The sequence below is a fragment of the Meles meles genome, chromosome 4, assembly GCF_922984935.1.
Source record: "Meles meles chromosome 4, mMelMel3.1 paternal haplotype, whole genome shotgun sequence".
Lineage (NCBI taxonomy): Eukaryota > Metazoa > Chordata > Mammalia > Carnivora > Mustelidae > Meles > Meles meles.
Window position 1 is genome coordinate 154,052,533 of NC_060069.1, and position 70,655 is coordinate 154,123,187.

The 70,655-nt window shown below is 47.2% G+C and overlaps 3 protein-coding genes across 6 annotated transcripts; 2 read left to right on the plus strand and 1 right to left on the minus strand.

Annotated features, from left to right (window-relative positions):
• Positions 1-33,871: 33,871 nt before the first annotated feature.
• KCNE2 (potassium voltage-gated channel subfamily E regulatory subunit 2) lies at positions 33,872-34,482 on the plus strand. Its single transcript, XM_046003466.1, has one exon. It carries the CDS (start codon positions 33,873-33,875, stop codon positions 34,242-34,244), a length of 372 nt encoding a protein of 123 aa, XP_045859422.1. The 5' UTR covers position 33,872; the 3' UTR covers positions 34,245-34,482.
• Positions 34,483-36,801: 2,319 nt separating this feature from the next.
• Positions 36,802-50,202, plus strand: SMIM11 (small integral membrane protein 11). 4 transcript variants are annotated; one of them, XM_046003636.1, is made up of 5 exons: positions 38,166-38,225; positions 41,199-41,273; positions 42,129-42,224; positions 47,630-47,804; positions 49,812-50,202. In XM_046003636.1, the coding sequence occupies exons 3-4, from the start codon at positions 42,213-42,215 to the stop codon at positions 47,789-47,791; spliced, it is 174 nt and encodes a 57-aa protein (XP_045859592.1). In that variant the 5' UTR covers positions 38,166-38,225; positions 41,199-41,273; positions 42,129-42,212; the 3' UTR covers positions 47,792-47,804; positions 49,812-50,202. The 4 variants fall into 4 exon arrangements, with proteins under 4 accessions (XP_045859590.1, XP_045859591.1, XP_045859592.1 ...); XM_046003635.1 differs by lacking the exon at positions 41,199-41,273 and having other exon boundaries at positions 38,095-38,225; positions 49,812-50,201; XM_046003637.1 differs by lacking the exons at positions 38,166-38,225; positions 41,199-41,273 and adding an exon at positions 39,267-39,285.
• Positions 50,203-59,303: 9,101 nt separating this feature from the next.
• On the minus strand, positions 59,304-60,059 carry C4H21orf140 (chromosome 4 C21orf140 homolog). The gene has a single exon (XM_046001717.1). The coding sequence runs from the start codon at positions 60,057-60,059 to the stop codon at positions 59,304-59,306; it is 756 nt and encodes a 251-aa protein (XP_045857673.1).
• Positions 60,060-70,655: the final 10,596 nt, after the last annotated feature.

Below are 70,655 nucleotides of genomic sequence, written 5' to 3' on the forward strand. Positions count from 1 at the left end.
AATGGGTGTGGAAAGGGGTTGGGGAGGGGTGAGGCAGCCTGGGAGCAGGTGGGAAATGAGTGGGGTGGGCTGATACAGGGTGGCAGAAGCTTTCAGTCACAGAGAAGGACAGTTTGGTAAGTGGTAGGATGGGGCCATCAGGTTTCAGACATTCAGGAACAAATGCGTGGGTCTGAAGAGTGGTGGTAGGTAACGAGCCTGTAATTAGGAATCTTGGCCACAAAGATATGGCAGCCACATACAGTGGGACGTGACCCAGCTGGGAGAACAGAGGATATCTTGCCATCTGAGTTATGGCTGGACCTTGAGGGCATTCGGCGAAGTGAAATTCGGCAGAGAAAGACATAAACTGCAGGATCTCACTTACATACGGAATCGAAAAACAGCAGAACTCATAAAAACAGTAGAATGGTGGTTACCAGGGACTGGAGTGGGGGTAGGTGTGGGAGGGGGAGGGAACTGGGAAATGTTATATCAGGGTATGACCTTGCAAGTGGCAGATAAAAAAAAACTCCTGGAAATCTAATGCACAGCATAGAGATTATAGTTAGCAATACTGTGTAGTCAAGTTCAAAGTTGCCGAGAGACGAGATATTTAACTGTTCTCTCCACAAAGAGAAATGGTAATTATATGGCACGAGAGAAGCCCTAGCTAATGCTCTGGTGGGAATCCTATTGCAATATACAAATGTATCAATCAAGCAGGCTGTACACCTCAAGATTTGCACGAGGGGACACATCAATTCTATCTCAATACAAATCGAAAAAATTGAGTTTTAAAAAAGAACGTCGGCTGTGAGAAATGGTCTGCTGGGGAAGACCGGGGGCTCAGGAGAAGATGGTTTTGTGATGTCAGTAAGGAGTTGGCATGTGGGGAGGGAGAGGCAGAGCAAGGGGTGACGGGAAGGTTCTCCGAGGTGAGGACAGACACTAGGCAGTAGTTTAGGTGGAGAAGTGGCTCTGGTAGAGGGGTGCATGCTGCTTTCCTGGGGCCCCAGTGGAAAGGAAGAGACATCAGATCTGGAGGGAGGTCGTTCTCAAAGACACAGAACTAAGCCTGCCATAAATGAAGACAACTTTCTTTTTATGGTCACCACCTTCTCTATACTCCTGAGGGTGAAGTTATCAGCCAGGAGTGAGAGCAACTTGTAACCGCTGAAAAACATTAATTAAACAAAATACTGTACATTTATCTCTGCAGGCACTGTTGACCAATTTTTCGTTGTTGTTGTTGTGCCCATCGCACTTAGAGGGGAAGCTGAAATAGCTCCCGTGGTGAGCTAACTTTGCAGCGCTGTAGTGTTTATAGAAAGATTAGTGTCAAAGACTCCGTGGCCATCAGACACTGAGGGCTAAGAGGGGCTTTTCATTTAGAGATATTAAGGGAGAGAAGTGGTGTGCGGCCAGGATCCATGCCAGTGTTGGGTGGGAGGACTCTGAGGGAGATGCTAGTGTATCAGACTGAAGGTTTGAATTCAAAGGTGGTCAGAGTCCAGTGTTTCCAAAGACAAGCAAGCTAAATGTAGATCAATGGCCGAGACTGTTGGTCAAGGATGTAATCCATCATTACCTGTGGTCACAGTGTCCCCAGAAGCCCCCTCCTACATCACAGAAGGCTCAGTGTGCCAGCCTTGCCTCCCCAGCCTCTCACAAGGCATAGGTAGGAGAGAAGACAGAATCACCAGTACTTTAAAAAAAAAAAAAAGATATTTCTTTGGGAAAAAAAGACAGATTATATCAGGGCAAAATCACACCTGACTAATTTCTTAGAGTTTAGCATGAAGGTGAATAGATCTGTGGGTATAAATTGTATGGACCTTCAACAAACCTTTGTCTTGTCAATGGTTACTGTGAAATACTGACTTTCTGTGAAATCGGTGAGAAGGTAACGTCATGAAGAGGGGATTGGTGTAGGGGAGACAGTTACCGTGATTGGGCCCCCTGGAAATGTACAACCAGGAGGAGATCTCCAGTTTGCCAACATAGCTAAATTCTTTTGTAGTAAATAATCAAATTAATAGAGAGAGCTTCTAGGAAAGACATAGAACTTTGATTGGTCTCTCAAAGTAATAACAATATTAACATTCACAATTATGTAGCAAATGTCCCCAGGTGCCTTGTCTTATACAAACCTAACTCTTACAAGAGTCCTACAAGAAAAGGACAAAAGTTGGAGAAGGCTCCAGGGTCTTTGTCCTTTTTTTTTTTTTTTTTAAGATTTTATTTATTTATTTGACAGAGAGATCTCAAGCAGGCAGAGAGGCAGGCAGACAAAGAGGAGGAAGCAGACTCCCCGCTGAGCAGAGAGCCCGATGCGGGGCTCTATCCCAGGACCCTGAGATCATGACCTGAGCCGAAGGCAAAGGTTTTAACCCACTGAGCTACCCAGGCACCCTGGCTTTGTCCTTTTGACAGTGTTTTAAATCACTAAGGCTCCATACAAACTACCACAGACCGGATGGCTTAGACATCAGAATGTATTTCACCCAGTTCTGAAAGCTTCATGTCCAAGCTCAAGGTGCCGGAGGGCTTGGTTTCTTCTGAGACCTCTTTCCTTGGCTTGTGGGTGGCCATCCTCTCACTGCGTCCCCACGCGGACCTTCCTTTGTGGACGTGCAGCCTGGTGTCTCTGTCCAAATTTACTCATCTTACGAGGACACCCATCAGCTAGGGTCACAGCAGCATTTTGACTTCGTTGTCTCTTTCAAAGCCCATTGCCAAATACCTTCTGAGATACTGGGGGTTAGGGCTTCTATGCATGGATTTGGGGGCGGGGGAAGGACACAATGTGGCCCGAAGCAGATAGCAAGCAGGGTGAAGTACCGGAAACGAAGGGATTGGCCTGGTTGTAGAGTCTATTGGACTCTCCCACCCTGGAAGCAGGGAAGCTCTATCTTCATCCGGGTCAGATCCTGGAGGGCCGGGCGTGTGAGGAGGTCAGAGGGTGAGGAATATCTCCCCAAAAGAACCTGTGAGGGGAGAGCGTACCTCTCCCTCCCTCCTTCCTGCACGCCCTCCCTTCCCTCTCCAGTGAAATCTTGAGGCTTCTCTACAGGTTAAAAACACCGAGTTGCTGAATTCATTTTCTTCACCCTAGGGTCTAAATAAAGAGTTGTAATAAGAGATCCGGCCACCCCCCACCCGACTCCAGGGCCAAATCCGATCGATGGCAAGCTGCTCCAAATACAACATCATTCCGTAGCACATAGTTGAGGTGGAGTGTGTGGAATGGGGCTAAAGTTACTTGAATTCTTTGCGAGGCTGACATGTATGCAACCCTAGGCACAAAAAGCCCTCTCTCCCTGCATTCAATTTGTAGCAAAGTAAACAATTTGTAGCAAGTAAACAGGGCATCCATTGTGTCCCTGCTCTGCAGACCGGGCTTCAAAGAGGTCTTTTGTTTTAAAGGATATTTAAAAATTCTTCATGAGCTGTAAAAAGTTATTTAAAAACCCCTTGCCCCGACACCCAAATACCTCTCATTAAAAAAAAAAAAGATAAAAATAAAAAAAAGCCCACAACATTTATGAATAATGAGGAATGGTCATCTGGGGCCCGGACTTCTAGTCTAATCATGTCGGCAGGGTTTCTGCCGTGCTTTGCGGTGCCCTCCTGGGTGATGTGTGGAGAGGGAGAAGGAGGGAGATGCGTTCTGGCTATGAGGGAGGAGAGGGAAGCATGATGAAGGTGCAGGGTCTCGGGGACAGTAGAAATTTCATCCTGGCAGAGCTGAGCCATTTGTCTAAGCCTCAGTGTGAGTGGAAACCCTGCGGAGGAGTAAAATCCAGGTACACCTGGGTAAGGGGCCCTCCTGAGGACTCGGGAGCAGCCCCAGCTCAAGTGCTATCACACCATCAGTAGGACCCCCAAATGCTCCCATGGGCCCCGTGAGCGTCCCCCCTTGTGCTCTGTCCCCCAGGCAAAGCGGACCCCATGGGCCATCTTTCTGGAATGTTCCACAGGGTTGCTGTAGCCCCTCCTATTGGCTCTCCCCTTCTCCATAAACATGCCTCACTACTTCTCAGGGGCTCACAAAAGCTCCTGCTGCCTGGCGGTCCCTGAACTGGTCAAGATCGAAGGAACGTTCAAGTGCCTGACGTCCTGTCCCTCCTTGTGCAGGGGACCATGTTAGTCTTCTCTGCATCGCTCCGATTTTAGTGTATGTGCTGGTGGAAGCGACCACAGCCACACCCCTCCTTTTAGACAGAAGAAGACTGAGACCAAGAGAGAGAGGCCAGTGTCTAAGGCCCCACAAGAAGTGAGTGTCACTCCTCCCTCCTCCAAAGCCTCTTTGGCTTTGTCCCTGTGAGCCCTGCCTCCTGTTGCCGTCAGCTAATTCCCCAGTTTGCACAGTGAGAATTGTGACCCTTTATCTGAAGGCATTTACTCCCATTACAATGTAAATACATTAATACTTATCCTGTGATCAGAGCAAGAGTAGTTGTATCAGATTCTTTGTTAGAAGCAGATTTTGGCAGGTGAGAAGGGGAGACCCTAAGCTACTCTTGGTGGTGGTGGTGGTGGAGGGGGAGGTGTGCCCCCCCCGCACCCCAAGGAAGATGGGCAAGAAGCAGGGGGAGGGCAGAGAGGCGCCCAAGACAAGTTTGCACACTACACAATATTGCCTCCATCTGGCCCCACTTGGATGGTCGGAATGATTTTGATATTATCCAGAAGACTTGGGATGCTGACCAAAGACTTCTCCAGATGCTCAGAAGTTGTACTTCCAAGCATAATTCTTGGCTCTCCGAGAACCACAAGTAATTGATGACACCCCCCTGCCTTTTCCACATCCTATCCTTTCCAGCTCCCGGACAGATAGATTTTCTTGTTTGTAGGCTCATTCATTCCAGGCTTTGTGGTCATGTCAGTTTTGACAAACGCAAACGCAGTGTGGTCGCATTCATCGGTGGTCACCTGGTCCTCATTAGGGCCATTGGAGGAGGCCAGGGCCTGCTTTTGTAATTAGCGATTCCTCCTCCACGTGGGCCGGAACGCTCTCAGCAGCCTTTTGTTGTTTGCATGAAGGCCTTGGAAGACTCTGCCAGGCTCGGCTCAACATTTTCCACATGACTGATGGCATTCAAAGCTCTGCACTCCCAATAGGCAAATTTCTGGACTGGCTTTGTTTCTCGTTGGTTCAGGTGGAATAATAAAGCTCTTTCTGCCAGGAATGTCAGTGTGTGGTTGGGAAGTTGGCATTTTTCTCTAAGGAGGCAGGGAGGCCAACTGGTAAGGGCCTGGGTGCCTGGGGGCTGGGAGGCCAACAGTCAGAGAGGTTATTTCAGTATTTCTCGTTCTTAGGGAGACAGAGATGGTGTGTCCTAGGGATTGGGTGGGCCACCAGAGGAAGTCTTCCTGGGGGGCTTGTGCTGTGGTGAGCCAAGCTATGGCGAGGCTCTCTGCCTCGTGCGCTCCCCTTAGGCCATATGGGGGCTGGGCCTGAGGCGGGGTGGAGGGTGTTCTGGGATCCGTCTTCCATTTCTGCAGCTGTGAGAATGGCTTGATCCCTGCCAAAGCCTTTTGTTCCATTTTTCTCTTGCTTCGTTGGGACATTTCCAGAACCAAATATATTCAACTGGTCCTCAGCTTCAGGAGGTAATTGAATATCCAAATGCTGGTCCTTCCATTGTCCAATGACCAGAACCAGCTGAAACACCCAATTTTGCAAAAACATTATGCTCCTGTCTTTCCTCCTAATTATCTCTTCCAATTGTAATGTCTTCATATCCTTTTCTTGTTGAGGTGTGTGAGGCCCGCACGAATTCTGAGAATTCTCATGTGAAATTCCGTTCTTCGGGCACCCAAATCACGTTCTCTTAAGCTGTTTTGCCCCACTGTACTTTGACATGGATTCCAAGGTCTGCATCTTACTGAAGACAGACCATTGTAATTATTATTTTGAAACGGACACATTTCTGAGCTCTTGGATCCGAGCCTGAAGATAAACATGGGTACTCAGGGGCCTTGAAACCCACACTCGCAGCTTGCTGATCCTTGCAGGCCTGTGAGATCAGTGCCAGACTAAACAAAGCTGGCACTCCCTCCCTGGGCCAACACTTTGGGGCTTTTGTCAACTGGGCAGGAGTGCAAATCCTTGAAGATACTCTCCATGGAAAGCCTGTTTCTTTATGTCCTTTGGCTCGGATCTTGGCCAGGGTTGGCAACGTGGCCTTGAGCTGCCCTGGGATGCCTTGACATTTCCTCATTTGGGCCTCTGGGGTCTTTGTTCCAGCTAAGCTGCCTATCTCAGGGAGAAGAAAGGAGGGGTGACCATGGTCTTCTTTCTTGGCCTTTGGGATGAGAAGAAGCTTTGGGATGAAGAGGAGTCCCAAACCCCAGGCCTTGACCGGTTTCTGACCAGAAGGTGTAGGGGGAATCAGAGAGGCAGCCTTTGGAATGGTGAGGAGGGGAGGCGTGATGGCAAACAAACAGAAGTGTGAGTTTATTACCTACGTGTGCTGAAGATGCATCTGGTGTTACTTGGAGTCACTAAACACCTGGGAAGTCATACCCCTTTACCTAGCGAGGCACCCCCGGATATGCAAATACATTGGCTCTGGCATTTCCAGATGCAGTGACTGGGAACCCTACTTTGTCCTATATGGCGATGTTCCTGTCTCACTGGGTATCATTTACATCCCTCTTGAGCTGCCCCTAGCAGATCCTGGCTCTGCAAGTCAGTCTCCTGGGTGGTGGCCCTCCATGGTTCTTCCTATAGAGGCCACCTCTACTCCCTGCTGTTTCTCCTGCTAGCTTCCCTTAAGCTTTCTATATCTCCATCTTGCTCCCCTGACCAGAGAAGAAGGGAGGAGCTCTCCTATTCAGAGGTCCCCCTCTTTTAATTCTCTTTGGTTCTTAACTTCAACCAGTCCCTTGTCCCCCTTGGGTGACACTGCTTCAGGAGGCCTGCCTTGGGGACTGTTTTCCATTGCCTCTGGGAAACAAACCCAGGGGGTGAGTCAACTTTCAAAAATAGAATGTGTTCCTGAAATAAGGGAATCCCAACATACATTGCTACTGGAATGATGTGGAAAGTAGGTGCAGAGTGAAGGAAAAGGAGCTGGGACGGGTGGGGAAAGACCAAGTCACCCGTCCAGTCTCAGAAGAACCACAACTGCGTCACAGCTAATGCCATCCCGAGATTGTCATGGAAACCACAGGACTATAGTGTTCACCCCCTTCCTTTGTCAGGGGGAGGTCCTAGGCAGGCTGATGGAAGAAATGGGCATGACCTTTTATATGTCACCACTTACCCAATAATCAGCCAAGAGCAAAGGACAAGATGCCTCTCCCAATGAGCAAATTTAGCTCACTCTCAAAATAGGCTCCTTGAGTGCAGGAACTATGCTTCTCCATCTTTGTATATCAATGTCAGGCACAGTTTCAGTCTCAAAATAAAGGCACAAGAAGTGTTTGTTGGTCTGAAGGAGCTCAGGCTGGCTAGGACCCAGATGTGAGAGGCAGAATCAGAAAAATAGGACAATTGGGTATTGGGTCCAAAGCCATGCATGTCTTGAGACATTGGGTCAAGAGGGTCCATAGAAAAATGAGAATCACTAGAAACCCATTAAAATATTTTTCTTTGGCAGTGCCTGGGTGGCTCAGTGGGTTAAAGCCTCTGCCTTCGGCTTGGGTCGTGATCCCAGGGTCCTGGGATCAAGCCCCGCATCGGGCTCTCTGCTCAGCTGCAAGTTTGCTTCCTCCTCTATGCCTGCTTCTCTGACTACTTGTGAACTCAGTCTGTCAAATAAATAAATAAATAAAATCTTTAAAAAAAATAAAATATTTTTCTTTGTCAATTTTAACACAGCAAGTATTCATTTTTACTAGTGATACAATGCAAAGATGTAGGAAGAAAAATTTGTATCTCCCTTCATGTTTCTTCATCCTCTCTCATCTCGGTAAGCAAATTTTTTTTGGTCCTTGGAATTCCAAGATTTCACCAAATTATATTTAGGTGTGTTTCTTTAAAAAAATAACCCTGTCTAAGACTGGGCCTTTCAACCCACAGTGTTAAATCTCATATCAGACCATGGAAATTTTCTTCTGTTTTTGTTTAAATATTACTTCTTCTCCATCTGTTCTTCACTTTCTCTCTCCTTCTGGAACTTCTATTATTTGAACGTCATATCTTCTGTTTTGTCCTCCAAATCTCTTACTGTTTCCTTCTGTTTTCCAAATTTTTGTTTTCATATTATGAGCTTTTCTTCTACTTGATCCCCTAGATCTTTAATTCACTGATAAGCAGGGATCGTCTTTCCTTCCGTTTATTTCCCAAGTTTTTAAGATAAAAAATAATTTTCTTTTAGTTCCTAGAAGTCCTGTTCTTAGACAGTGTCCTCTTGAGCATTCTCACTACTTGTTTTTCCAAGCCCTTTTTGTCAGTCCTGCTCCAACAGGGGCCTTTTGGGCTGGAGGCTTGATCTTTCTCCCTCTTATCACAGACCCTTAAGTGTTCCTGATTTTGTAGTCCGCTGGCAGGCAGATCAGGATAAATGCATTTATCAAGCAGGGGCAGAAGAAGCCAGTAATGGGAGGTTCAGCAATTTCTGCTTTCAGGAGTCGGCAGTAAACCAACTGGTCAACCACTGATCTGTAGACCTGAGAAGGGCATCCTCTCTTTGAGCTCCTGGGATTAAGATCTAGATCTTAAAGAAGATGGAGGGTTGGGATTATGAGCACAGGTACAAGAATTAGCTTCCAAGAGGAGGGGAATATTCTTTCTTCTAACCTGCAAGACTGGCAGGGGAGGGAAATAAATATAGACCTTGTACCTTTGTCATTTTGTGGGCAGTAAGTTAGGGGAGTCTGTGGTCAATGATGGAGATGGGCTTCGGTGGCCATTTCAATGTCTCCTCTAATTCAAAAATAATTAGCCACTAAGTTGTTCCTTCAATCTCCCAAGGCTTTCATCTGTCACGTTCAGCTCAAGAAGTTGGTGGCTTGAGCACCTCCTTTTTTTTCTAACACTGTCAAGTGCTCTGATGAGTGAAAGAAACTCAGAGGGCAGAGTTCCCACCCCAAGACACCTCCCCGTCTTTTAAGAATCTTTTTGATTGCCACATCCTGAATTCTCCCTCCTGTCAGCCAACAGGATGCTGTCACTCCACCTGTTCCCTCTTCGGGTCCCCGGGAGGATTCTGTGCTTCCCTGGAGGGGCAGCTCATCCACACAAACACAGTGTTGCTGGGTAGTTTGGCAGGAAGGCATGAGGCTATAGCTGTCCTTGGTTTACCTGTCTGTGATGAAGGTGAGACTCAGGAAGAGACAAAGTTCTGGAGGGGATAAGGTGGGATTGCTGAGAAGAAGACCCTTGGGGAATTCACAGCCAGACCTCAAAGGGGAAACTAATCACCAGAAGCAGGTGGCCTCTGATGGAGCCAAGGAGACTGACCACATGGCCACAGCCTTTGGCCACCATTTCCAGGGTGTGAACTCAGCCAGCAGACAAGGGATATGGCCTAGGAGTCTAGAGAAGGAAAGTCACCACACCAAGAATGATGAGATGTCCCCTTTGCCTTGAGGTTACGACACCACCAACACCCTATACTGTCAGAGACCATAACTACCTTGGGGCCGGGGAAGAGAAATCTCAGAGATTTAGAATTTGGGTTTATTTTGTTTTCTTTTTCTTCTAGAAAGACTGAGTGTCATTAGTCATCAGAGAAATGCAAATCAAACTCACAAAGAGATACTACTTCAAACCCACTAGGATGGCCAGATTTAAATTTTTTTTTAATTTAAATTAATTAACATACAGTGTATTATTAGTTTCAGGGCAGAGTTCAGTGATTTATCAGTCTTATATAATACCCAGTGATCATTCCATCACGTGCCCTCCCTAATGTCCATTACCCAGCTACTCCGTCCCCCCACCCCTCTCCTCCAGCAACCCTCAATTTGTTTTCTATGATTAAGAGTCTCTTATGGTTTGTCTCCCTTTCTGATTTCATCTTGTTTCATTTTTTTCTCTCTTCCTCTATGATCCTCTGTTTTGTTTCTTAAATTCCACATATGTATGAGATCATGTGATATTTGTCTTTCTCTGATTGACTTATTTCACTTAGCATAATACCCTCTAGTTCGATCCACATCATTCCAAATGGCAAGATTTCATTTTTAATGGCTGCATAATATTCTGTTGTGTGTGTGTGTGTATGTATGTATGTATATATATATACCACATCTTCTTTATCCATTCATCTGTCGATGGATATCTGGGCTCTTTCCATAGTGTGGCTATTGTGGACATTGCTGCTATAAACATTGGGGTGCAGCTGCCCCTTTGAATCACTACATTTGTATCCTTGGGATAAATACCCAGTAATGCAGTTGCTGGCTCATAGGGTAGCTCTATGTTCAACTTTCTGAGGAACCTCCATACTGTTTTCCAGGGTGGCTGCACCAGCTTGCATTCCCACTAACAGTGTAAGAGGGTTAGGATGGCCAGATTTAAAAAAAAAAAAAAAAAAGGAAAACATTAAGTGTTGTTGAGGCTGTGGAAAAATTTGAACCCCTGTATGTTGTTGATGGGAATGTAAAATGGCAGAGTCACTGTGGGAAAGTGTTTGTGATGTCTCAATAACTTAAACATAGAGTGTCTATCTGACCCAATAGTTCCACTCCTAGGTATATACCCCCCAAAACTGAGAACAGGAGTTCAAACACATAGTTGCTCACAAGTATTCATAGCACATTTTTGACAATAGTCAAAAGTTGAAAGAACCCAACTGTGCATCGACAGATGAATACATCAAAGAAATATGGTCTTCCCATACTATGCAGTATTATTTAGCCATAAAAAGGAACGAAGTACTGATATATGTTCGAACATGGATCAACCTTGAAAACATGACACTAAGTGGAAGAAACCAGACCCAAAAAGACCACATATTGCATGATTCTATTTATTTGAAATGTCCAGACTAGGCAAATCCTAGACACAGAAAGCAGATTCGTGGTTGTCAGGGGCTTGTAGGGAGGGAGAAAAGCAGAGGGACTGCTTAGTGGTTATAGGGTTTCCATTTGGGGTTCTAGAAATTTCTGGTATGAGATCATGGTGATGGTTGTACATTGTAAAGATATTTAATGCCACGAAATTATATGATTCAAAATAGTAAACTTTATATTATGTGTATCTTTGTATTGACCCCATATTCAATATCAACCCCATACTAAACATTGACCCCATATGAAATGGAATATCGACCCTATTTTAAAACTTGTACCCACGGGTGCTTACTGCATGCTTGTACTTGGTGTAGACTCTCTCGATTTGGTCCTCATAGCAATCCTAGGAGGCAATGTCATTATTCTTGTTTGTAGGAGAGGACACAGACCTACAGAAATAACAGAACTGCCCAAATCCCAGGGAGTGTGACTCAGGAACCCAAGCAGCGAGGTAAGAAAGAGCGAAGGGCTGCTAAGTCCTCCCTCCTCCTTAGGACATCAGCTAAGAGCTCAGGACACAGAAACAACTTGTGGTAACAGGAAGATCCTCCCCACATCATCAGACTGAGCATCAGGAGGTCCTGTTCAGGCTTTGGTCTCTGATGAAAGGTAAAACAGTGATGGGAAAGGACATCTGGAAGGAGACACCTTCCTAAAGCCTGTTGGAAGGAAGCCCAAGGTCACAAGGATAATCGTCCTTGAAGGACTGATGGCGATACTTGGATTGTGAACAGAGGTCCTCCCCCATGGAACATGTGGCCCCACCCAAGGGATATGGCTTCTTTAGTGTTCCCAGCCCTGGAGGCCAGAGTCCTCCCTCTCTAGCACTACACATTGGTTCCTACAAAAAAGGGCCCAAGCAGGCCAGCTGAGAAGGAGTGGTGGGGTGACACGAGGCAGGGGCCACCATGCATGGCCAGCTGTCTCCTGAAAGGACTTCAGGATGGCGGCCAGCTCTGTCCCTGCTATCACCGACTGGTGGCCAGCACTCCAGTTGAAGGACAAGCTTCAAGTGAAGGTATGATGAACAGAAAGGATGTACCCTTGGCATTGGCCATCCCAGCCCTGGGCCACCATGCCAGGGTCCCCAGTGAAATTCCCCCTTCTGAAGATGATCATCAGAGCTGGCTCTTTGGAGGATAGCAATAAGGAGTCTCTGGCCAGTAACTGGCATCAAAGCCACAGTCTGTGGTAGGACGTTCCTTGACTCCTGTCCTTGCAAAAAACTCGCTGATGAGATTCTGACTTTGGCCTCTTCTGAGTCGCTAAAATAGAAGTGGTAAATACTCTCATACCAACGCCTCTTCATTGTCATGGCTTCCTGGGGCGCAGGGTTGAGAAGGATTCCGAGCCCCTGTCTCAGACTCAGGAGGAAAGATAACTGCTCTTGATTGATGAGTGAGGTCTGCAGCGGGCACCTAGCCGCGGAGGTGGCCGGCTCCTGTGGAATGGTGGCTCAGCTGCGAGTTGCGATAAACCTCCTTATCATCCTAGGTGTTCACGGAAAGAAGTCCAAGGGCATTCGTGTTGCTAGAAAATTTCTGGAGGTGATGATCACGGGGGCGGTGAGGAGGGGAAACAATTCCCAGAAAGACTCCTTTCTTCTCTGTCATTTTGTGCTCCTGAGAAGGGCAGCAGCAGGTCAAGGGCTATTTCCTCCTCTCTCCCCAAGGGGCAAACTGGATTGCTGGCCAGAGGGGCCTCTTTCTCCAAGGCTGTTCTGGAACTCTCGTTAGCCCAGGGCAGCTGCAGCCACACACTTCGTCTCTCGTCATGGAAAGCTGAAGCTTCTCGGAGCCCAAGCTAAACACTGGCTGCTGCAGAACATCCCGTTTTCATGAGCCCCCGGTGAATTGAAACCCAGAAGCCAGCAGCACACCTGCCAATTATTACAGTTAATTCTGTGCAGGCCTGACTCAGGAACCGAGACAGAGAGTTCTGTTTGCTGCCGGGGGCTGCGCAGGGCGGGCGGGAGCGGCAGAGGCCCCGGGCTGTGAATACCCCCGTGTGTGCCCGCGCCGGGCCTGGCAGCCGCCGTGCCCTCCCTTGCCCCGGGAGCCTGGCATCCAAGTGTGACTTCAGTGGGGCCTCCTTCCCCTTCACTCTGTATCTGTGATCAGAGATGTGGATGGTCCAGAACTTTTCTTTTTCCTTCTGCCTTCCTCAGCCACCCCCTAAGGACTCCGAGAAGAACTCTTTATTCCTTTTTTCCAAAGAAAAAGAGTACAGGACACTCAGCTTAAAACAGTGGGGTCTTTCTGTTGCCTTTTCTCCTCGGACGTGTTGCCTGGAAGATCCTATTGATTGGGGCAGAGGACTGTCGCCCCTTTGTTCCCTGGAAGCTCCTTTTGTGGTGGGCCACTACCAAGTTCTAGCTTGCTCTTGCCTGGCTCAAGGTGACCTTGAATCTGACTGCTCGGGTTCTCTCTCCTGAGTTTTTCCAGGCCTCCTTTGGTTGATTAATTAATTCATCCATTCATTAGTTCATTTGCTTCTATGAAGCCAGGTAACTGGGCTGGGCATGGGAAGATAGGGAAGAGACAGGTTTCCTGTCCTCCAGACTCAAGATGGAAAATAGACAGCAAGCAAATGATTACACAATGATCGAGTAGCATCATAACAATGCTAGGAGGGGAGGTACAGGGAGCCACGCTGGGAGTCCCATCTCTGCCCCCAGGAAGGCGGTGAGTACACATAAGACATTATTGTAGCCCCTGGTATGGGGGTCAAATATATAAGGAGGGAACTTAGTCTAGACCGAGCGGGGGTGCTGTCAAGGACGCTGTCCTCAACTCCCTTGGCATTTGCGGTGATTAGGATGAATTGGACAGTGGATCTGGGTCAGTGGGACAGCAATTCTCGGGAGAAGAAAGAGTGTGCAAAGGGCCCCAAGCTACATGGCTCTTTTCAAAGCTGAGAAGACCAAGGAGGCTGGAGAAGGAAGAGCCATGAGGAGCCCAGCATGGGCGGCCACACCCAGCCAGGAAGCTGTGTGAATGGGGCCTCCTTCTCCGGGACTCAGGGAGTCCATGCAGTGATCAGCACCCCTGTGGCCCTTCTGCTCCTGCTCTCTCGTCCCCTGGCCTCTGGATGGCGTCTTCCCACCACTCAATAAGACAAGCCATTGGCCAGCTTGATTGTCCATACTGGCCACTATGTTGGGGCCAAGGCTGGTATAAGGATGTTAAGACGCAGACCCTGACCCCCAGAAGCTCTCCGAGGAGTGCAGTGGATGGATCCAGGGACGGGGGGTCTCAGTGCCCAGAGGAGGGCGGCGTGACCACTTCCAGCCGGGGAGGGGTTGGGAAATGTCCAGAGGGGAAGCTTGGGCTGCTTCTAGAAGAACAGGCCTCCCAGTCACAAAGCAGGGGGTGCAGAGATGTGAAGGCCATGGCGAGCGGAGGGAATGTTTCACTGAGCTGTACATCTACTGCCCCTAGAACACTTGAGCCTCTTTACTGACCCAGGCAGTGCAACCGCATGTTGGAACAAATCCTCTCCTGGTGGGGCAGGAGCGGGGGCTCATTCCAAACCCCGTGCAGGGAGAAGAGGCAGCCGGGAGGGGACGGTGCGGGGCTGGTCTCTCTTGGATGAAAACTCCATCCTCTGTGACCGACAGCAACAAAAGACGCCAGGTTGTGACTCCTCTGCTCTCCTATGCACCTGCCCCGGGAGACTGCTCTGCCAGAAAACCAATCTAATCAACCTCATACCTGCCAGGGTCCCAGGGCTCCCGTACTCTGTGCTCCCCTCTGACCCGGGCCGCAGCGAACGTGCCTCACAGTGGCCCAGCTCCCCGAGCCACCTTAATCACATGGTATAAGCATCTATTTTAGTTACATAAACAGAGTTGTCTACATTTGGATCCCGGGGCTGGCTGCTGGAATTTGTAAACAGCGTGGTGTACGAGGCCTGAAGCTAGTTGCCAGGACGCGCTCCTTTCCCACTGCCTGTTGTCCAGTTTTCCCTTTTATAGAGAGTCTGGCTGGGAAAGAGAGACAGAACTTATTTGGGAATAGAGGACAACCTCTCCGGCAAATTCCTTTCTCCCACTCCTGCAACCACTACCTCCTCTTCTGAAATTTTGAGGTCTGGTGCAAAATGAAGACGGCTCTTGAGTTATGGGTTCCTCCTAAATGCTAGCTTCTCATAAACCTAAATCTAAACCCCACGGAAAACAAACTCAGGGAGATTTTATTCCCAGAAGGGTAACCAGGAATTTGGAATTGGAGGCAGGTTCTGAACACTGCTGGACACTGCTGTCCCTCTCATAGCCGAGACCCTGCGTGACATCGTGATCTCCCTCTTTGGCTCCAAGCAAGGGCTTGTAAGTTTCCAAAGTAATGACATTCTGGGAACCACAGAGAAGCAGTAACCTCAAGGGGGAGAGGGGCATTCTTTTTTTTTCTTCTTTTCACTTAATAACCATCAGTGAGGTATCTGTTCGGATTAGATGCTGCGTCTGGCACTGCAAGTCTTAGAAGGGATATGACACGGGTCGCTGGCATCGAAGTCCGGCAGAGGTGGTACGTCAAGACCCATTGTGAGAGCTCTGGGATGGCAGAGTGTTGAGGTTGACTGGGCACCCATTTGCTGAGCAAATGAATGAATAACAACTAACGCGGCGGAGAAGGAAGTCTGTCACCAGGACTGAAGTCAAATCTTAACCTAAAATTCAGCGCAGGTTCACTTCTGCTCAAACCGACAGCCGGGATCGCAAACTGTCCCACTTTGCCTGGGATCGAGGGGATTCTCATGGGTGCAGACTGGAAAAGAATTCCCAGACAAATCCATACAAGTGGGGCAGCTGGTTGAAACCGCAAATAAAGAGAATTAGGGAGAACAATTCCTGAATAGGAAGTGTCTGAATGAGGGACATAAGGGGGCGCCCAGGCCAGAGGCGGGTGTGAAAGAAGCACTTGCCTTTCCCCGTTTGTGTTTTCGTTCCGGAGAACAAAGAACCAGAACCTAATTCATCCACACAGGAAGAAAAGGGCAATTAGGAGATTATAAGGAGCTGGGCATCGCGGGCAAAACAAGAGGGCTTCAGTTCTTAAAATATCCCCAAACAAGCTCAGTAGTAAACAAAAGTGCAGATAGGTCTGAACTCCGTCTCCGCAGAGAACTGCAGGGAAATTCATAGCTTTCAAGCATGCAAAATGCAGGAAGGGTCTGGAACAGTGATCTGTTTCTCAAGAATATCCATATATGGAAAAGTTGCACTTAGGAGAACCAGCAATTTTAAACAGTTGATGTTTAGTGGGGAGGTTCTATGTGCCACCTAGACGTTGCATTTCCTGGCTTTTTGCTGTAAAGTGTAACCCTTTCAGAAAGATGTGCAGATGTTACTATGTACTGATTTGATTTTTAAGAAAGCAAGGATGTCTGCTATTTAAAAAAAAAAGTTTAATGTGCTAGAAACGCTATAGTTGGGCTGGAAGCACGCACAGGCGATGGAACCAGCAGCGGCTTCAGGGAAAAGTCAGGCTGGTCCCCGCGGAGGGAAAAGCTTAGCGTTGGCGCCACCTGGTGTCCGCTCTGCGAGTTTCAGGCATGGAACCCAGGGAGAGGTGCACTGTGCCTTTAAGCTCAGACAATGACGGGGAAGGCCACTTTGGGCACCCCCAAGAGTATTTCGTGTACGCTGTGTATAATAACGACCTATACCTTGGTCTCGTATTCTGAAACTTTTGAGTTTGGTCATGAATTCTCCAGCCATTTTTCCTCATCTGTCGAATGGGGTTCATTGCCCCAGACTTGCAGACTTGGGGTGAAGGAAGACATAAAGTGCCTTGCACATTGCCTTACACACAGAAGGTGCTCCGTAAATGGAAGTCGCTGAGCTAGAGGCAATGGGTCTTGACATGACTGCTGGGCAGGAGGCCCGGTGAGCCTGGGAAAGTGGGCTGTGGGCTGTAACTTCAGATTTGAACTTTGGTGCTCTTAGTAATTTCCTGAAAGAAGACAATGCATTGAGAGCTGTGTGAGCTTTGGAAAGTGCAGCTGGAGCCTGGTTTCTTCAATGGCAGCAAAGCACGAGGTCAAGTTTTCGGGGCAGGACATCCCCCTGGGGCTTGAACAAGGCTATCAGAGCCTGCCTAACCTTTCACAAGTTTCCAGAGATGTCGTAAAGTGGAGGCAGTTTTGCCTGAGCCTGGGACTCAGGGAGGGCTATAAAAGTAACAGAATTGGACCAAGGGACAAGGGATGGTCAGATCCCTCCCCCACATCTGGATCCTCCCTGAGCAGAATCAATGGACTAGACTGCACAAGGATATAGTTCTAATCTCCTATAGTTCTAATCTTCTAGAATCCCAAGAGTTCATAACTCTGGGTACAAAACATAGAGCTTTGCTGGTGAGAATAAGGAACACCAGAATTTTCACTCATTGCTGGTTAGAATGTAAAATGGTGTAGGATCTCTGGAAACTAATTCGGCAGTTTCTTATCAAGCCAAACATGCCTCTGTGATCTGGTCCAGCAACCGCTCTCTTGAATATTAACCCCAGAGAAATGAAAACTTACATTCACGCCCAAATCTGTACATAAATGTTCACAGCGGCTCTATTCACAACAGCAAAAACCTGAAAACAACTCAAATACCTTTCGGCAGATGAGTGGTTGAACATCTGTTGACTGGAGTAAAAGTCAGTGGCCAGCGTGGATGTACCCAACTCACTCGGATCTCAAGGAAATCATGCTGAGTGGGGGAAAAGCCCATCTCAAAGGGTTTTATATTGTGCAATCCTACTTACAGAACATTCTAGAAGTGGCAGATTTATAGAGAGGGCAACCAGGAAATAGGGATACAAGAAAGGGGTGCAAGTGGCAAAGGGGAGCATGGAAAAGTTAGTTTCTTAATGGTGATGAGGGAAGTTTTTACCCTGATGGTGGTGTTGGTTCCACAGATGGGGTAACAGTTGAAGACGCATCAAACTACACACGTACGCACATGCGCACACACAGATGAGTGCAGGTTAAAAGTAGTGAAATCTGGATTTGGTCTGTGGGCTAGTTGACAGCACTGTATCAATATCAGTTTTCCAAGTTGTTTTTTTTTTTTTTAAGATTTATTTATTTGTGACATGGAGGGTAGAGGCAGAGGAAGAGAGAGTCTCAAGCAGACTCTGCTTGATCTCACGATGCTGAGATCACGACCTGAGCAGAACCCAAAAGTAGGAGGCTTAACTGACTGAGCCACTCAGGAGTCCCCGGTTTCCTGGTTTTGATATTATATTCTAGTTATGTATGATGTCACCACTGGGGAAGGCTGGCTGAGGGCAGGTGGGACTCAGCATTTTTGCAGCTTCCTCTGAATCTATCATGATTTCAAGATAAAAATAATAAACAAGAAATACATAGCATGGTTGTATTCATCACACTCTAAAATAAAAATTAAAAAAGAAGTCAACCCAAAGTCTTCTCAAGGGGCGTTGGCAGTGAGGGCAGGCAGAGAGGAGGGCTCTCCCACCCAGAGCAGCACGAGCCCATTTTTATCAGCTTTGTACAACTGAACACCTCTGGACTCCGTAGCTTTATGAGTCACGCACGCTTGACAGCACTGTGGGGACACAGTGTGGTTGTTCTGAACACGGCAGCCTCTGGTGTAGACTCTGTTTCTCTAGCCCTAGAGGAGGGGAACCTATCAAGCTTGAAGGACCACACAGTGGAAAGTGGTCATCAGGAATTCTCCAGAACCAGACAGCAGGTGCCCCTGAGCCATCCCTTTTCTGGATACTCAGTAAAGTTGTGCTTTCCTCTTAACGTGGCTAACCAGAAGGGAATTCCTTCATTTTAAATTTTATTTTCCTGTGGTAAGAACATTTAGCATTCACTCTACCTTCTCAATGATCTTCACGAGCACGACACCGCATTGCTGACTCCAGGGACCATGTTAGACAGAGATTTCTGGAACTTTCTCATCTTGCCTGACTGAAACTTTGTGCCTGTTGGGCAGTCACTTCCCATCTCCACATCCCGCTCGTTCCCGGCAACCACCATTCTACTACTCTCTGAGTCTCTGAACTATTTTAGACATTTCAGAGAAGTGCAAACAGACAGTGTTTGTTTTTCTGTGACCGGCTGATTTCACTCAGCATCATGTCCTCCGGGTGTCTCCGTGTTGTCACAGAGGAGTTTCCCCTTTAAAGGTTGACTAATATTCCATCGTACACCACACGTTCTTCACCCATTTATCTGTCGATAATCCACATCTTGGCTGCTGGGCACAGTGTCACAATGAACATGGGATACACATATCCCTTTGAGATCCTGATTTTAATTCTTTGGGATAAATTCCCAGACCTAGGGTTGCTGGATCATACAGTAGTTCTAGTTTTAATTTTTTGGATGACCCTCCACACTGCCTTGTGTAGCAACTCTACCATTTTCAATTCCCCCCAATGGTGTGCAAATCTTCCAGTTTCTCCACATTCTTACCAATGTCTGTCTTTTTGCTTTTTTGATAGCGGCCATCCTGACAGGTTTGAGGTGAAGCAAGTTCTTAAAGCTACCACACTTTGGAACCCAGTGGAGGCTTGGAGATGATTTTTCTCCAAGACCAGGCAAGGAATCATGGGTTTGTTCTAAATTTTCAAGGAGACAGAATCCTTAGACAAGATTTCTTAAGAGAGCGGGTGCTTGGGTTTAGCCAATGTTCTCTGCTGAGACCAATCCTGTGTGTGTCAGGAGGGTAGGAAGGCTGGGAGTCCATGGCAATAGAGTGGGTGGGATGGGTGTTCCCACCAGGGATGTGCCTGGGCAGGGGGCTTCTTCTTGCCCTAGAAACTCTCCAGCCTGGTCTTCTGTCTTTGAATTAAACATAGAAGCTCCAGATAAAGCCCAGTCAACACAGTGCCCAAATGAAGAACTTGGGAATGAGGAGAGATATTGCCAGTGATGTGTCTGGAAAGAACCCTCTGGAAAAAGTTTCATTGGATGCACTAAGAGAATCTGCATTCTAAGCAAAGGTAAGTCCGATTCTTAGCAAAATCCCTACATGTTTGGGGAGTGGAGTTCTTGTTGAAGCTATATTTGTTGGGAATGGTCAAGCTTGTTTTCGACTTAAAGAAGAGAGAACATTAGAGTGACTCCTCTGTCAAATGGTGTCACTGCTACAGAGCCATTTGCCATCTCTTGTAATATTCAGAAGCTGGGCACAGAGAAATTAGAAGCTCTGTGTGCATGAAAGCACCGTGGTTTCTCAACACATCCAGCTCCAGCTTTTCACGAAACGGTTTTGCTCATGCTAAAGCCATGAAAGAAAATATCCTGTTTTAGGAGTCCCACTTGGAAACTTCAAGTATTGTTAAGGCTCTCAAAATAATGCAAAGTTTCTATTCCAACTATCTTTTTGATTGGAAGAATAATCTCAGTACCTTATAAATAGATGGGGCGGTTGGTTTCCTCAGTGCCCAAATCTAGCATTGCAGTCTTTTCTGAGCATTTGGGAAGCATCAAGAACTTTTGTTCAACCAGACTCAGGAAAACAATACAGAAAAGTTCTTGCTGTCACAGAGCTTAAGTTCTAGTTAGATGCAGGAAAAGGAAACAGCAAGCAATAAAGTAGGGTAAGGTCAGAATTCAAAGATGCCACACACACAGGGTGTGGTCTGTGTACAGACTCCACTCCTACTCGCAGTGAGGGCATCCTCCCATTATGCACTGCCCAACCTACGCTACAGTACATGGCATCCCTGCCCAACTCAGACTATAAAAAAGACAAGGAAAATAAAGTAGGGGGACTGGTGACAGATTGGGAGAGCAGGAAAACACCTGTATGAGAAGATGTCATATGAAGTGAAGAAGAAGTGAGCCATGTGAAGATCTGGGAGAAGAGCATTCCAGGGAAAGGGAACAGCCAATGCCAAGTGGTCAGCTGGATAATGGCCCCTTGAAGATGTCCGCACCTTAATCCCTGGAACCTGTGAACATGTTTCCTTTGTGTGGTAAAAGGGACTTTGTGGTTGTGATTGAATAATAGTCTTGTGATGAGAAGATTACCCTGGATTGTCTGGGCAGGTCTAATACAATCACCAAGGTCCTCAGGAGAGGAAGGCAGGAGGGTCAGTTAGATGTCAGAAGATGTGAAAGCAGAGTTTGGTGTGATATGAAGAAGGGCCACCACCCTTTCTAAGGAATTAGGGCAGCCTAATTCCAGAAGAAGCAGGCTCTCCCTCCAGAGCCTCCAGAAGGAACCATCCTCCCCACAATTTGGACTTCCAACCACCAGAACTTCAAAATAATAAATTTGTGTTGTTTAGGTGACTATGTTTATGGTATTGTGTTACAGCAACAATAGGAAACTATTACAGATCCTATGGTGGAAATAGAAGAGCATGGAGACAGGATCAGACTACAAGATGAAGAAGAGGTCAGAGAAGGGGACCCAGGGTTAGGTCCTCTATGGCACCAGGCATTCTGGACTTTATTCTGAAGAAGCTGGGAAACCAGTGGAGAGATTCATACAGGGAGTAGCATGTTCTGATTTATGAGGTCCCTCTTAGAAGTGGATGAATGGGGACAAAGAGTGGAAAGTCATAACACAGTTCCACCACGAGCTGAGGGTAGTTTGAAGAAAGTAGACTGACTTGGGATGTGTTTTGAGGTATCAAATTAAAACACAAGACTACCAGAGCAGTAACAAAAAAAGGTGAATTTATTGTTTTCTAGGGAAAGGAGACAAAGTCAAAGAGTCTATGCAGAAATGGAAAGAAGTAGGTTTGGGACAACAGGAAGAAAAAAAAAAAGGCAAGATTCTGAGAACAGGTATCTGGTTGGTTCATGAAATGGGTCGTAGTTCTTCTTTGCATTTGGCAGTTAAACTAGTTAATACAAAAGCTCCCAGCACATTTTCCAAAGAAGTTGGGGATGGGTTGCTAAAGTTCTGGTGGGTTTAATTTCACCCAGTAGGGAAATTCATACAGCCATGGTCAAGGCTGAGAGTTTTCTTTGATAGGAGACAGTCAACAGGATTTGCTAACGGATTGGAGGTGGGAGCATTGGTTTGCAACCTTCTCAGCAGCATCCCTATATAATCTGAAACTAGCCCCTGTACTTAGAGGGCAGTGAAAGCTCGAAGAGACCAGTGGCCACTGCAGGCCGGTAGTGGCAGGTTTAAAGTTCCAAAGGGAACTTACATATGAGCCTCACCTTGGGCAACATCAAGACGAATGGATCCCCACACCTGCTTGCCAAATCTTCAAAGTTTATAAAGAGGCATTAACTGGGTCTAGACCCCATACACTGTGCAGGTGTTCTCAACACCATATCATTATCTCAAGGCCGTGTTCTTGGAGCAGACTCTGGGAGAAGGAAAGATGAGCAGAACCCACATTCGAAGGACAGGATGGCGTTTGAGGAGCCTCCAAGTGCCCCATCCAGCTCACAGATCATTGGGTGGTCACATCTTTTCAATGATGTTTCCCAGTAGGGAGGTCAGGAAAAGAAAGGAATCAACACTAATTGTTAGGGTTTTGGCTTAAGAAACTGGGAGGATGGTGGGGTCACTCTGCTGTGATGGGGCAAAGGGAGGAGCAGATTTGGTGGGAGAATTAAAAGTTGTTTGGACCTTAAAGTTGTGATGCCCATTAGACATCCATGTGGAAATGTCAAGCAAGCATTTGGACATTTGAGTCTGAAGTTCAGAGGAGAAAACTGGGCTGGAGATGTAAATTTACAAGTCAACTACATAAACATGGATTTTTAAGAAATCAACTTTATTGTGGTAGAGCTTACATAAAATTACATGTATGTATTTTAAAGGTACAGTTCAAAGAATCTTGACAAATGTGTACATCCAATAATTACTACCACAATCCAGACCTAGAACAATTCAGTCACCCCATAAAACTATCTTAATCTTTTGCAGCCAGTCTTCTCCTTATCTGGCCCCAGAAGACAACTGACCTGCTTTCTATCACTATGGATTACTTTTGTCTTTTCTAGAATTTCTAGAAATGGAATCATACAGTACAGCTTTTTCTGTGTATTTGACTTCTTTTGCTCAGATAATGTTTCTCAGATGTATCCATGTTGTTGCATGTATTAGTTCCTTTTTATTGTTGAGAAATATTCTATTGTGTAGATATACTATGATTTGTTTACCTATTTATCTACTGAGGCGTATTTGGGTTAATTCCAGCTTTTAGCTATTATGAATAAAGCTACTAGGAACATTCATGCGTGAGTATTTGTGTGGACACACTTTTTTCCCCCCATTTATTTTGGGTTAATACTTAGAAGTGGGATTGTTAAGTCCCCATGGTTACTTTCTAAGAAAGTGCCAAGCTGTTTCCAAGTGGTGGTGCCATTTTGTGTTCCCATCAGCAACGTAAGAACGTTCTAGTTACTCCATATTCTCGTCAACACTTGCTGTTGTTGGTTCCTTAAAAAGGACTTTAGCCATTCCAGTAGATGTGTAGTGGTATCTCATTGTGGTTGTAAGTTCATTTCCCTAATGAGGAAATGATGTTGAGTCATTGAGGGGTAGGGCTTAAAGGGAAAAAAAAAATCATAATTTATTCCTTGAAAACCAAAATTTGTATAGGAGAGAGGTGACCGGGTCATCAAAGAACAATATTTCCATCACCATAGAAATGCAAAGTCTGAATTTGGATTTAACTATAAATTGTGATATACTGGAAGGGTGTGGAGGAGTTAAGAGGCTGTGGACATAGAGTTACCTACCATAATAGGAGGTCAGTAGGTAAAGCCTACATGGGCTATCTCCTAGTAGGATTGACTTGAGCAGAGAGACATTGACTGACTTGAAATTCTCCAAAGACAATTACTCGACTTCATGCATTCCTGCATTCCCCCGTTACTAGCTGTTGCTTGCCTTTTGATTTGTATCACAGTGGTGCCCTAAAAACAGTACTAGTAGCTTGAAAGGCAGTTTTAATTCTAGACAGTCTTCCACTGTTCTTATCTTTCGAAGGAATTTTGGGTTTATTAGTGCTGGATGTGGATCTGAGTCACATCCAATTTTAAACCCAAAGCAGACTCAACTCCCTGGGCTTTAAAAACATATGCCATATGGAGGCAGAGGAGCTCTGTAAAGGTGTGGGTTGCAATTTGATTTTCAAAGAGAACATTTGCTTTTATGAAACTCGCTTTCTGGCAGATACCATTTTGCTCTCCTGTTGGAGACAATGCAGAGTGGATCTATCGAGAGACTTTTGCATAGGCCAGGTAGGCTGAAGCCTGTCAGGGGGAGATATGAAACAGCTCTGTCCCCCTCCCATTTTCTACTCCAGCCTGCAGCAGATGCTTGGGTCGTGTTTATACTGCGCTTCTGCAACCACTCTGTCAGTCCTCATCTCATTGCAGTTGTGTGAGTTGAACATCAAGGCATAAGTAGGAGCCATCTAAAAATAAACACTGAGGAGCTAATCTTCACACAGTGCTAGAATATTCTTCTCCTTGGTGAGGTCTGCTCAAGCTCTGCTTCTCACTGCCATGTCCTGCATCCTTCTCTTAAAAATAACAGCAAAAGGTCCTACTTATAAAACACTTTCTATCTTACTATGTGTCAGGTTCTGTAGGAAGTGCTTTCCATTCATTATCTCATTTAACTTTGGTGACAACCTGGTGAGGTTGGGGCTTTTAATTTTCCCATTTTCCAGATGAGGAATCCAGAGATCGGGAATGTAAGTAATTTGTTCAGCCTCCAAAGCCAAGCTCTGAGCCTCTGGGATGTATTGCCTTCCAGTTTGGCCTCAAATTACTGAAGTGTAGACTTGGACGCCATTTTGATTCTCCTCACCTTTGTGCTAGGAGAATGCAAGAGAGGAAATTAAATGGTCAAGACCGGTTCAGGAGTGACGTTGGTCTCTGTTCCTTGATTTCACCAGCAGGTGGCAGAGTTGCCCTGGGACTGTCCCTGGGAGTCCTTTGAAGGGCTTTTGTTTCTATAGAGACACTTTCCACCCTGCTGGACCATCCAACCATTTTTCTGTGGTTGAGGTTGCCTAATTGTGTTCAGTGAAGACAATCTATGAGGACGTATGACGTCATGAGAGGCTGGCGTGGGGTTACAGAGAAACTTGCATTTCTTTAGCTCACACCCACTACGTTAACTACTACGAATTGTAGATAATTTGATATCCCAGACACCTTCCTCTTGCCACCCAGTGCACCTCAAGCTACATCGCTCAGAGCACCATTCGATGACAAAATTCCATTGTAAAACACAGGTCATCTTACTTTGCACAGCTATATGAGAGAGGGATGGGCAGCCCTCTGACCTTGACGTGATTTTGGTGGTATGTCACTACTGTGGCCACCATTCGGGGTTAGGCTCAAATCCTGGCTCTACCTCTATGTCATCCTGACCTCTGGACCTCTTCGTGCCTGGATTCCTTAGCTGTAAAGCTGAGTCCCTTTACATTGTGTTGTCACGACTGCATGAGCCTAAGACAATGAAAGCATTTGAGAAGGACCTGGCATGTGATAACACCCTGTCTAATTCCAAGGACTCCCACCATGATAGAAAAGGATCTTTTGGTAAGCAGAAAGCATTTAGCTCTTTTGGGGTCTTTACACATAACTCCCTGGACTTGCTTCTGTGTCCTTTGTATAGTACCCTTATTGTGGCCGGTTTCTACTGTGCAAGATAACAATGTTGTTCTAAAGCCACATGAAAATGGTCTCAAAGAGTGGATATTTAAAGAAAATTAGGTTTGGGGCACCTGGGTGGCTGAGTCCGTTAAGCATCTGCCTTTGGCTCAGGTCACGATCCCAGGATACTTGGATCGAGTTCCGCATTGGGCTCCCTGCTCAGTGGGAAGCTTGTTTCTCCCTCTCCCGCTCCCCCTGCATGTTCCCTCTCTCGCTGTCTCTCTCTCTGTCAAACCAATAAAAAGAAATTTAAACATTTTAAAAACAGATAAAATTAGGTTTATGAGTAGGTGGTTAGAATAGGGGTGTTGATCTGGAGGCATACTGGCCTTCCCCTCAACCCACATCCCCATAGATGGCCGTGTTTATCTCATCTCTCTGGGATGCTTGCCCTTGGCACAAGTCCTGCAGGGAACGGTGCTGTCCACCAAGCCTTTTCCTGAGGAGGGGGCTCACTGGGGCCAGGCAGTGTCCTGGCTAGGGCGGGCATCACGGGGCTCAAGGAGGGAACTTTGCCTCTACCCAATGCCAGCCTCCAAGCAGGCACACCCCATCAGGCACCAAGGTTAATTCCCAAAGGCCGGCCTGTATTTAACTTTCCACGTGAGATTAGATTAAATATTTGGGTTCATAAAAGCCTAGATTGCAGACCGCGGCTCACAAAGGCTTGGTTGGCTGCAAGCAGAAGGGGGGCTGGCAGGCTGAGATTTATGCAGAGTTCCTGAGAGCTTGCCAGCACCAACCAGGAGGTTTAGAACAGCCTGGCTTTGTAGCAGGGGATTTCATACTGCCCACGCACTGCCTAGGTAAGCTTCCATTGCAAATTAGTTTCTGAGAAATTAAGTAGCAAAGCGATCGATTTCCCTTCCCAGAAATTATAAAAGGAGTGATTTTCCTGGTGTAAGATTGCCTTTGCTTCTTTTCTTCTTTTTTCTCTCTCTCTGTTCTTTTCCTTCCTCTCCTTCTTATTCTACTTCCTCTTCTTCTTCTTTTAAAAAATATTTTATTTATTTATTTGACAGAGAGACACACAGTGAGAGAGGCAACCCAAGCAAGGGGAGTGGGAGGGGAAAAAGCAGACTTTCTGCTGAGCAGGGAGCCCAATGCGGGGCTCAATCCCAGAACCCTGGGATCATGGTCCCAGCCAAAGGCAGATGCTTAACAACAGAGCCATCCAAGCACTCCTACTTCCTCTTCTTTTTCTCCTTGTCCCCCTCATTCTTATTCTAATTCTTGGTATTGTTTTCCTTCCTCATTTCTTCATGCTCTGATAAAAATTTTGAAAGTGTTTTTGTTGAATGTTCATGGTAAATGCAGATAATCATATACTTTTCTATTCTTTTTGTTTGTTTGTTTGTTTATTTACAGCATAACAGTGTTCATTGTTTTGGCATCACACCCAGTGCTCCATGCAGTACATGCCCTCCCTATTACCCACCACCTGGTTCCTCAACCTCCCACCCCCCCCACCCCCCTGCCGCCCCTTCATAACCCTCTGGTTGTTTTTCAGAGTCCATAGTCTCTCATGGTTCATCTCCCCTTCCAGTTTCCCTCAACTCCCTCTCCTCTCCATCTCCCCATGTCCTCCATGTTATTTGTTATGCTCCACAAATAAGTGAGACCATATGATACTTGACTCTCTCTGCTTGACTTATTTCGCTCAGCATAATTTCTTCCAGTCCCGTCCATGTTGCTACAAAAGTTGGGTATTCGTCCTTTCTGATGGAGGCATAATACTCCATTGTGTATATGGACCACATCTTCCTTATCCATTCATCCGTTGAAGGGCATCTTGGTTCTTTCCACAGTTTGGCGACCGTAGCCATTGCTGCAATAAACATTGGGGTACAAATGGCCCTTCTTTTCACTACATCTGTATCTTTGGGGTAAATACCCAGCAGTGCAATTGCAGGGTCATAGGGAAGCTCTATTTTTAATTTCTTCAGGAATCTCCACACTGTTCTCCAAAGTGGCTGCACTAACTTGCATTCCCACCAACAGTGTAAGAGGGTTCCCCTTTCTCCACATCCTCTCCAACACAGGTTGTTTCCTGTCTTGCTAATTTTGGCCATTCTAACTGGTGTTAGGTGGTATCTCAATGTGGTTTTAATTTGAATCTCCCTGATGGCTAGTGATGATGAACATTTTTTCATGTGTCTGATAGCCATTTGTATGTCTTCATTGGAGAAGTGTCTGTTCATATCTTCTGCCCATTTTTTGATATGATTATCTGTTTTGTGTGTGTTGAGTTTGAGAAGTTCTTTATAGATCCTGGATATCAACCTTTTGTCTGTACTGTCATTTGCAAATATCTTCTCCCATTCCGTGGGTTGCCTCTTTGTTTTGTTGACTGTTTCCTTTGCTGTGCAGAAGCTTTTGATCTTGATGAAGTCCCAAAAATTCATTTTTGCTTTTGTTTCCTTGGCCTTTGGAGACATATCTTGAAAGAGGTTGCTGTGGCTGATATCGAAGAGGTTACTGCCTATGTTCTCCTCTAGGATTCTGATAGATTCCTGTCTCACGTTGAGGTCTTTTATCCATTTCGAGTTTATCTTTGTGTACGGTGTAAGAGAGTGGTCGAGTTTCATTCTTCTACATATCGCTGTCCAGTTTTCCCAGCACCATTTTACTTTTCTATTCTTGATATAAAAATGAAAGACTTTGGGGTACAGTCGGCCAAGTGTCTGACTCTTGATTTTGGCTCAGGTCATATCTTGGGGTCATGAGATCGAGCCCCGTGTCTGGTTCCGTGCTGAACGTGGAACCAACTGAAGATCCTCTCTCTCCCTCTCCCTCCGTCCCTCCCTGCTACTGTGCACTCCCACTCTCTCCAAAACTCAAAAAACAAAACAAAACAAAAGATAAACAATGAAAGCCTTCACTCCTTGTTAGACCAGGTGATGCTAATGGTCCACCATCTTTCCTTCTTTCCTTTGGAAGATTTATTATTATTATTATTGTTATTATTATTATTTGATGGGGGGACGGACAGAGAGAGAGGGAGAGAGTCTTAAGCAGACTCCCTGCTGAACATGGAGCCTGAGATGCGGAACTCGATCTCATGACCCTGAGATCACGACCTGAGCTGAAACCAAGAACTGGTCGCTTAACCGACGGCACCACCCCAGGGCCCCACCACCATCTTTCAAGAACACAGAACTTTGGGGGTCGAGTGGGTGTTACCTTCCTCACAGTGTCCAGATTGTCTCTGTTGTGAATGACACACACCTGTGACAAACACAGCTGGAAATAGGGGATCATTCTGTGTCCTGAAGATAGGGCACAGCTACTTGGTGTACAGGAGCTGAAACAGGGGTCTCGGTCTCATTTCTTTTACTCAGCTGAGCTGCCTAGTCACAGGCGATGGAAATGGGGCATTACTGGAATGTGTGACCTCTGCTAGGGCACAGTGGGTGCTGGGTGCTAACCTGGGTGACTTGGGTTTCTAGTCCCAGAGCTGTGGCCAACAATGTAAGTCCTGTGATGCTTGACAGGTGACTTAAGCTCTGTGGGCTGTACTTACGGCACCTGTCAGATGAGCAGTCCAGCCTAAATCATCTCTAGAGGCCCATCCTGTTCTTTGACTAACAACTATTTATTGAAAATGCTTAAAAACATAGGTTCCGGGGCGCCTGGGTGGCTCAGTGGGTTAAAGCCTCTGCCTTTGGCTCAGGTTATGATCTCAGGGTCCTGGGATCAAACCCCACATTGGGCTCTCTGCTCCACGGGGAGCCTGCTTCCTCCTCTTTGTCTGCCTGCCTCTCTGCCTAGTTGTCATTTCTCTCTGTCGAATAAATAAAATATTAAAAACAAAACAAAAAAAAAAACAAACAAAAAAACCCATAGGTTCCCCTGTGTTAGGTTGAACCATATGAAATTACCAACACTGCCCATGCTTAACATACAGAAATGGCAATTTCATATGGTTCAACAGAACATAAGTAACAGTCTTCACATTACTAAACACCTACCATGGTGTTCTACTTAGAGACGGATACTATGTATACCAAATATGATCAATATCTATCAGTTAAGTAGTTATTCTGAGTATCAAAAATTTAAGCCTGTTAGAACATTCCAGCATAATGTCCATCAGTAAAATTGCTTTCACACATCGATTCGCTTTCCCCTTTGTTATGAAACAAACAATGGACTATTCAACCTTGTCTCATGCAACAGTGTTCAAAATATAAATCACCCTTGGACTCAATGTTCTCTGAAATTTTTTTTCACCTCCCTTCACCTCCCTGGTACCAGGGGCCAGGTACTTAATCTACCTGAGCCCTTTTCACTCTGTAAGTCAGTCTTATCAAGAAGTACCTCCCAATCTGCTTTTTAAAAAATTTATTCGTTACTTTAGACAGAGAGAGGGAAGTGGGTAGGGGCCATGGGAGAGGAAGAGAGAGAGAGAGAACCTCCAGCGAGCAGAGCCTGATCCCAGGATCCCGACATCATGACCAGAGCTAAAATCAAGCATCAGATGCTCAACTGACTGAGCCACCCAGAGGCCCCGAGAAGTTTTGCCATGAGCCTTTGTCCATGTTAGAAAAGCTGAACAAATAATCAGTAGTAGCTGCAGCCGCAGGTTGCCAAATGCTGTTATGCTCGTACCTTAAACGAACCCAAAGAGCTCCAGTGGAATCCGGCACTGAGGTCCCTCAACTCAAAGATATTCTGTCACAGGGATACCCGGTTGGGCTCTAGGGGACCAGGATTTCCCTGAAACTGGATGTGGAGATTTCTATGTGCATATGTAAACTTTTGGGGAGAAGAATGGAATCAGTTCATTGAATTTCATTTTCAATGAAGGGAATTTGTGAATCCCCTCCTCTCCTGCAAGTAAGCTGAGAATCACCGTTCTAGTAGTTTCCAGTTGAAATCCATAGTGCATGAGAAAGTACCATTCATTGTTTCACCAAATATTTGGCGAAGATCTGCGATGTACCCTAAGATGCAGGGCCCTAGGATACAAAGATGAGTAAAACCATAGATCCCTGCCCCCCCCCCAGCAGCTCAAGTTCCCATATAATTGTGATTCAAATGACTTTAGCTCTCTGAACACCAGTTTCCTTGTCTGTAAAAGGGAGGTGAAAATCCCAGGGTTGTGGAGTGGTTTTGAGTATCACATGACTAATTCACAATACATGGGTAATTGAAAACGAGCAAATAGACAAGCGTGGCAGTTTGCAGAAGAAGCACAGAGAAGGATCTCCAGCTCAGACAGAGGCCTCGGGAAAATCTCGTGGGTGATGTGACCACAGACAGGGTAGGAGGATTTGAACGTACCGCCATTTTTATGTGTGCGACTGGAGAGACTCAGCTCCTTTGTCCTGTAGAAATTGTATTTCTTTCTTCCTCTGCAGGGTGACTCAGGGACATCAGAAGACCGAGGTTACTCCAATGCCCTCTTCTCCCTCCTCTGGGCTCCATCTCCCCTCCCCCTCAATACTTACTGAAAGTGCTCCATTCCTGTTTTAGCTGTGGAATCTCGAGGCTTCCCTTGCGGCGCCCTGTCCTGGATGGCCTTGCCGAGCCTCGAAACACAGCTCTCCTAGGTCCCCATTCTCTCAGAGCCCTGAAAAGACAGGGGCCTCACGATGGAGCACTCTCATAAGTCAGGCGCTGGCCTAGATTCTTCACAGGTAGTACCATTGCTTTGATGAAAACATTCGCAGAATGGTGTTGGCAGTGGGCCTGCCCTCTGCTACTGCCCTTCCTCTGTTCAGAGTCGTCACTGGTGGAATTCCAAGCACAGTGCACAGCCCACAGAGGAGATATGTGGGAGGCATTGTGGGTAGATGAGCTCAGAGTACTTAGGAATTTGCAAAGCTGTCATCTCTCTGGGGAGAGACTCGGATCCAAGGCAGGGCCTCGTGCAGCCCTGCTCTACTGGAGTCGTTTCCAAAAAGTGCTGTCTGACGAGCAAAAATAACTAGAACATTTCCAATCTTGACAGCACCTTAGCAAAAACATTGCAGGGGAGCTGATTCTCAGCCCAGAAGGGGATTTCCCTCTTCTTCTGGTTAATTTTCTGCTGCCTGCCTCTGCTTAGCACCCTCCCCCAGACCAAATTTCCCTCATCAGTCACTCCTGGGACTTCTCTAACCCTCCACCAACCCTTCCTTCCATACACTTAGCTCTTCCTTTTTTTTTTTAAAGATTTTATTTATTTATTTGATGGGGAGAGATCACAAGTAGGCAGAGAGGCAGGCAGAGAGAGAGGAAGGGGAGCAGGCTCCCCGCTGAGCAGAGAGCCCGATGCAGGGCTGGATCCCAGGACCCCTGAGATCATGATCTGAACCAAAGGCAGAGGCTTTAACCCACTGAGCCACCCAGGAGCCCCCACACCCTTTTTTTTTTAAATCTTGTCTCTATGTTCTGTTGAGTTTTCCATTTGGCTTCACAAAAGGAAACTGAATTTTGTCTAGATGGTGCCGAAACGGGGAAATAAACAAGCCGGTGAAATCACAAGTTTCTTTACTGGATGAAGAAGTGGCGAAGGGTTGGCAGAAAGAGAGGGTGAGAACACTCACAGGTGAAGGAATCGTCCCTGTAAAACCAGCCCTGAGGGGCGCCGGTTAAGGTGGGTTAAGCCCCTGCCTTCGGCTCGGGTCATGATCTCAGGGTCCTGGGATTGAGTCACACATCAGGCTCTCTGCTCAGCGGGGAGTCTGCTTCTCTCTCTCTCTCTCTGCCTACTTGTGATCTTTCTCTGTCAAATAAATAAATAAAATCTTAAAAAAAAAAACAAGAACAAACAAACAAACAAAAACAGCCCTGACATAGCACAGAGGGGTGGGTTGCTTTTTGGTTGATGAAATAAACATGAACTCCTCCAAAATGAGGCAGATCTCATCCCTGGGAGACTTAAGGAGCCAGTGGTGATGTCTTGTGCAGGACTAAAGCTACCTTAGCTCTACTCCTTACAGCGAACTGTTTTATTTTAAGGGGGGGAGAAAGAATGTCTCTATTACGTTGCTTTGAACATGTGCTTGGCATGTAGTTTGGGGCAATCTTATTCATTTGTCAAGTTTCCTTTCAACTCTCTGGGCTTTGGGTGGAGGGAAGAGTGAGGGAAAGACCTGGGAGCCCTTGGAATAATAGGACTTAATACAATGATTGACAAAAATCTATTAACTTATTTACCATAATTCTCAATGAATGAAATGTTGGGAAGGCGTCAGAGAAAGACCTGGATATGTACTTGTGCCCTTTCCGCAGGTGGGGAGATCGGAAACCTCTCTTCTCATAAGAGGAAACAAAAGCTCTGTTAAAGAGAAGGGGCATTGTTTCCAGAAAGGCATTAGGCAAACACACTATTGGGTTTTTCAGGCTTTTATTGACTGGGCACACCTGTAGGTTCTGGATAATCCCAGGTTCTCTTCCTGCCTACATTCCTTCCACTTCTGTTCGCACCTGTTTGCTCCATCAATGTACCATGTTCAGCTCCATTCTCTGAGCTCCCTTCTTGCTTTGTTCAGAGCTCTTAAAACTCTTTGTTACTTCTCGTTACTATATGTTTGCAGTTCTCCCATGACCCTGAGCTTCCACAGACAGAAAGCTCATATTCATTAATCATCTCTGCATTTCCAGTGACCCTCATGTGCCCGGCACATCCATTTATTTATTCAGCATCCATTGTGTGTCTCTGATGTGTTGGGCTCTGTGCCCACATTAGCTGTCCCAAGGCAGGCAAAGAAGATATGAGTCCTGTCCTCACGGAGAGGACAGTGGAGTAGGAAAGATGACACCCTAAGCCAATAATTACACATACACACCAGCAACATACACACATAATTAACACATGTACATATATATACAGTTTTATCCTCCATTAAATTTTTAAAGTAATTGATCATTGAATTTTCAAAAAGATTTTGTTTATTTGACAGAGAGAGATCACAAGTAGACAGAGAGGCAGGCAGAGGGAGAGGGGGAAGCAGGCTCCCCACTGAGCAGGGAGCCCAATGTGGGGCTCGATCCCAGGACCCTGAGACCATGACCTGAGCCGAAGGCAGAGGCTTAACCCACTGAGCCATCCAGACGCCCCCCTCCATCAAATGTTTATGGTAAGGTAGCCCGCATCCAAAAAATGCATCAATTTGCACACGCAAAGCTTAAAGAACAACAACAACAAAAATGCACTCACTCAATCAATCACCAGCTAGGTAAGAAGAAATATTATCTCCTCCTTTGCATTCCCCCTTACTTTATCTCCTAAAGCAGCCAAATGCAGAAAGAGTCAGTGTTCTCCACCTAGCTCATCTATTTTATCATTCAAATTGCAGCAGGAGGGAGCTATGCCTACTTTATCCAACCTGACACAGACCTTGGAAAATGTCTTCAAAAGGGTTTTTATTACTTATATGGACAACTGGCGCAGGAACACAACAGCTGAACAAGAGGCCCTACAAGCCAAACTCGATGCTGAGAACTTCTACTACGTCATCCTGTACCTCATGGTGATGATCGGAATGTTCTCGTTCATCATCGTCGCGATCCTGGTGAGCACCGTGAAATCCAAGCGGCGGGAGCACTCCAACGATCCCTACCACCAGTACATCGTGGAAGACTGGCAAGAGAAGTACAAGAGTCAAATCTTGAATCTAGAAGAATCAAAGGCCACCTTCCACGAGAACGCGGGTGCAGCAGGGTTCAAAATGGGACCTTGAGAAACGGAAGAGGCACAAAGCCAACATCTGATATCCGGGTCCGAAGAGATGCCCTGTAGTGGAGCAAACCCAAATTGTCATTGGTTAGGAGACACTTAGTTCCTTGCTTGCTGTGGAGAACTTTCACGGAGATCTTGTGGCCGCTCAGACAAGATCGATGACATTTTGCTCTCGGTGATTTATACTTGCTCATCGGAGCCATATTTTATGTGGAAGACCTCTTTTAAGTTCTGGGCAATGTTAATGGCATTTTAATCAATGTCCACTGTGACAAATGTTGTCAAGTTAGTGAAAATAAAATCAAATTTGAAGTGAAGGACCAGTGTGATGGCAGTGCAGATAGAGGGGGGACTAATAAATCACAAACCTTCTTTCTTACAAAACAGGGCTTTGCATGTGACAAAGTCACTTTATAAATAACCCAGCTGTATTATCCAGAAGCTGTGGTTCAAAACCCCATCACTTGCTCACTGGCTTGACATCAGAGTGTTTATTCATTAATTCAGGAATGCAGAGTCTGGAGTGATGAATGAACAGAATCACCAGGTTACTTTATGGGTATTGTTTTCCCGACATTTTGCTTATTTGGAAGTCTGAAGACAGAACAAACATTTCACAAGGGCAAATCGTCCCCAATGGAGATGTAGCATCTTTAAGAACTACCCAATACAACAGAAACCTATTTTTATTTTTTCAAAAGATTTTATTTATTTATTTGACAGAGAGAGGGAACCCAAGCAGGGTGAATGGGAGAGGGAGAAGGAGTTGTCCCGCTTAGCAGTGAGCCTGATGCAGGGCTGGATTCCAGGACCCTGGGATCATGACCTGAGCCAAAGACAGCTCTTAATGGCTGGGCCACCCACACCCCAGAAACCTATTTTTAAATTAATATTTAAAGTTTTCCAGAAAACTAACGCTCCAAAGCCCTTGTTACTATAGAAAAAAAACAAGGAAAAGTTGTAACATTGCCTCATAAATAACATACTCTTTCAACTCTGTTTATCTCCTTCCATTTATAATTACTTATTTTCACTTATGTTTCAAGGGACTGATGGTACAGAAAGTGAACTACCCGTGTCTGCTGAAAAGCTAGACAGTTCATTACATCTAGAGATTGCATGACAGATGCAGGCCACAGATTAGGTGACTTCATCTGTTAATTAAATCAAGCAATATTTAGCACCTGTCTACTCTACTTGGGCCACTGGCACAGACCCCAGGACAGTGGAGATGAATGAGACTCCCTGAGTTGGAGTCAACCTACTCATTAAAGAAGGTCAGGTACAGAAACATCACGATGATAGAACATGACAGGTCATAAAGGAGATCAGCACAGATGGGCAGAGCTGGAGCAGGGTTGGAAGGGCAGGCCTAAGTCTACTCTGTCAGAGTCCCTGAGAGTAGGAAGTCGGAGCCAAGATAGATGTATGAGGTTGTGGCTTTGTGCCCCTCCCCATGCCCCGCCGCTTGCCTTTCTCCTCCACCATCTACACAGCCAAAACACAGAAATTGTGAGTAGGACCTCAAGGGTCAGAGTACTAAGACAAAATTCAAAAAAGGAGACCTTCTTCAAGGCATGGTTGTAGGATGTCTCCCATTGACCCTGAGGATTCTATCTCCAGAGTGAGGTATCTACAAGATATCTGATTCCTAGTAACAAATCTGCAATTACGTTAACATAAGCCTTACACAGAGCGTTATGGAAAGCCATTTATATTCCCAGAGCAGATGTGGCAAGAGTGGCCTCCTTTCTCAGATCAGAAGTGCAACTGCACACAGAACATTTGTCCCAGTGTGCCCATACTGGGCACCCCGGCTACAAAATCCTGGCCTTGGGTCTGGATCCAGGCAGAGATCCAAGCTTTCCACCACATGACCAAGACTATCTTCATCACTAACCTCTGGTCAGGCTCTTCTGGGCCCTCAAGGAGGCCTCAACCTTGGCTTACAAACACTGCAGACACTTAGCATAAATGATTTTGCCCACCTCTCCACACTAAGAGACTTGAACAAACTCTAGCATAGCTTCTAACAGCTCAAAGCCTCATCCCTAAGAGGACCCCAAACCCCTTTGGAATGCCTGCCTGAGAAAACTCAACAAGCTTCCAGGGGAATTAACTCTTGGTTCCAGCCAAAGCCTGGAGAGAAGCAGATAAGCTCCCTGAATCCCCTCTAAGAGCAGGCACTTTAGAAAACTTGGAATTATAAATCTTTTCTCTCCCTCTTTGGGATAGAAACCTTTACCACCCAGAACTGTCTCGTCTCTGAAATGCCAGCATTCAAGGAGGTAACTCTCCCGACCGAGTTGGGGGACCTTGCTCTAACCTGCACCATTGCCTCTGGTCGTAAAGACAGAAGTCTCTCTTTCAGATAAGTGCCTATTAACAAGATCAGAATGAGTAATCCCCTGGTTTTTGTAAATACCCACATCCCTGATTCTGCTCCACTGAACCCACCCCCTCATTTTCTCATTAAAATGCCCTGTTACCACTGCATAAATCAAAACGGACTTTGGTTCACACTGGGCCCTCTTCTCTACTGCAGTAGTTACTGAATAAAGTCTATGCTTAAGGCTTTCACTGGTGCCTGGCTTGATCTTTGACACAGGAAACCAAATGGAGGGAAAGAAATTTAGACTTTTCTAAGAAAGTACATTTTATTATCACCGCTGAAAGTACAGTGTCAAGGTAGATGGTTATCAGTCAACTTTACTTTTGGGGGATGGGAGGAGTGGCCGATGTTTAGAAGCATGTTGGGTACACAGTTGTTGAAACCACTTGCCCCCGTCTGCCACTTTAGCACTGATTCCCCAAATTCCAGGCTGGCCACTTTCAACTGGGCAACTAAAGACCGCAGTTCACACAACTCGCTGTGCTCCCCACCCCACCCCCCACCGGGTTTGCTTTTAGAGCTCCATCTGCTTGGATGACTGACTCCCAAGATCTGAACCCCACTTCCTTCTTACAAGCAGAGCTCACAAGTGGTTGGAAAAGGAGCCCATGGTCGTTGCTGCCCTGATGGGAGTTTCCATCCGCCACTGAGAGGCAGGTCCCAGCTGTGGCACTTGCCGGCTTTAAAACCCTGGGAAATCTCTTTAAAGTCTCAGGTCTCCGCCTCTTCATCTGTGCGTGGGTTCTTCTTCGTCCTTCTACAGGCTCGGGGTGAGACTTCCGCGAGACCAGAGCCGCACAGCGCTCAGGACAAAGCGATTTGTTCCTTTCTATGGGAAAACGTCGCTGGTCGATGCAACTAAACCCTCCCCCGTGGGTTTGTCCCTTCGTCTGCGTCCCTAACATCGTACTTCATCACCGCAGAACGTCACCGTGGGATTTGGAGTCAGTCCTCCTGGGTTCGAATCCAGATTCTGTCCTGCCAAGTCGCGCGTTTTCTTGCGCCAGCCACTTCTCCCCTTGCTGGTTTCCTCAGTCCACAGAAGGAACTCCGTGGACATTCCCTGTCGTCACCCCGTCTTTGTTTGGGGTCCGGCTTGCGCCCTCCCGTGGGCCAGGGACTGAGCGTGCCCAGACCCTACGCGCGTGCTGCGCCTTTGCTGAGGGGAACCCAGGATGCGGGCAAGCGCTTTCCCAAAGGTAAATGCACGCATGTTGTCAGAGGACATGAACGCCACATCTGGAAACTTCTGGGGAGCCAAGGATCCTCAGTCGCAGACAGCAGGGGACGCGAGAGCCCCAGCACTCCGGCCGCCACCTCCCCCAGCTCAGGCAAATTCAGAACCACCGCCTGGACAGCCGCACCCGCCCGGGCCCATCGTGACCCTCGACCCCTGCGCAGTCTCCCAACGCCCGGCCCACAGCGGCTCACTGCGCCGGCGCGCCCAGCTCAGCACCATTGAAAAGCAGCCCGGACTCACTGCGCCGGCGCGCAGTGCGGTGCATTTCGGGACCTGTAGTTTCCCCGCAGCATTGTGGGAGTTGCGGTTCCTGTGCAATCCCGGCGCTGGAACCTCCGCGGCGTGGAGCTGTAAGTGGGTGACGTCCGGTCAGCGGGATCCTGACCCGAAGTCCAACAGCTCTTTGAGGCGCTGGGGAGACGGGTGGACGGCACACCGTTGGCCCGTTTTGTCCAGGATGTCCGCCAGCCGGCCCCTGCTGCGCGGCGCCAGCTCTCTGGGTGGGGACCGGGAGGGGGTGGGCCGTCGCGGTCCCCACCCGCTGAGCGCCCCTGCCTGGCTCTGGCGTCCAGTCGCCGCGGAATCCGCCCGACCCGGCGCCGGGGGCGCAATGTTTAAGCTGGCAAGAGGTCCGCGCGAGGCCCAGAGTTGTTCTGGCCAGAGAGTTTGGGCGGAGGAGCGAGTGCTCTGGACGGCCTGTTCTGTGGATGGGTGGGGAAGCAACGGCCGCCGGTAGCCCCAATCCCCGGGTCTGAGCGGGATAGGTGTTGTTTCCCAGGTGTCGGGGCGGAGGGGACCCTGGCCTGGTCACCCGGTTACGGAGGAGCCGAGCTCCAGTGTGTCTGGCCCTGGGAATCCCAGGTGACCGAGGATTGGGGCTCAGTGGTCCTCGGATGCCCAAGGTTCACCCGCAACTAACTCCCTCCACCCCGCACTTTCCAGCTTCCAAAGATGAGGGGAATAGTTGGGGTGACAAGGGTGGAGACTGGGAACCGAACAGGTTCGGATGGTCGGACTGACATACTCTACTTAGCGGCTCCAAGAGCGTAGACACGAAGAGACAGATGATCCCAGAGTTAGGTGTGCTAAGAAGAAAACGTAGATCGTGGACAATATGTTATCCATATTGCTTTCACTGACCTAATCCAAATAAGCGGAGAGCTTTTCTGGTTTTTAGGAGAAAACTGGCAAAGGAAAAATGAGACTATTTTTCCAGTAAAGGAGACAGAACCATTTCTGTCTGAGCCAGTTATTTTTGAGATTTAAGCTAGGTTTGTGGATAGTTGTAGGGAAAGTTTAAAAACTTCTCGCACTTCACAGATTTTATATCTCAAAAGTGTCCCCATCTGACTGGCTTTTGCCGTTCAGCCCTCAGATACCAGCTGTCTCCTGTGCGTGATTCTGCAGCAGGTGTGTGCTTATGGCTTGGCGCTAATAGCCTGCTGATATTTTTAGCTGTCTCAGTTGTTCTCATTTGCTGAAGTCCTGCTGGGATGCTACAGAAATGGCTGAGTTGGAGTATGTTAGTGCAGGGGGGTGGGGAAAGTTAGCATTTGGAGGCAGCGGGTAGGAACGAGCTGGATTGATCAGCTGCCTTGTCTCTCATTCTCTCCCTGCCTCCTTTCCACTACCTTGTTTGCAGGTTGACTTTAAATATGTTTCTTTCTAAAGAGCTTGAATGTTCTCACTCTCTGTATGAAGTTGTGGAGACTGCCAGTAAATTTTCATAGTCTGATTCTGTGGCATCCCATTTGACTTACGGATGCCAGAGTTGCAGAGTTCTTTGGATTCAGGTTTTTAAAGTGAGAACATTTTGGTTCAGAGAGGTGAATGGCTTACCCCGGGTCACATGCCTGCCAAGGCTGCCACCAAAAATACAGTCCAGCTCTCTTGGTCCCTGCTGTCTTGCACTGACAGCATTTTGCCCTGCTTGCCTCTTGTTTATGGTTCTTAAGCTTGGCATGTCCATTAGCAGAAAGAGAGATATTTGTCGTGACAATAATGGTTGGTATTTATTTAATGTTTTCCATGTGCTGAGCATGGTACTTTTCTTTGTGTTTACAACTGGGCCTCTGAAGAATTCACAAATGAGGGACCTGAGGCTCAGAGAGGCCAAGCGACTTGTCCAAGGTCACACCAGTCATAATCGTAATCTTCTGTTGTTGTTGTTTATTAAGTCAACACTGATTTTGTGTTTTTTTTTTATTTCCTTAAATAATCTGCACACCCAATGCGGAGCTCGAACTCACCACCCCAAGATCAAGAGTGGCATGCTTTACTGACTGAGCCAGCCAGGCGCCCCACTGGTGTTCTTTTAAATTTATTTCCTCCTATAAGCTTTTTGGACCCATTTGTCATCCTTGACCTTGGGAATCAATATCTTATATTAATCCATTAATGTGTCTTACGTTAAGCCATTAATTCTTAGATTAATTCCTGTAATTGATCTATTAATTACATTAATAGGACCTCAGAAAATTAGGAACAGCCAAAATCACCTACTATATTTGTACCCAACTCAATTAGAGCAAGAGTTGTAAAAATAAAATTTACATAACCTTAAACATTGTAAATTACAATACGGCTAATCCCTGAGATTATCCAAGATTCCTGAAAGTGAAAATTCTAGCAATAGGTTATAACCTGTTAGGAACATACTTCTGTGATGCAAGTCAGAATCTGCTGCTACTAGAAGACAAACAGGCCCTTAATCCATGAAGAGAATCACCGTTATCGCATTTAAACAGATTTACGGTGTATGTTCCTATCATTAACTTACCTGGCTTTGAAAGAAGTCATGGGGAAAACTGGGTTATCTTGTGCCAACCACCAGCCTGTTTTCCAGATACTATGACCTTGACTATATGAGGTCTGAATTTTCTATATTTAGATGTTTTTGTAAGTAAAAGTTTTAGTAAAACATTTTTCCCCCAAAACCCATTTTATTATCCCCATTCTAAAGGCCTGTGACATTGTCTTGTGCTTTTCTTAATTCTAAGTACATGTCAAGACAAGCATCTCCATGGTTTTTGAATGCAAAGCTTTCTGCCTGCATCAGGATAAGACTCGAGAGCCGTACCAGATGGGTTTAAATCCCAGTTCCCGTCTGACCCTGGACGCATTCCATTAACTTTGTCTCCTCGTCTCTGAAATGGAACCATAGCCTCTACCTCCTAGGGCCGCATGAGGTCATGCAGCTGATGGGCTCTCGTGCAGCCCAGCACCGTGAAGTGAAGCTATGATTCTGCTCTAAGCTGCCCAATTTCAGAAAAAATCGGGACCCTGTGGCCCATCTGGTTGACACCCCCTTTCTTCATTTACAGATGGGCCCTGAGAGGGAAGTCACTTACCAGAGTGTGTAGGTTCTTCACGCAGAGCTCAAGTCTTCTGACTCTGGGGTATGTGCCATATTCTAAAAATAGTGACATACAGGCTTGGATCACATCCTGTGTCCCGGCCCCGTCCCTGACCTGCCACGCCCCGCTTCGCCTTCCCCGAGGTCTCCCTCACAGCTGAGATGAAATTCTAGATAGGAATTGCTTTTGAAGGACAGTTTTCCCCCCTATCATTTACTCCCCTCCAGATATTTTTTAAGAACCAAGATTTGCGGGCGCCTGGGTGGCTCAGTGGTTTAAGCCGCTGCCTTTGGCTCAGGTCATGATCTCAGGGTCCTGGGATCAAGTCCCGCATCGGGCTCTCTGCTCGGCAGAGAGCCTGCTTCCCTCTCACTCTCTCTGCCTGCCTCTCTGCCTACTTGTATCTCTCTCTGTCAAATAAATAAATAAAATCTTAAAAAAAAAAAAAAAAAAGAACCAAGATTTGCTTCATTAACACTCAGAGGACCTGAAAAACAGAAAGATACTCATCCACAACCCAGCTCTTGCTCAGGCCAGGAGGTGGGGGGAGAAGTAGCTTTGGACTTGCGCTATAGCATCCACAGATGAAAGGGCTGGGAGCATGGGTCCCCTTAGGAGCAGCGCTGCCACCTCTGCTCCCGGGCTGTGCTCTCACCCCCGAAAGAGAGCAGCCAGGGTGACGTTTCCGCTCACCAAGACCCAGGCCTGCGTCAGCCCTAAGCCAGGCCATCTGCTTTCCATCAGGTTCTGGGTCACATTGGTAGGGACACTGACCCCTCCTGTCTGCAGCCCTCACTCTCTTTGCTCAATGCACCCTTTCTCTCCATCAAAGAGGTCTTCCTGTGGTGATCTGCTCCGGAAAACCCTGAGTGACCCGTTTCTTCTCTTTCCCACCAGAACAGCAAGACCTGCCCTTCGAGCTCCTCTCCTCATGTGCTTGTCCGAGGGGGCCTGCACTGACCCAGAGTGAATCCACCCAACATGAACTGGAAGGTGAGAACAGTGTTCACCATTATGGCTTGGGTTCCTTCTTTCCCCTCATTATAAAAATTCAGAGTAACAGTTCTGTAGATAGAGGTTGATTAAAAAGAAAAAAAAAGTGGGTTAAAGCAGGCATCCTAATAATACTTAATATTTTATTTTAAGTTCAAACATAAAAGTACATTGATTCCCCAGACTTTTGGGGGAAGGCGAGGCCCTTTCTTTGAGTGGGTATACAGACTTCGCATCTGCCTCACTCTTCGTGCAAAAATCATGCCTTTCAAGTTTTCCTACAGTTTCACATTTTGGTTTCTTTAAAGTGGGTTAATATTTTAGGAAACAGTCTACATACAAGATATTTCCAGATTTTTATGTTCTTCCTGATCTTTTACATTTGTGTTGCCAGCATTTTTTTTTTCCAACCCAAATTCGAAAATGCATTGAAAGCATTCAATTTAGTTTTCACGGAAACAATTTTTTCCTTGTGTGATATAGCCATATTTCGTAAGTGTTGTATTTAGATAAATTATCCGTTATAACATCAAGTACAACTTCAGCCAGTTGGGGACTAATCCCAGCTGTCCTCTGTAGCATAGACTCAGACTCTGGGAGCACACGTCCAAGGGTAATCACACAGTGGCCTGCAAGCTGTGGGCCTTCAGTGGGCCGTGCGTAGCCGTCAGCAGGGCTCACAGAGGGAAAGGAGAGTCATCACGTTAAATCCCTGAAGTGTGTGGGGTGTGGTAAAGGCTAAGAGAACAGCCACCAAAATATATTTTACCGTCGATTCTTTGGAAGTTTAAAATTGGTTAAAAATTGTGTTATCTCGCCCTCCAGAGATGGTTACTATTAACAATTTTGGTGTGTTTTCTTCCAGTCTTTTTTCCATACATGTAAGTGTAGTGTGTATGTTTTCAAACTTAACAATCTCATTGTATGTATTTTTTATCAATTATGAACATTTCCTTGTTCAGAACATCCACCAGCTTTCCATTGCAAGGCTTACTGGAAAGATCTGGAAGCAGGACCCAGGAGCTGGGAGATAGAGAACCCCTCTCCTTCCTCAGCAACTTCGGGGAGGGGTTTCGGGGCCACGCAGGAGGGCCATGGGGACGAGCCTGGTTGAAATTAAGAGGCAGAATGAGAGGGGCGCCTGGGTGGCTCAGTGGGTTAAGCCTCTGCCTTCGGCTCAGGGCATGATCTCAGGGTCCTGGGATCAAGCCCCATGTCAGGCTCTCTGCTCAGCAGGGAGCCTGCTTCCTCCTCTCTCTCTGCCTGCTTGTGATCTCTCTCTCTCTCTCACTCTGTCAAATAAATAAAATTAAAAAAAAAAAAAAAAAGAGGCAGAGTGAGGCAGGTCGAAAATGTAGGAGTGTTTGTTGAGCATACATTGGGGTTCCAGAGCTCACAGTGGAATGGCTGGGAAGGAAAGCCGAGGTAGTGAGGGGGTCTGAGGGGAAGAAGCAGAAAGCAGCGTGTGGTGGGATTTAGGGCAGGGCTTGTCCTATCTGCAGTGACCACAGTCCAAGGCAGTCACTGGTGCGAAGGGGCCACGTCAGCAGGGCTCAGAGCATTATGCGTAATGCTCCAAGGCAGTGGCTTTCACACCTCGGTGCATCAGAGCCAGCTGAGGACTTGTTAAAACAGGTTGTGGGCCCACCCCGAGTTTCTGAGCGCTTAGGTCTGGGGTTAACACAGGTCGAAGGCAGGACACAGAGAAGGCTTTTATTTTATTGATTTTTTTTTTAAGTTTCTTGTTTTTTTAGAGAGCATGCACACGGGGGTGGGGGCAGGCAGAGGGAGAAGGAGAGAGGGAGAGAATCCCAAGCAGGCTCCATACCCAGCACAGAGCCCAGTGAGGGGTTTGTTAGGGGGCTCGATCCCACCGCCCCGAGATCACAACCTGAGCCGAAATCAGGATTCAGACGCTTAACTGACTGAGCCACCAGGTGCCCCTTAAAGATTTTATTTTTAAGTGATCTCCCAAAATGGGGTTCGAACTCACAACCCTGAGATCTAGAGTCCCATGAACCAGCCAGGTGCCCTGCAGAGAAATTTTTTTAATCCCGGAGTGCCGGACAATCCATTTGAGCACACTTGTGACAAAAAGTTCTTTCTGATGTCAGGAGCAGAATCTCTCAGACCTTTCCAACCTCGAGCAGATGCTCAGCTCTGTGGCTGCTGGGGAGCAACCTCATATTTGAAAGGGGACCCTTCCTTGTGACATCAAAAAGAAGTGGCCTCTCGCCACACCCTGACCTCACAGAGCTCTGGAAGGCGGGAGAATCAGGTAGCGCCCAGTACATCCTGCAGGCTTCCCTTTCTGGCTCAGGGGGCCTGTGGCTGTCAGTGACCATCATGCATTAGCAACAGAGTATGACCTCATTGTTGAAAAAATTAGCCATTCTCATTACACAAGTATTGGGGATTTATTTTAAAAATTGGTACAGATCTCAGCCATAGCCACAATAGTTTATTCATTTACCTCCTTGAAGGTTGGTTTGTTTGGAGAGTTAAAATGAGGGGTTTGTTAGAAATCTAGCACAACTAAAGCTTGGTACTGTTGAGGGGCAGGAGTGGAGCCCTGAGCCCCTTTGCTTTAAGCCCGTGTAGTGTCCTTGACCTCAGCTGCCACTGCTCTGCCCTCCCCCACTCCCGAAACTCATGTCTCTTGCTGCTTTCTTTGTCCACTACCTTTAAGAAGAAGGTAAATCCTGAAACCACGTGCCTCTGTCCATGTGTTGATATATTTCCAGTTCGTGCATTTTCCAACCTAGAATGGGGTTTCCACCTCTAAACTGTTGATTTTTGCCTCCAAGGAAGTAAAATAAAAAAAATGTGTAACACTTTTTTCTTCTATAGCCGAATTAGGGGATTATTTTGGAGGAGGTAGCAGAGGTTAGCTGTAACTAACAGAGTGTGTGTCTTCACAGAGGAAGATCTGTGTTCTTTCTTTTGTTTTTTTTTAAGACTTTATTATTTTGTATTTATTTGAGGGGGACTGAGAGCTAGAGAGAGAACATGAGCACACACAGAGGGAGAGAAAGAAGCAGACTCCCTGCTGAGCAGGGAGCCCCACGTGGGACTTGACGCTTAACTGACTGAGCCACCCCGGAGCCCTGGAAGATCTGTGTTCTAAGCCGCTTGTATTTGTCAGGAGAAAATGTTCCACTGCTGAGATTTTTTGTCTTTTATGCTCTTACTAGAGTGATCTTTCTGAAGCATGTATATTTATTTTTTCCTCTTAAAATGACTTTGCGGTTGGAAACTATTATCCAGTTACTCCATGTTCTTGTAATCTTCACGGTTTTAGTTAAATTCCAACATGTTAAGGGTTCGGGTTCCTCCTTTATGCTCTCTGGTATATTCCTACTGTGTCACATGGCAACCTTCCTCAAATACCCGTTAAGTAACCGGCTAAGTCATTTCAGAGGTAGTGATTCTGGTTGCCCTTGGGAAATTCAGTAGCCAAGGCTTCATTTCTTTGCGTAATTTATGTGTAAAACTGGGGAGGGCTGGGGAGAACGTGGGAGATGTTACGGCGTCGTGTACTGGTGAAGAGAGTTCAGGCTTCGGAGCCGTCAGAGCCCTTTTCCAGACTTTACACTTTCTCAGCCACACAATTAGGACAGTGTCCCCGTCTCCCGGGGATCCGATGAGAATCCTGGGGAAAATGTGGGCTTGTCGCTGAGCGCAGTAAGCTCCCAGTGGGCCTAACTGATGCTCGGTCTTCTGCGTGTGAAATCTGCCTGTAGGCCTCAGCTGTCAAGAATTTTAATAAAACTGGATGAACACCTGTGCACGTAACTTATGATTGTGTTAATTCCGTTTCCTTGGAAATCGGGATGCAGGGGAAGGAAGGCTGGCGTGGAGGTTAGAACGTTTCATTCTGAGTCTGGCCTCCTCATGCATTATTCACTGTGTGACGCGGGTTGGCCTCTCCCCCCCATGAGGAGCTCCGCTCTCCTTGTTTGTGAAACATCGTGGGGGACTAAGTCATCTGTGAAATCTCCCCCGGGCCTCGAGTTCTGTGAGCATGTCATTCCCAGCTGAAGTTTCCTCTGACCGGTCGAGTTAAAGTGTTACAAGTGGAGACAAACGTTCTTCCCGCGCCAGAAGCCATTATACAGGAATTGCATAAGTGACATGTGGCGATTTAATGGCTGCATTGGACTAAATCCTGCCTAGTCCTCCAGAATGGTGATCACTCAGACAAAGCCTACCTTTCTTAGGGAAGGAATTTTTTTTTTAAAAGATTTTATTTATTTATTTGACAGACAAAGATCACAAGTAGGCAGAGAGGCAGGCAGAGAGAGAGGAGGAAGCAGGCTCCCTGCTGAGCAGAGAGCCTGATGCGGGACTCGATCTCAGGACCCTGAGATCACGACCTGAGCCGAAGGCAGAGGCTTTAATCCACTGAGTCACCCAGGCGCCCCTGGGAAGGAATTTTTAATCACATGAAAAGCTCATCATTGTTATTCAGGTCCCATTACTCATGTTTCTGAAACGCGTATCGTGTTTACCCTGAGATGCTATTGTGCTACCAAGATTATCATAATAGTGTACCTTACTAGTACGGACAGTAATTCAAATCCATAGCTGTTCCCCGGGTATCATTTTAGCCCATGGGCTAAAGCTTCCCTCCAACAGAAAATTACAGGAACAGTTAATAGGTAGCTAAATTTTCATGTTCTGAATTTTTTTTTTCTCTCTAAGTAGGCTCCATGCTCTGTGTGGAGCCCAACACGGGGCTTGAACTTGCCACGCTGAGATCAAGACCTGAGCTGAGATCAAGAGGCAGATGCCTAACTGACTGAGCCCCCTAGGCGTCCCTTGTATTTTGAATTTTATTCTCTTTTTATGTTTACTTTACCTTCAAGTGCCGGAGCTAATGAGTAGCCACAACCAAGTGGAAAGCGTAGCATGCCAAAGTTGGAGAATCCAGAAGGAAGGTCTGGTCCAGCCTCCCCTAAAGAGCAGAAGCTCAGAAAGTCACGTGACTGGCGCTGGTCACGTGGTCGGGGGGGACGGAGCAGAGCTGTCACACAGGCCCCCGGCTCTGGCTCCTTTCCCTGAACCATGGCGCTGCCTCAGGAGCAGAGGAACTAGGGGACTGGCAAAGTGTGTGTGGTCCGGTTGAGAGACCAGAGTTACATCCTCAGTCCACGGGGCAGTTCTCTTGTGCAGCCAGCAGCGGGGCAGTGACGGGGGGCACAGTGGGGGCGGAGGTAGACCTCGGCTGGCCGGCGCAGGGCCGGGGACCTTACCTGTCCTGGACACTGGTGTGGCCCTTTAGCGCCTCGCCTAGTGCCTGTTACAGAAGAGGTGGACAGTAAAGGCTTGTTAGATGAAGGAACGCGCAAGAAACCTTTCTTATCAATCATGGAACACTGAGAACGCTTGTTTTCTTCTCTAAGGTTCTGGAACACGTGCCCCTGCTACTGTATATCTTGGCAGCCAAAACCTTAATTCTCTGCCTGGCATTTGCCGGAGTCAAAATATACCAGAGGAAAAGGTTGGAAGCAAAGCAGCAACAACTGGAAGCTGAGAAGAAGCCATCGGAGAAGAAGGAGAACTAAAGGGAAGTCAGAGGTACGGGGACTTGGCGTGTGCACAGTGTCCGGTGGGCTGGACTGGTCCCCAGGTGAGGCAGTCGGAGAATCCCTCAGCCCTCGGCCCCCCTGGTGTGTGATGCAGAAGGTCTGTGGAAGGCGAGGCGTGCAGACCCTGACCCCGCGCCCTGGTGCGGACCAGCCAGGCCACACGGCTCGTTCTTCACACCTGCCGGAAGCCTGCACTGCGGCAACCTTAGTCAGGGGCCCTGGTGCTCAACCGCTCCTGGGTCTCAGGGCTCCTGAGAATTTCGTGAAAGCTCGGGACCTTCTCCCAGCAGAAGGATGCGTGGTAGAATCACCCACCATCGTACAGAAAATGGCAGACGGGGGTGCGGAGGAGGTGTGGCCACTGGTCTTTTGAAACCCATGCCCTCACCTAAGATTAAGAAATCCTGCTGTACCTTCAGGATGAAGTCTGAGTTGTGGGAATGGCATCACAATCCCTTCCCCGTGTGTCCTTCACCCGCGTCCCATCTGTCCCCTCTAGGGCCCCCTCCCCACACTCCGCAGGCCATTCTTCAGCCACCATAGACTTTCGTGCCCCTCAGCCTTTGCAGGTTAGTCCCAGAGGGCCCTTCCTCGCAGCGTCTTCACCGGGCACGAAGTCTTACTTATCATCGTGGACCCACGGGAGGCGCCCAGAGCTCAAGCCCTCATTACAGGTTGAACTTAGGACAGTCATTCTCCCGCACTGATCTCATTTCTTCATGGATCAGGTTAAATTCTGTGCTTCTCTAAAAATTACAAGATTCAAATGTGGTGTCAGGGGTTTCTCGATCCGTGGTCCCCACACTTGGCTGATGATCAGAATAGGTAGACGTGCAGACTTCCAGGCCCCAGCCCCTGGCTCGGTGCAAACGTCCCATGCGAGGGGACCCTGAGGCGGCCCCGTCTGCCGTCGCTCCGGGAGGCAGTGGGCCAGCGATCTCCAAAAGCCCTCTCTGCCCCGAGGTGCCACACTTCCGTCAGTGGGATTCCCGTAGAGGATTTCCATGTGTGTGGAGGGGAACGGCACACTAACTAGTACTCGGAGCAGCACTTCTGCTGAACGACCGTTGTGGGGGCTAGCGTTTTGCTCAGTGCGTTTTGCTCAGTGTTTCCTAGACGGTGGCGGTCCCCCTTCTGACGGCTCCGCGAGGCCTGTTCAGACGGAGAAAGGGCTGACACGCTACTTAGCGAAGAGCGGGGTCCGAACTGAACCCGGGTCAGACCTGTGCCCCCTGGGCCTCACCCTGACCCGTCACCTTCCCGAACGCAGGGAATTCCACGGTGGCTGTCCGGTCCTCACCCCGGGCCGGGAACCCCCTCCTCTGTTGGTACCATGTGGGTCCTTGGCAGGCTGGAGGCTTCTACCAGGCCAAAGAAGTTTCTGTCAGGGCCCTCCCTTTTTTTGGAAAAGGTGTTTTACTGACTGAAACTCAGGAGTCGGCACAAGGGAGAACAAAATTAGAACAGGCAGGGGAAGCCGGTCCTCTTTGAAATGTTGCAGGTTGAAGTTCTGCCCCGGGCAGAGTCCTTTCGTGTGTGAGACCGAGAAGAGGAAGGGAAAGGTGGGGCGTGGGTCATAAATGCCTCTTCCCTCCCATCGGCATCCACGGAGGGCTCCAGGGAAGGGGGGGGGGGGCGGTTGGCAGCAGGCCTGACCATTTTCCCTCCAGCCTTGAGCCCGGTTTTATTTTTTTAATTTATTTTTTTTAATTTTTTATTAATGTATTAATACCCTCTAGTTCCATCCACGTTGCCTTTTTAAAGTTTATTATTTTTTTAATTTTTAATTTTTTTATTAATGTATTATTGAGCCCGGTTTTAAAGAAGGGGATTTTTAGATGGATAGAAAATCAGGAATTTGTGAAAATACATTCTTTAATAGATAGACTTCAGTGGTTTCTGCTGGCTAAGTTGAAATGGCTGAGCATGAGGGGTAATGCCAAGCAAGTAAAACAATCAGACGTTTCTTACTTATCCTTTTGGTCTTCCTTTCTAGAATTTGCATTCACATGTCAGCCTGAGTGGATTCCAGCTGAGAAGAAAGAGGAGACAATTACTGAATGATGTGTCAGAGGATAAACTCCCAACCTGTAGGGTTAACTTAAAATTATATGAACTTTTGGGGCTTTGGGGCTCCTGGGTGGCTCAGTGGGTTAAGCCCCTGCCTTCAGCTCGGGTCATGGTCTCAGGATCCTGGGATCGAGCCCTGCATCAGGCTCTCTGCTCAGTGGAGAGCCTGCTTCTCCCCCCTGCCCCACCACTCTCTGCCTGCCTCTCGGCCTACTTGGGATTTCTCTGTCAAATAAACAAAATCTTAAAAAAGAATTATATGAACTTTTTTATGCTCTTAAAAGAACCTGTATTTTGTTTATTAAAATAAAGTACCTTTGTAAAAAAGGGAGTGTCTGTCTCTGGAATAAGCCAGTCTTTTGGTCTCACACAGACACACACCCGCCATGTTGTGAAGGGGGCAGTTTTGCAAGCCGGCACCCCTCCCAGCCCGTCCCAGCTCTGGGTGCCAGGTCACAGGTGCTCTTGACGCAGGACTGGGCTGCAGGAGAAGTGGCGCCTGCTCTAGGGGTGGAAGCCTCAGCCGCCTGTCCTCCCCAGTCCCCCCAGCCCTCTCCTCGGCTGCCCTCCCGCACAGTCTCTTCTCTTGCCCACTTTCCGCCATATTTTCATTGTTGGGGTGGAGGGAAGCTGCACATTCGCTTCCCCGGGGAGCATTGGCGTCTCTGCTGAGCCAGGAGGGTCCTCGGGGGGCGGGCTACAGGGTGAGATCCACCGGCCACCCTGGGTGGGAGTCTCGGAAGAACTGATGTCACTGAGCCCTGTCGTGAGAGAGTGAGACGAGCGGGTGTACTGTCCTCTCCCCCCGTTTGCCTGTTGGGATTTGCTGAGGAGAGATGAGTGGGGAGTTGAGCTAAGGAGACTTCCAGATCTGAGAGAAGTGGTACTAAGATTTTTTTTGACTTAGCACCTAACAGCCTGAGGTCTCTATTAAAAGATTCATGTTGTCTCAGTTGTGTTGATGCCAGAGTGGGTGTGGGATGAGGAAGCAGGAACCAAAGCTGAACATATGGTACAGTGTTTGCTCTGATCCCTTTGCTGGTGGCCACGTGGGAAATTTGCATGAGTGTCCAATTGGCCTTTGAACCCCTCCTCCCCGGGTTTGAACTGCGGGGCTCTACTCATAAGCAGACCTTTTTCCATAAACACAGCATAGCACTGTACTGTATTTTCCTTATGATTTTCTTAGCATTTTTTCTCTAGCTTACTTTAAAAATACATCACATAATACATATACAAAATACGTGTTAATCAACTTTACATTAGTTGGTAAGACTTCTGGTCAACAGTGGGCTGTTAAGTTTTGGGGAGCCAAAAGTTAAAGCACATGGATTTTTTAAAAGATTTTATTAATTAATTAGACAGAGAGATCAGAAGTAGACAGAGAGGCGGGCAGAGAGAGAAGAAGAAGTAGGCTCCCTGCCAAACGGAGAGCCTGATGCAGGGCTCGATCCCAGGACCCTGAGATGATGACCTGAGCAGAGGGCAGAGGCTTAACCTGAGCTTAACTTGAGCCGCCCCAGGTGCCCACGTGGATTTTTGACTGCACAGGGCTTTGGCACCCCTAACCTCTGTGTTGTTGAAGGACCAACTGTATATTAACAGATGTCCTCCCCACTCTGGCCCAGGTTGGTGGAACTTCGAATTTTAAATGAGTTGTACAAGGATTTCTCTCTTTCTCAGATTTTACTGTGAGTTCTGATGCTCTTAATCACAATTTAGAAGGCAGCGTTTACATCTGTAGCTTGACCCAACAAGCTGCTAATCCCCAGTCAGTGTGGCCTGGGTCTCGTGGCGCGTGAACAGACACCAGAATGGAAGTGTAATGCCTAGGATTTCTGCCCTCCGACCCCAATGCTTCCCTGACTTGCTCGGGTTGGGCTCAGAACTGACCCTGGGCCCGGGGCCAAGCGTCCTGCCTTTGTTAGGGGGCCCTGGTCAGCCTGACCCACCACTGGCCGACCGTGATCTAGGATGGTTCTTTCCCTCTGCAGATCTAGGGTGTTCCTGGCTCCCAGCATGCCTGGTGGCCACCCGACACCATATCTACTCCTCCAACCCCACACCTTCCCTCCCTTCCCTGCTGGGCACCTCGGAAATCCAAGGACGGGGGCTGTTGACTTCCTGGAGACTCTAAATATGCCCAAGCCCTAGATGGTCACGTTTATCTTAAACATGGGCGCTTTCCTAGGGGGACTTAAAAACTTGGCTCTGGAATTTGTGGAACATGAGGTCACCTTGGAAAATTCGGTAGAAGGTGACCTAAAGATTGAACTTAAACCATTGACCACACTCTGGGGTTTTTGGCTCCCGTCACCTTTCTCACACACTCCCTTCCACCACTAGGGGGAGATGAGGAGCCCCTCCCGGAGTTAAGGCTCACAGTTCCACTGCACGTGCCCAAGTCAGTAGATTTATAGTTCGAGTTTAAAGAATTGGTTGGATGCCTGCACGCATGGGCGAATGCAGGTGGATAGAGAGCTTGGGAAAGCCCACAACCCGGACTCCATGTGGACTGCAGCTAGACAGCCCCTCTCTGGACCACAATCGTGAGCAAATCCCAAAGAAGGAGCCCGCCCCTGGGTAGCTGAAAGATGTTTCAGAGAGCATCAGCTGAAATCTGGGTTCTCTGTCCACAGAGGAGCCCCAGGATCCCCTTACATAGATCCCCTTTAGTCTTTAACGAGCCACATCCTAACACCTCTTTATTGGTTTCAAGCTGATGATATATTGAACACCTTAGAGCGAGAGAGGTGGTCCTTATAAAGCCACCCCAGCCTGAGAACTCACTGCAGGGCGGTGAGCAGAGGGGAACGCCGCACATTAGGACGTGATGATCACAACGATGACCTTAGTCGCTAAGGAAAGGTTCAGCTGTGTTTACATACTCTGCTTCACGAGGCAGAGACACAACGTATTTCAGGAACCGAATGGTTCAAACAAAAATTCCTGGGTGCTTTAGGAAGCGTTACCTCTCCCCAGACAGCGTCCAGATGATGGTCTCCAGGGAAACACAGCTGTCTGAATGACTCGGTCTGACGATTTCCAGATCTCTGGCCTCGACACCTGAGTCGACGACACGGGTGCTCCTGGCTATGCACTGTCCCTTGTGGGTCGCCTGTGTGTCGGGGCGAAGCCAGGGGATGATTCTGGAGGGAAAAGAGAACTGAGGACGGATTCTCCAATGTGAGCACACGTGAGTGGCCTTTTAAAATGCAGATTCCTGGGCTTGACCCCAGACCCACCTCAGGGATCTGTGCAGGGAACAGCTACAGGGGATCGCAAGAGGGTGGTGCTTGGACCTTCTCCTGAGCTTTAGACAGGGAGATGAGCCCCGGAAGCCAAGCCTGGGAGAGAGCATCCAGGGAGGCAGCGTGATTCACTGTTCAGCCCTGACTCTCCCACCTGCTTTACCCGTTACCTCTGCCAGCTGTCATTATCCCCTTCTCGGGTAAGGAGACGGAGGCACGGAGGGATTAATAGCCCCATCTAAGGCCCCCAGCTGGCCAGAGGCAGAGACAGGGGTCATCCCCCTTCACTCCTGCACAGGGGAAGGGGAGGGAGGCAGAAGCTCTGGGTCTGTATGGCTGTAGGTTGTCACGCAGGGCGACAGTGTGAGCAACATGGTGGGGACAGAGGCCAGACTGTGCTGAGTGACAGAGCAGGGAGGGCGCGAGGGAGTAGAAACGGGGCTATTGGCATTGTTATTTCAAGTGTGTGTGTGTGTGTGTGTGTGTGTGTGTCTAGGGGTGTGTGTGTGCGTGCGCGCGTGCACGTGTGTGGTGTCTGCAGAGCCAGGACAGAAAGGTTTCTGCACAATGTGTTCGTTACGAATAACTGGTTAGTTTTCAAATCACCGGCTCAGTGTTTTCCATGTGTTTCCAGATGTTTGGGGCTCTCTCTTATGTATAGATTGTGCTTTTTTTTCAGATTCACAGTTTGCCCCCATCAGATTAAATTTGGAGATACTTTCCCTGAAAGTACAGAGCTGATAACTTGAAAACTGCGAAAGAAGTGTCATGTGATTCCTAACTTTGCAGCGAGCTGCAGGCCTGCCTGCAGGGAGGGGACAGAGACCTTGGTAGCCGTTGGGGAAGCCAGGATTGAAGGAAAGGCTTTTCTGGAAGGAGGAAGCTGGAGCATGATCAAGGCTGAAGGACACACAGAGGAAGGGGATCTGCTGCAGGAGGAAGTGGGAGGGGGCATGGGGGGCCATCTAGGGACCAGGCCCTGAAGGCCTTGGAAGCCATGACTCTGAATGTCTTGAGGGCCCAAGCTTATTTTCTTTGGTACCTCTTTTCTAGAAGGTGCTGGAATGTTGATGAGTGGATGACTGTCACACCAAAAGAAAGGGGAGGAGGGAATGTGGCCAAGACTGCCAGTTGCCTACCTCAGTATTCCTCCTCCTCTTCTCCCTACTAATAGAATCATGATTTTGGCTGCCCACATTGCCTCCCCAAACAAAAGACTACATTTCCCAGCTTCCCCTGCAACTAAGTCTTGCCAATGAGATTCAAGTGGAAGTGTTACGTGGGACTTCCAGGAAGTCCCCTTAAAACGGTAGAAATGAACTCTTCTCCCTTCCTTTCTCCTTTGCTGCCTGGAGTGCTAATGCAATGGCTTGAACTCAGCAGCCATTTGGGACTATGAGGATGGAACCAGATTAGGACAGTGGAGTAAAAAGAGGACTCTGAATTCTTTTTTTTTTTTTTTAAAGATTTTATTTATTTATTTGACAGAGAGAGATCACAAGTAGGCAGAGAGGCAAGCAGAGAGAGTGAGAGGGAAGCAGGCTCCCTGCCGAGCAGAGAGCCCGATGAGGGACTCGATCCCAGGACCCTGAGATCATGACCTGAGCCGAAGGCAGTGGCCTAAACCACTGAGCCACCCAGGCGCCCCAGGACTCTGAATTCTTGATGACCATTGGTCCATCATATTAGCCTTGAACTGCCCTTTTGGCGCTTCTTGATTGTAGTGATGTAGGTGGGCTACCTTCTTAACTCGGTGTTTGGGTTTCCACTACTCACAGCTTGACCTAATCCTAACCAACCCATGAAGCTGGCTAGAGATAGGTGTGAGGACTCCTTCATAAGAAGATGTGACTTCTGGTTCTGGCCTTCCTATCACTACAGGTGTACATGCCCCTAGGTGAGTCAGTGACTTCCTGGACTTGCCTTCATTTAGAAATGACCTCCATGATCATTGCCCTGCCTGTGTACAGGCTGATGATCTAAACAGAGTGAGGTCAAGTATGTACAAACAGTTTGTATGTATAAAACAATCACAAATGGAAGGAGTGTGTACTGCCTGGGTAGCAACTGAGCCCCCCAACTGGCCAGGTGCAGCTCCTTCAACCCAGCTGAGCTTGGACATTCCTTGGGTAGACAAGGTGGGATCCACTGGGCACCCAGCTCCATTCGTCCATTTGCTTTTAGGTTCATTTTGGGACAGATCATTCTGACACATCACCTACTTAGGAGACGCCATGCCCATGGAGAGGGAGTGAGGATACGGTTGTTGGTAGGTAAAGGGCCAGAGAGGATGTGGTGTCTCATCAGCCAATCTCAGAAGGACAACAGCTCCAGCAACATCATGAAAGCTCTTCCAGAGGACTTGTCCACACACCCAAGACTGCTGTGCCTCATTACCTACTCTTTGGTTCATATAAACGCAACACAAGGTTGCTCTTGAAGAGTCTTGTCTCTGCCCACCATCCTCCCCATCACCCCACCAGACAAAACTTATTATCATTAGCTGCCTGACCTGTCACAGATGGTCTTAAAAGAAATGACAGAGAACAAAGTTCCTTTGATCAAAGTATCTTAAAATATGTCTGCTGTCATTGGGTCCTGGTGATAAAAAGCAGCAAGAATTTCCCCGAGAAAGTGAAAAGGAGATGAGGTCAGTGACATCAGGTATGAGTGTGGGCACACTTGCTGGCCCCCAGCCTGGTCTATAACAGCAGAAGGTTGAGTGTATGGGGCACCCAGAAGGTGCCGAATGTGGTTTAATGGTGTAGCTTATGAGAAGCGTCTTAAAGTCCTCAACCCGGTGCACCTGGGTGGCTCAGTTTGTTAAGCATCTGCCTTTGGCTCAGGTCATGATTTCAGGGTCCTGGGATCGAGCCCCGCATCGGGACTCCCTGCTCAGCGGAGAGTCTGCTGCTCCCTCTCACTCTGCCCCTCTCCCTGCTTGTGTGCATTCTCTAATGAAAAATTTAAAAAATCTTTAAAAATAAAAAAAAAATAAAGTCCTCAAACCTCATTTACTAATGAGTCAACTGAACCTCAGGGCAGTGAAGTAACTTGGCCAAAGTCTCATAGTTAATAAGCTGGAAACTTGAGATTCCAGCGAGGTCTACTGGATTCCCAAAGCCCAGTGTACTTTCCATTGCTTTCTGCTGGAAGTTCCTATGCTTAGTATTAAACAGCATTTCTTAATTATGCACACAGTATTATGTAACGAAATCACACATTAAAGGAGGTCCTTTTGATCTCTCTGGTTGTCCTGACATCTCTTTCCCCTCCTTGCCTTCCTAAAGATGAAACAAGGTCCCAAGGGAAAAGGACCCTAAACTTCTTAGATTATTTTGGTTTTCTTTTCTTTTTTTTAAAGATTATTTATTTATTTATTTGACAGACAGAGATCACAAGTAGGCAGAGAGGCAGGCAGAGAGAGAGAGAGGAGGAAGCAGGCTCCCCACTGAGCAGAGAGCCCGATGTGGGGCTCCATCCCAGGACCCCGGGATCATGACCTGAGCTGAAGACAGAGGCTTTAACCCACTGAGCCACCCAGGCATCCCGATTATTTTGGTTTTCAAACAAAAATAGCTCCTCTTGGTTTAGCTTATTTTTCTGAGAACCTTAAAAACCTTCCATGTCTTTGCCCTCCCTGCAAGATAATGTCTTTGCAAGGCGCTCTGCCTCTTGCTCAATTCTGCATTGAAATCTCTTTGTTGCGGGGTCCTCTTGGAGATGGCCGCTTCGTCGGCTGCCAGAGGCAACTCTTGTGGCACGTGAGCTGTGGGAAAGAACAACAAAACTCTGGGCTCCAGCCACGAAGCCAAGCATGGTGCTTAGGCACATGGGCTTTAGTATCTGACTGGCTTGTGTGACCTCTCAACATCTCAGTTTCCTCACCTGTAACGTGGGGAAATGAGAGAACCTCCACGACGGGGTAGTTATGGGGTTAGATGAGCTGCCCAGTAGTAGAGAGGAAGCGTGAAAAATGGCTGTGCGTGTGAATGCTGGGTGTGAATTTCAGCTCCTCCGCACTGGAGTGAGTTACGTGATCGTTCTGTGCTTCAGTTTACACAGAGAAAACAGTGGTTCCTCCATCACAGTCTGTTGGGAGGACTAAGTGAGTTAAGGATGTGTAGCTGTCAGGGCTTATGACTATGCAGAACTCTGGCAGATGTATAATAAGTGTGAAGTAGGGACAAACCACACTCATACCCCCAAACCCAGGCCAGCTACACAGGATAGCTGGCAAATTTCAGTGCATTGAATTCACCAATGAGGCTTGAGTCCTATTCCCTGCTCTCAAGGAACCTAAATTCTAAAATTTACATGAAACACATAGTGGAGAAGACCCCAGAAATGTAGCATAGGATCAGAGCTGTTTTACCAGGTTAATCGCTGATGGGCAATGCCATATTCCAGTTTGCAGAAGACTTGCATCAGCATCTGTGGCCAACTAAACAATGGTCCCCAAAGGTATCAAACTCCTAATCCTTGAAACTGTGAAATGTTACCTTGTATGGAAAAGGCATCTCTGCTGATGGGATTTCATTAATGATTCTGAGGTAGTAGTTTTCCCATCTCCATGTGGATGGACCCCACATGCCATCATGAGTGTCCTTACAAGAGGGAGGCAGAGGGGAAATTAGACTCAGGAGAAAACAATGTGGCCACAGAAGCAGGGATTGGACTCGTGCGGCCACCAGCCAAGGAAGGCCAGCAGCCACCAGAAGCCAGAACAAGGAACTGGTTCTCAGAGCCTCTAGAGGGAGGGTGACCCTGCCCACACCTTGATTTTGATGGAGTGGAACTGATTTCAAACTTCTGGCTTCCAGAACTGGGAGACAGTGTCTGTTGTTTGGGGCCACCAAGTTTGTGGTGTTTGTTACAGCAGCCACAGGAGACAAACACAGCTCGCTGGCTGGGAAGTGGGCAATGTAATATCTGAGATTGCCTGGTTCTGGGGGTCTGGCAGTTGCAGGTACAACAGGTTCATCCCCAGATAAAATGCATGACAACAATTGGTGCAGAGGTCTGCTACTTGACTGTGAAAAGCATTGAACCTCGAGTCTCATCGGACCACCTATTTCTGAATAATTCAGGGAGGTCCTGGAAGGAAACAGGGCAGGAAGACAAGCAAATCATCTGATGTTTTCTGCAATTGGCTATCAGGAAACCTGGCCTCACAATCTTACAGATGGGTAATTCTGTTCGGAGTTAGGTAGAGATTTTCATGAGCTGTTTTTGAAACACTCTGGAATAATTATGTCTGTTGTAAAATTACCACCTGAACCTATATAAATGGGAGCGAAATTTCTGATATGTTTAGCTGGAGGCAGGTCTTTTTCAAATAAAGGTGAAACATACTACCACAAATCCCTACAACCTGCATTAGCAATGGCCTTAAACTTGAGTCAGGTGTGCCATACCAACCACAGGTGTCTCAACTCTCGGAGCCCCAAGATGCAACTCCATGGCAAAGTCTAACAACTTCCTGGTAGGATTCTTGGAGTTGGGATGAAATATTAGATAACTGGGCTCCACAGACCCCCAATCACTTCACCTGTTCACCTACCAAGTCCTAGTTGAATCAACCAATGGCTACAGCTTTCCAGGTGTCTTACTGGGACCACCAACTTGTCTTGAGCATCTGGATGGAGTTTCTCCTCAGATGTCTCTTACTCAGCCTCTGGTAAGCAATGGAAAGCAATGAACCTGCTCAGCCACTGCCTGGACCACATCTCCCGCTCATGGCAAACTGTCTCCCTGTAGACTATTTTGGTTGGCTGAAACTGGTTGACACACTATTTTCAACCTTTGGTGACCACACACTTGGTTCTGACCCAAATTTTGACTACACAGCCCTTAGCTCTGCTCAGCCCTACTTACCACTGAGCTCCTTTGGTCTGGGTTAGTTGGAATCCTCCCATTAACATAGCTCTCAAGGTGGCCTTAACAAGATGGGAGTCGAGATCCCTAATTTACCAACAAGCTTTAATGGAACCTCTGGTAAACCTAAAGCACTTTGCCAAGAGCCTTAGAAACCTCAGTCCTCACAGCATCTCTGTGAGGTTGCTGTTGGAGCATCTTGGGCTGCAGTGGTCCAGAGTTGAGCCCAGCAGAGTTGGCAAAGACCATGCCCATAGCATGGTTCCAACCGCTTGTGAAAGGAATCACCCTTAAGAAAATGTACCAAGATAGTAGTTTTCCCATCTCCGTACTTTGTTGGTTATTGTTTTCCATTTGCTTAGGTTTATCCTTTCAATCCCTTTGCTAATTAAATCGCTGAGAGGTATATACTGGTAAGAATAGACACTGTCAATGTAGTGAAAACAAAACTCCTTTCTGTTATTGATGATAAACCATTTCAGAGAAGACCAGGCTGAGTCTAAAGGGTTTAGGTAATTGTAAGGGGAAGGCAGAGAGAGTAGTTCATGGCCACAGGACTTGGCCACCTCAGGGCAACACACAATGCTCGTTAAGTTAATGACAGATGGATCATGGACCTGGACCTCTGGCTCTTCATCTTCTTTTGGCCTCATCTTGTCCTGCTGCCTTCTCTCTTTGACCACAATGACACACTTCCCATAGGTCTTCTTCACCACATCACAGAACTCAAGGAAGAGGCTGTCTTCCTGTTTGATGCATAAGTCATCTCTTAGGAACATCTGATACTTCCAAGGCACCCATCCGTGTCTACCACCAGCATGCACAATACACCATGTTGGAGTTTGCACGAAATACCCATCACTTAGGTCTTCTCCAGTTACAAGACTTTCAGCGATATCGGTTTCTCCAAAATATATGGTCTTAAATCCATCATACTGCAGCGTTCTCAGGGTTTTCAAATATTGGAGACATCGCTTCCTCCTGATGTTATCAAATGAATTTCTGGTAATGATGTTTCTTAAAAGAGTGTTTGCAAAGTGAGGCATGGTGTCTCTTCCAGTGTTTTTAAAAAGCTTGCATGTCTCTCTCTGTGCCCATCTGGCAAAAGTGGCATTATGACCTCACAAAGGGCTTTCTTACAACTAGCCCAGTCACAGAGATACACTTTGGCTTTCAAAGCACATGAAACACAAAGTCAGTACAATTTTCTTCTGGCTTATATGGTATGGGAAAAGCTAACTGTAAAAAATGTTTCTTTGACATCTCATCTCCCATGGTTTGGGACTGGCAATTGTATTAGTTTGGTAGGGCCGCCATAACAAAATACCAGATTGGTGGCTTAAATAACAAATTCATTTTCTCATGTTTCTGGAGGCTGGAAGTCCAAGATCAAAGTGCCGGCAAGTTTTTGGTTCCTTCTTCTGAGGTCTCCCTCCTGGGCTTGCAGGTGGCTGCCTTCTTGCTGTGTCCTCACATGGCCTTCCTTCTGTGGGCACATATGGCTCTAGCCTAATCTCTTCCTACGGTCATTAGACCTGGGTTGGTTTAGCCCCCCCCCCCCCGCCATAGGATTTCATTTTACTTCAATCACCTCTTTAAAGACCCCTTTTCCAAATAGAGTCACATTCTGAGGTTCTGGGGCCGGGGTTAGGGCTTTGACATATAATTTGGGTGAGGGGGACACAATCCTACCTACCACACAATCTTTTAGTAGCGATGAGCTACATTGATGACCCCTTTCCATTTGGTTCATGAGGATGAAGAAGAATATTTACATTGATGCATCCAGTCCAAATACATTTATTGAGCACATACTAAGCACTGGGCATTATTCCAGGCACCAGTGGTACAGCTATGACACGTCCAGTGAGACTTGCACAGGTGTGTGATTTAAGTCTGCACGTGCGTGGAGTTCACAGGTGGCAGAGGAAGGTGCGACAAAAAGTATAAGGAAGTCAGCCTGCATGCCTTTTATTGGACTGCCAAATCTTGAGCTAACTCAGTAACCTATCTGGAAATCACCTTTAATTTTATAGTTTTTTTTTTTTTAAATCCCAGTAGGCTCTTCAATTGCCTTTGTATCTTCTTGTTCTTAGAGATAAAGATGCTTCATAGGGGCGCCTGGGTGGCTCAGGTGGTTAAGTGTCTGCCTTCAACTCGGGTCATGATCCCAAGGTCCTGGGATCAAGTCCTGTATGGTCTTGCTCAGCAGAGAGCCTGCTTCTCCTCCTGCTTGTGCTCTCTCTGACACATAAATAAATTAAATCTTCAAAAAAAAAACCAACCCAGTTGTTCCATAAATGTGCAAAACCGATTCCCTCAAATGACAAGGGGACGGAATGATTTGACTGTTTGATGGTCAGTGATTTGACAGGTCCTTTGCTTGACTGTTGAATGGATGAGACTTTCTCTTCCCACCATGATTTTCTTGGGACTCACGTTTAAGCAACCCTGGACAGTAAGATTTCCCCAGACTGGTTAACATGAAGAATGCATTCTCTGAACAGCCTCTCAGAAGCCAGGATCAGTGAGTTTGGGTTGATCAGTAGCTTATGGCTATTTTCTCTTAGGATTTTGTTTAATAGTGGGGACCATTTTTCAGACCAAATTTGATAGGAATGCCAAAGATGTAGAATAGAGGTGTGGCTACTGTGGTTGAAGTGGTAATGGTGGCCCCAGAGACACCCTGTTCAGCCACTCCCTTTCCCACTGTCCCAAGGTCCCCTGGGCTCTGGAATGGCAGTGTGAAACACTATATAAAGCAATGAAGTTAAATCTAAGACAACAGTTCTTTGCTTCTTTCATCAAATGTTTGGGTATGGATATGAGAAACGTGATCAGAAGTATAGAAGAAAAAATGTTATATTATCTTTTGTGTAAATATATACACATAACTAAATGATAAATAAATATGCATACTTTCTTATATTTTCATTTAGGAAAAACAGAAGAATGAACCATGTGTGAGTTAAAATTGCTTACCTACAAGTGGCGGAGTAGAACAGGAAGGACGAAAAAAGCAAGAAATACAGACTTTTCTGAACATATCTCGTTTTATTGTTTTAACCAGAGAATATAAATATTTTGCATTTTTAAAATACAGAAGTTAAAAAGGAAAGATAAAACAAAAGTTTCTCTAAAATATGCAAATAAATCTGAAACTAATGAACCTACTTATCATGTCAGTAACAAACAAAACACCCAATCCAGCCACACCCAATCAACAAAAACACTCGATCCAGCCGGAATGTGTACTTCTGCCCCTCAGACTGCAGTCCCTAATATTGTCTCCTATTAGGGGAACCAAAAGTCCGTCTGTTCTAAGGGAAGGAAATATACAAGATGAGCTTGGGACATCTTGTCCAGCCTGAAAGCAAGGAAGCCATCAAAGACTACCAGGTTCTGTTGGAAGGACCTAAGAGTCCATTTAAAAAGCCTCCCAGGGACAACAATAGGAGAATTTGAGCATCAATCAATAAAGAAATAAATAATGACTCCAAGAAATTGAAGTAGAAAAAATGTATAAAAATTTTTTAGTAGATTACAGTACTGAAACAATCAAACATTAAATCAAACACACAATTTAAAAAAAATACTCAAAAAACCTATTGGTCGCCTGGGGATAACACCACAGAGCACTACTGCACTGTTCTGCTAATTAGTAAATAGAAGAATCAAATGCTTATCTTGCCTTTTCTTGTGTGGATTCCATTTCAGAGTGGGAAATGACAGGATGGCCAGTCCCAGCGGATGTCAGATCAAGGCGATGGGTGTGAATGTGGCCCTACTGGGCTGTATAGGGACACGGAATAAATCTGAATACTGGGGTCGTGGGCAGAGGCTCTGGTACCAGATAAATCTACTGGTTAAATCTTAGCTCCCCTCTCAGTAGCCTCAATTTCTCTCTCTATGAAATGGGAGACTACCTATGGCAAAGTATTGAGGCAAATATAATTCACTGGCATGGAGGAGGGACCAATGGCTATTTAGGAAGCACACTGTTTATACCTTGTCTGCACACTTCCTCTTGCTAAGTGGTCTGTTGATTAAATCTTTACCCCTACTGGGGAGGTGAAAGTACTTCCTGGTATTTCAGGAAGTGGGGAGGCAGAGAAGAGAGGGGGCATTGGGGAAAGGGAGGGTCTGTTAACTGTCAAAATTGAAGTTTAAAAAAAAATTGTTGAGTCGCCTGGGTGGCTCAGTTGGTTGAGCCTCGGACTCTTGATCTCAGCTCAGATCTTGATCTCAGGGTTGAGAGTTCAAGCCCCACACTGGGTTTCATGTTGGGTGTGGAGCATTCTTAAAAAAAAAAAAAAAAGTTCTATTACCTTTGACTTTTAAACACAATGCATAGGTACGGTAGATAATTTCCAGCCTTACAGAAGTCACTCGTTCCTACTACATCCATACCTGCTTCACTCACCAGCCGGAATGCTGTTGGAGTTGTTCTGTGTCATTCAGACACAGGTGGATTTAGGAGTATAGATACAGATCCAGGCACAGACGTTTGATTAAAAAAAAAAATGAATCATACTCTATATTCTGTAACTTGCTTTTGTAAACCTCACAATAAATCATGGACATGTTCCCATGTCATTAATATGGAAAACTTCATTGTTTTTAATGGTTATATTGTATTCCATTGTTTGGATGTGGCACACTCTATTTGACAAATGCCCTATTTTGTGGCTATTTAGATTGCTTCAAGGTCTTTGCTATCTCAGATAATGCTATCATGAGTATCTCCTCATAGTTACGAAGGTCTGATGTAGATACACGCATCTATAGATGGCAGGGAAAAGGAGAGGTCAAAAGTCATTAATGGTTTAAATATTGGTAGATATTGCCAAATCATCCTCTAAAAAGTTTCTACCAATTTGGACTCCTTGGATTGCTACCACCACTTGATATTAGTTATCTTTAATCTTCGCCAATCTGATAGGCAAAAAGGGCACTTCACTGTTTTAACTTCATTAATTATAAGTAAATCTGGCCATAGAATTTGAAAAAAAAAATGACAAGAGGAATTTGGAACAAAATGCACACATTTAGATGCCCTTGAGGGTTATTTTTTAGAGCAGGCACAGGGGCCATGAGTTTGGAGGATCCAGCCAAAGGAAGAGTCATGGGGCTGGGCCCAGGTGAGCTCTCAGTGGGGTGCCTGCCAGGCCTTGAAGGTGACTGGAGAGGGGGTCCTGGTGTCAGAGTGATCAACAGAGGGAGGCAAAGCCAAACCACAGCAGCCCTGGCAGAGACTCCTTCTGCCCCACCCTTACTGACCTAGGTGGAGACCTTTCCAGTCCCTGGGCAGGACCAGGAAGTAGCCTGACCGGGTACCAAGGGGCTCCGACTCAAGCAAACCATTGCACCACACACAATCACAGAAACCCCGAAAACCTTCCATTTTTCCTCTTCCCTTGATTCTGTACCTCCTCCGCTTCCCCTCCTTGGCTGTAGGTTCCACTGGGAGCTCCTGAGGGCGGGGGAGAGAGGACATGACCACCCCGTCACCTCCCACATTGGAGATGTTGGAGGGTAATGGAGGGACCACCAGGGGGCAGTATGGATCCGTGTCCATGATGACTTATAAGCAACACCATAATCACCTCCCAGGAGAGGAGGCCTTGCCAGCCCCAGAAGCACCCCATGCCCCTTCCCAATCATAGCCTTCTCCCTCAGTCCTAATAGTAACTACCCTTTGCTTTTCTAGAAAATTCTTCTTTCTTCTCTACAGCCTGGATAACTGATATTCTAAGGTAGAACACTGTAGGGCATTTCTTTAAATTAATTTCATATAATTGGAAAATCAAGTTTGTTTGATTCAAAGACAAAAAGTGACAGAAGTCCGAACTCGAATTCACAAGGGGATGGGTTGTAGGGGCATTTTAAGCTTGGTGAGGATTGCTGTAGTTTTATTGATTTCTGCCTGACACAAATCATGCTTAGGATAAGAAGAAGAAGAAGAAGGAGAAGGAGAAGGAGAAGGAGAAGGAGAAGGAGAAGGAGAAGGAGAAGGAGAAGAAGAAGAAGAAGAAAGAAGAAGAAGAAGGGAAAGAAAGAGAGAGAGAAAACATCTGGAAACTGGTTGCACCAAAAAAACAAACAAAACAAAAAAAACCCCCAAACCCCAAAACAAACAAACAAAACTAAAACAGTCGGCACACATATGAGTAGATATGCATATGTGTGCTAGTTTGACTTTCCTTAGTTGCATAGGAAATATCATGTTTATTTATTTCGATCCATGACACTGGACTCAGGCATTGTTGGGGCTCCTCACCCCCCCAGTCCCAAGGTTAGAGTACTGCCAGGGCACTGAGGTCACCTGTCCACGCTGCTCACTATGAGCACCCCAGGAGACACTCAGATACAATTCTTGTGGTCCCATCACCTGGGCCCTGGAGACTTGCTGGGGCTGAGAACCTCTAGGTGTGCCCAAGGCCACTGCCCAGGAGGCCCAGTCACATTCAGAAGGGGACCAAGAACGAACAAGTTGAAGACCCCCAGAACCCACACCTAAGAGCCTCTATCCGAAGCTGGGCTGGGGGATAACTCTGCCGCATTGTCTCTGCTCGGCAGCCTTGGCCTCCTGTCCCTCCACAGGGCCAGCAACACGGTCTCCCATACACAGGGAGAGCGGCTGCCCTAGGACTCTGACCAGACCCCTGAGCTTCCTCCGAGGCTGAGAGCCTGGCATCCCCTACGGGAGGCAGAGAGGGAAGGGGAAAGAACTGAGAGGGAAGGGAAAGCTGAGAACGAACCCAACTTTGCAACTCACAAGCAATCTGCCCCTGTACATGTGTGAGTGGGTATATGTCAGACTTCCTGCCTCCTCCCCCAAGCTTGCTCTTGGGAAGATACTCCCAGTGAAATGCGTCTGGCGTGGGAGGTCACAAAGCCCCTGCTTGGCCAGTGACTGGGGGTGGTAACGATAATGTTTGTGGGCACTGAGTTCTGGGAATGGCCCTGGCCCTCTCCCCGAAGCACCATGGGGAGCCCTCCGTGCAGCCCCTGGTGTTGGAAGGATTCGTGCTTCATTGTCAGGACAAAGTGTTTAGGAAGAGAGGGCAAAGGGGCTCCTTCTCCTTGCCTTGCCAACCCAGAGAAGAATTCTCAGTTGCCTCTCTTCCTACAAAATGGATTCTTAATAGAGCTAAGGAGAGTTGACGGGGAGGGACCATGGGGGCTTCTCAAATTCCTTGATCCTCTCTGGGGCTTCTTTTCCTCACATGTAAAATGAGAGAATTGGACCAGGCAAAGGCTGAGTTTCGTTTGCCCTAAAATTTGATGTTTTTCTTGTGGAACAAGAAAGATGTGTGTGAGTGTAGATGTAAGTGTGTGTGTGTGTGTGTGTGTCTAGAATGTGTATATGTGTGTGGAAATATGTATGTGTGTGTGTTGATGGGGGTGTGTTTACGTGAGTGTGTGTTTGCGTGTGTATACACACGTGTGTGGATTTTAATTACCTGGGACCCGGTGCGGGACACCCACCTCCGGATATGCTTCCTGTTTTCTCGGCAGCTGAGTGACCAGCTCCCAGGGAATGCCTTACTCAGGCCGGGCCTGGAGTGACAACCTTTCCCACTATGCACGCCTCCCTAAGCCCTCTTCCCACGTTATTCCCAGTTCCCACTGCTGGGAAGGAGCTGGAACGAGCAGTCAGGGGAACTACCGAATTCTCTTCAGCTGTCCTTAGCTCATCTCTTGCCTCATTGGCTGAGGCAAAATTCCCACCTCTAGCTTCTCCTGGCAGAAGGTGAGGTGAGCCCTCACCTGGCAGATAAGAACCAGCTGCCGAGTTTAAACTTTCCTCTAGGGTCTGCCTGGTCTTCAGTGGGGTACATGGAAGTACCATCTGGAGAGCTCTATGAAATTTTTTTGACCTGGGCCCCAAACTCAGAGGTTTTGATGGAATTGGTATAGGATGAGGTCTGGGCATCACCAAGATTTTTACAAGTGGGGGTGCCTGGGTGGCTCAGTCAGTTAAGCATGTGACTCTTGATTTTGGCTCAGGTCATGATCTCAGGGTCATGGGATCGAACCTCATGTTGGGTTCCACACTCAGTGAGGAGTCTGAGATTCTCTCCCTCTTTCTGCCCTTCCCCCCGCTCAAACTCTCTCTCTCTCTCAAATAAATAAATAGAAGTCTTTTTTAAAAAAAGATTTTTCCAGGGTGCCTGGGTGGCTCAGTGGGTTAAGCCTCTGCCTTCAGCTCAGGTCATGATCTCAGGGTCCTGGGATCGAGTCCCACATCGGGCTTTCTGCTCAGCGGGGAACCTTCTTCCCCCTCTCTCTCTGCCTGCCTCTCTGACTACTTGTGATCTCTCTCTGTCAAATAAATAAATAAAGTCTTAAAAAAAGGTTTTTCCAAGTGTCTACATGATTCTCTCTCTCTCTTTTTTAAGGATTTTATTTATTTATTTGACAGAGAGAGACAGCAAGAGCAGACACAAGCGGTGGGAGTGGGAGAAGAAACAGACTTTCTGCTGAGCAGAGAGCCTGATGCGAGACTCATCCCAGGACCCTGGGGTCATGACCTGAGCCAAAGGCAACCGATTAATAACTGAGCCACCCAGGCGCCCTGTCTACATGATTCTTAAGTGAAGCCAAGGTGAGAACCCATATCTTAGAACAAGTTTTAATCAGGGTCTAGTGGGAGGCCCGTGGGGTACAGAATGTTAGAGCTGGCAGGGTTAATTTCGAAAGGAAAAGAACCATGTTTAATGACTTTTTTAAAAAAGATTTTATTTTTGTGAGAGAAGGAGGAAGCGCACAGGTAGGGGGAGGGGCAGAGAAAGAAGCAGATTCCCCACTGAGCAGGGAACCCCATGAGGGGCTTGATCCCAGGACACTGGGATCATCACCTGAGCCGAATGCAGAAGCTTAACCAATTGAGCCACCCAAGTGCCCTTTAATGACTTTTGAATATAGAAATATTTGTTTCATATAAATGTAGAAGAGAGAAAGTAGGTGATGGGTTTGAGCTTCTCTTTGCTCCTTTTGGTGGCCTGAGGAACCCCATGGTGCCTGGGTGGCTCGGTTATTAGTATCCTAGTCCGTTCCAGCTGCTATAACAAGTTACTACAGATTGGGGTGGTGGGGTGGGGGAAGGGCTTAAATAGCAGACATTTATTTCTCACAGCTAAAGCCTGCAAGTCTAAGATCTACTTCCCAGTAGATCCCAGTAGGTTCATCCCTAGGTGCAGACAACCAGGTTCTCATCATATCCCTACATGGGGGAGAGTAGAGACAGACAAGATCCCCCATCTCTTCTTAGGAGGTCACTAGTCCCATCAGGCAGGCTCCACCCTGGTGACCCAATCACTCTTCCCAAGGCTGTACATCCTAATACCATCACAGTGGAAGTTAGGATTTCAACGTGAATTTTGGAGGGCACAAACATTCAGCACCTAGCATGTGGTTTAAGAACTCTATATCTGGTTCAACTCTGTGGGATCATTAGCGTTGTTCCCTGGACTTTGGCTCTTAGCCAGGCACAGGATAGGGAGGAGTACTTCCCCACCCCTCTGTGGTTGGGAGCAGCCCTGGGTTCATTCCAGCCAGGGAATGGTGGGCAGAAGTGATGGGTGTCCATTCAGCCTGGAGCCTTTGATGGTCCAGGTGAGACCTTCCAGAACTCTTCCCTTCAGCAGTGAGACCAGCAGTGTTTCGGAGATGGACTGTTCCAGAAACCTGGGTCTCAGAGTAAAGACAGTAGTAACATGGAATAGAGCCCCAGCTGACCTTCAGTGCATCTGTGGCAAGAGAGAGAAATAAACCTCAACCAAACAAGTAGCCTTCCCCGCCCCTTACCTTGAATGAAAACAGAAGTGTATTTTGGACAAAGACTTGATAGAAACATCACATGGACTTCTGAATCCAGTAGACCTAGCTTTGAACACTTCCCAGCTGTGTGATGACAGACAGGATTCTGAACTTCTCTGAGCCTCAGTTCCCACCTTCTGGAATTTATAAGGGGACAGCCTGGGTCTATGTCAGAGCTCCTAGCATTTGGTAACGTTCATGCACTCTTGGTTTTCTTCTCTTCCTCTTGCACCTGGTTGTACACCCGACTTGCTTTTTCCCCGTCCCCCTTCCATGACAGTACCTGAGTTTGGTTCAGGAGTTCACCCGTCTCCCATGAAGCTCAGGTTCTTCTGGAGGAACCCACATCTCCTGCTCCAGACTCAAGCCAATCCCCATATCCCACTCCCCAGCCATCATGTGGTTCAGGCTGTGTTGTGACGGAAATAGCCCCCAGGAAATCTCACGATTTCTTGCTTGGATTTCTGGGCACTCAGGCTCCAAGAGAGGGCTAACCTTGCTTCCCTGCATCTCCCTTTCCCGAGGAACAGATCTGTCCTTTACGCAAAAAAAGCCTCACCAACACTTGTTCAAACACATCTGATCCCAGTGAGGGATGCAGCCTGGGCTCCAGCTGGAACCCCCACTTGTTTTCTGCTAATTAAACTTCCTAATATAACAGTACCTAGTGGGTTTGCAAGGCAGGGGGTGTGGGATAAATCTCCTCGCCTGGCTTGGTGAGGCCACAGCTTCCCCCACACCTCGGACTAATGAAGGGACGTGCGTGCAAGTGCTTGTCTGGGCCCTGGGGACAGTTGGGGCAGAAAGCTCTCGAGATATCAGGGTTTCAAACCACGCAGGAAGGATATGACTTGAGGGCAGAGAGCTCAGCATCTCCCTGCAAATACTAATTACAATAATAATACTCTTCAAAGAACATTAGCATTTGTGTGCATGGGAGAGCAACCAGAAACCCATGTCATGGAAATGATGGGGCTTAATTTAACATTTACGACTTTTATTGAAGACTTATCAACATAATCCTGCTTGTCGGCTTCACTTCATTGAATTTTCCAGTGTGTCAAATCATATAGCTAATGCCGATGGTGGGGGACATAAGGCTTTGTCTGCCCTGACCTGAGGTTTATGGACAATTTCTCAGTCGTGTTGTAACATATCGTCCTGAATCACCAGGACTTTGCCTGTGCTTTTCTTACATAGACTTCCCAGCTGGGGAGAACTCACCTCGTCACACGCTGCTGTGGTCACCTGACCAGGTCCGGGAGGAGGACCCTAAGTGGGGGTGGTCCATAGGCCACACAGAACCTAAGAGAGACCTTGACACCTTCAGACTCCTGCACAGAATCTGTCCCTCTGGAGAGACATTTATTACATGCCAGGTCCCTAGTGGGCAGCGTTTCTCCTGGAGCCCTCTCTTACATCAGCCCCCTTCCCCCTAACACAGATTATTTCTGACTGGGTACCAGCCCCTTTCCTGCTCCCAAATATCCTGGCTCGCCTCTAGCTTTGCTTTTACTGTGTTGCCCTATGTGGTCCCTTGACCTTCTCCAGGAGACTGTGTTTTTCTGTCTTGCTGCTCCTAGCATAGTTCCCGGCCCTTTGCCAGCCCACCATATAAGAAATGTATATTTGGGGGGTGCCTGGGTGGCTCAGGGGGTTAAAGCCTCTGCCTTCGGCTCAGGTCATGATCTTGGGGTCCTGGGATTGAGCCCTGCATCGGGCTCTCTGCTCAATGGGGAGTCTGCTTCCTCCTCTCTCTCTCTCTCTCTCTCTCTGTCTACTTGTGATCTCTGTCATATAAATAAATAAAATCTTAA

Excerpts from the sequence above, each read along its gene's own strand:
- KCNE2 (XM_046003466.1), top strand. The coding sequence starts at position 33,873 with ATGCCTACTTTATCCAACCTGACACAGACCTTGGAAAATGTCTTCAAA.
- SMIM11 (XM_046003634.1), top strand. The coding sequence starts at position 37,811 with ATGCGGGCAAGCGCTTTCCCAAAGGTAAATGCACGCATGTTGTCAGAG. Across the intron at positions 38,226-39,243 it reads AACCTCCGCGGCGTGGAGCT|CCCTCAGATACCAGCTGTCT; the intron begins GTAAGTGGGTGA and ends TTTGCCGTTCAG.
- C4H21orf140 (XM_046001717.1), bottom strand. The coding sequence starts at position 60,059 with ATGCCTCACTTTGCAAACACTCTTTTAAGAAACATCATTACCAGAAAT.